This window comes from Hippopotamus amphibius, chromosome 5 (assembly GCF_030028045.1).
Source record: "Hippopotamus amphibius kiboko isolate mHipAmp2 chromosome 5, mHipAmp2.hap2, whole genome shotgun sequence".
In the NCBI taxonomy this organism is placed as follows: domain Eukaryota; kingdom Metazoa; phylum Chordata; class Mammalia; order Artiodactyla; family Hippopotamidae; genus Hippopotamus; species Hippopotamus amphibius.
In genome coordinates, this window is record NC_080190.1 from 111,008,469 (window position 1) to 111,080,557 (window position 72,089).

General features: G+C 36.4%; 1 protein-coding gene across 2 annotated transcripts; it reads right to left on the minus strand.

Annotated features, from left to right (window-relative positions):
- Positions 1–9,119: 9,119 nt before the first annotated feature.
- Positions 9,120–53,806, minus strand: CRISPLD1 (cysteine rich secretory protein LCCL domain containing 1). Of its 2 annotated transcripts, XM_057735815.1 has the most exons (15): positions 53,676–53,806; positions 52,356–52,675; positions 27,669–27,787; positions 27,188–27,320; positions 26,036–26,151; positions 24,796–24,896; positions 22,951–23,091; positions 22,714–22,774; positions 22,538–22,604; positions 22,214–22,344; positions 20,301–20,344; positions 20,134–20,206; positions 16,366–16,441; positions 12,926–13,056; positions 9,120–10,206 (listed from the first exon to the last, which is right to left on the minus strand). In XM_057735815.1, exons 2-15 carry the CDS (start codon positions 52,611–52,613, stop codon positions 10,155–10,157), a joined length of 1,503 nt encoding a protein of 500 aa, XP_057591798.1. In that variant the 5' UTR covers positions 52,614–52,675; positions 53,676–53,806; the 3' UTR covers positions 9,120–10,154. The 2 variants fall into 2 exon arrangements, with proteins under 2 accessions (XP_057591798.1, XP_057591800.1); XM_057735817.1 differs by lacking the exons at positions 26,036–26,151; positions 27,669–27,787; positions 52,356–52,675; positions 53,676–53,806 and having other exon boundaries at positions 10,097–10,206; positions 27,188–27,255.
- Between the last annotated feature and the right edge of the window lie 18,283 nt (positions 53,807–72,089).

The following is a 72,089-nucleotide window of genomic DNA, read 5'->3' on the forward strand; positions in this document are numbered from 1 at the left end:
TCACAGGGTAAGACTCAAAAAATTTTTTTAAACTTACTAGAAACAGCATCTGGGAGGTTAAAATGCTAAAGCAGAGATAGCAGTAGCCACATGACTTAGGGAGAAAAGTTGGAGTTCAAACCCTGCCAAGGTGGGGTGGCTTTGGTTACTACCCAATGCTTTAATTTGAGACCCCAGAAAGGCTATGCTCTAATAGTGAAGGCCTTGGGAATAAAGACAAAAATAAAATAACTAGCCCTAACAAAAATGAAAACCAAGCCTTAATAGGACTAAGGTGATCCAACAGTGCTCTGGTTGTTTTCCAAAAGAAAATTTAGCCCACCCGGAGGAAGACAACATCATTTAGAATTTCTACGATTTCCCTCCAATCCAAACATATGAGTCATGCAAAAAGAAAAGAAACAAATGACCCCAAATCAAAGAAAAATAAGAAAGGAAAAAACAAATCTACAGGTGATTTAGATATTTTAGTTACCAGGTATTTATCAGTCTGATTGCCAAAAAATAAATATAAAGACAAAATTTTAAGAGCAGCCAAAGAAAATCACACTTTGCGTTCAAAGGAACAAAAGTAAAACTTAAAGCTTAATGATTATCATTACTATGGAGGGCAGACCGTGGAATATCTTTAAAGTGATCAAAAAGAAAAAGACAAGTTACCTAGAAATCTCTCTCTAGCAAAAATGTCCTCCAAAAATGAAGATGAGGACTTCCCTGGTGGCACAGTGGTTAAGAACCCGCCTGCCAATGCAGGGGACATGGGTTGGATCCCTGGTCCAGGAAGATCCTACATGCAGCAGAGCAACTAAGCCCGTGCACCACAATTATTGAGCCTGCGCTCTAGAGCACTTGAGCCACAACTACTGACCCTATGCACCACAACTACTGAGCCCGCGCACGGCAACTACTGAAGCCCGAGCATCTAGAGCCTGTGCTCCACAACAAGAGAAGCCACCACAATGAGAAGCCTGCGCACCGCAATGAAGAGTAGCCCCCGCTCACCACAACTAGAGAAAAGCCTGCACGCAGCAACAAAGACCCAATGCAGTCCCCCCCCAAAAAAGATGAAGTAAAGCTTTAGCAGATAAATAAAAGTTGAGCAAATACATGAGCAGTTGGCCTACACTGCAGTATATTTTCTCATATTAAATAAATATGACAATATATGGAAACACAGAACTTCTGAAGTAAACACAAACACTGGAAAAAGTAAATATAAATAAATTTTGACTCCTTCAATGAACAACAATAATGTCTTGTAAGGCAGATCACAAATGTAGAAGTAAAATTTATGACAACACGAGCACAAAAGGCAGAAGTGGGTATAAATGGAGTTAAACTGAAGGTGCTTGCATTTAGAAGTGACAAATGTGCTAATTTTTTAGAATAAATTTATTTATTTATTTACTTATTTATTTATTTGCCTGCCTTAGGTCTTCATTCCTGCCTGCAGGCTTTCTCTAGTTGCAGGGAGCAGCGGCTACTCTTCATTGCAGTGCTCGGGCTTCTCATGGCAGTGGCTTCTCTTGTTTCAGAGCACGGGCTCCAGGTGTGCGACCTTCAGTAGCTGCAGCACACAGGCTGAGTAGTTGTGGTTCATGCACTCTAGAGCGCAGGCTCAGCAGCTGTGGTGCGCGGGCTTAGTTGCTCCACAGCATGTGCGATCTTCCCAGACCAGGACTCGAACCCATGTCCCCTGCATTGGTAGGTGGATTCTTAACTACTGAGCCACCAGGGAAGTCCCACAAATGTGCTAATTTAAGGTAGACAGTAATATAATAAAAAATGTATATTACAGTCTCTATAAATTTTACCACTATGGGAAAATAAATGTAGAGATAAAAAGTTAATGGAAAAAGAAAAAAAATGGAATAATTAAATATACTCGACTCATCCAAAAGAAGACAAGAAAGGAGGAATAAAGGAATAAAAAACAAATGCCAACTGGAAAATCTATATCAAGTGTAGGGGATTTCAGAGCTGATCAACGAGCAATACATAACCACAAGGTGGCAGAAGCACACACAAACTTTACTGGGCAAAGCTTTGACAGGTTTTCATGGGTTGGGGGAGTCTCTCACAACATGAGGCTGATTAGAGGCTAAAATGTGGGGGAGAAAAACAGGAAACTTACTCATCTCGGTGGTGTCCCTTACAGCCCCAGTGGGGAGCTTGCTGGCCTGATATTGAAGCCTCCTCTACAGTAGATGACCTTTCAAGGCATTTGCTTACGATGAAAATATCTTCACACCTTATACCCACTCTGAAAAGTATATTTGCATAGAGAGATTAGGCTGTCCTTATATCTAATAAAAGACACTGGCTGTGGGAGGGAAATAACTAATAATAAGAGCACAGAATCTAAAGCCATATTTAGGAGTTCAAATTCTGACTCCAATATTTACTTTGAGGAAGTTACTGAACTCTTATCATCTATAAAATGAACATGATAATAATGGCCATCTCCTCACTGGAGTGCAGTGTGGATTGTGTGAGTTTCCATATAAATTGTTTAGGACAGTGCCTGGCACAAAATAAGGACTCTATGAGCATGGCTATTTCTAGTACTATTTATAAAAGTATTTGATAGGCTTCTTAGTATTTCACACAGCAATACCAGTTGTCTGATAGCTTTTTAATGTCTTACAGACTTACTGTATATGTTGTAAATTTTTTTTAACTTTTTAAAAAAGAGGTTCCGATGCAACAAATATGCTCCTCAATTAACACATTAAACTACCTAATTAGGTTTATTCCTTATTAGTGTGGTGCTCACCCTTACAGGTAGAGTGTTTGTAGTATAATCACTGACCATTGATACTTTCCGAAGTTTGGAAGGATTGTGTTCAAAGTATTTCGGCATCGGGACTCTAACATTGGGTCTGTGTGCTTATTCCTGGCTTTACCTCAAGGAAATATAGAAAATGTGATTGGAAACCTGAATAACTTATTTAGAACTATTCTCAGCTCTACAAGACTTAGGCCAAGTCAGTGCATATTCAGTTTTTCCACCTGCAAACTCTGAGGCTAAAGGGTAGTTAGATAAACACTAAAACATTTATCTAACACATCATCATTCTATTGAAAACGTAAATTTATACACACAAAAATTCATGCACAACATACAGGTTGTCCAACTATAATTCTCAAAGGAACCTAAGATTTTTTTTTTGTTTTGGCGATTAAAACTGTATCAAAATTATGGAACAATTTCCAGCACATTTGCTCTGGATAATACTATTCTAATTATTTCCTTACATCGAACATCTCCGCAGCGCCAGAGAAACGAGCCAAGTAGAAGCAAAAATCTTATTAAGCAGGGACAACAGCCCCCAATTCTTTTCTTCTCTGATGTTTGATAACTGAAGTCAATGAAAGATTTCTGGTGGAATTGTTTAAGTTAAAATAAAGATTATTTGTATTTAACAGCTACAGATGACCACTCACCTCCCGGCTAAGAGCAAATACAGGATTTGGCTTATTTTTATGACTGCAAGGTCGGGCCAAGGTCCAGGCCTCTGCCCAGCCGGGCCTGGGCAGTGGCGGGAGGGGCCGGGCCGCAGGCTGGGACTCCTGGGGCGACTCCGTGCTGCCAAGGTCCAGCCCGCCCCCACACAGAGATGCCTATTCCCTGAAGCCAACGTCAGGGGAACTCCTCTATCTTGCCGTCCAGGGCCGCGCGGGAAGAGTCTTCCGCCGCTGAGAGACGCCTCGAAGGCCTGACTCCCGCCCGCCCAGGGCCACGCGTGGGGGCGGGGGCAGTCCAGCTCCAAGGACCTTCCCTGCTCCTCGGCAGGAGTGCAGTGGGGGAAGCCGCCGGCCACAGGAAGATGGGCTGCGGGGCTGGGCCGGCCCCGTTCACGTAGTCCTAGAGCTCCTGGTCGCCTGAGGAAAGGTGCCCTGTGAGGGGAGGGTGGGGCGGGGTGGTGGTGAGGAGAGCGAACCGCTGAACTGCGCATGCGCTTCCAGTTGACTCGGCATCCTGGCTCTTTGGGATCGGTCCCAGGCCAACGCCTTGTAGGGATGGACCAGGCCACAGGCAAGGACTTCTGGCCAGAGACATGTGGAAGGGCTGACTCAAACAAGCTCTGTGTAATTTCACGGCGCAGAGCCTTGAGTCTGGCTGCAAGGACCTTCCTCACTCCTCTTCCAGAGTGCAGCTGAGGGAACCGCTGGCGCCAGGAAGATGGCTGGCTGGGCAGCGTCAGCCCAGGTTCACAGGTTTTCGTGGGAACCCCTAGAGTTTGCTTAATGCTAGCCTGACTCAAAAAGAGCAATGAGAGAAGAATAAATAGAACCATTTCCAGAGCTCACCGGGACCCAGGAAGCAGTCAAGCTCTGATCAACCTGAGAGACTATTCCTTGCATATCAGGGGGAACACTTAACAGAGACCCTGAAAAGATCAGACGTCAATATGAGACTGAACAATCTCTAGATAGTGATAAAGAGAAAAGCTTAAAAGCTGCCAAAAGAAAAAGAACCGTTATATAGAGACGGATACAAATAGAATGAATGCAGAGGTCTCTTCAGAAGATACATAAACCAAAAGAAGTCAATGACATATCTTTAAAATGCTAAAAGCAAACAAGCGTCAAGAAAGAATTTTATATGCAGTGAATAGTTTTCAAAAATTAAAGCAAAATAAGGAATTTTGCAGAACACCTGTAATCAAACACAAAACAAAAAAAATTAAAAGTTAGGCTCCATCAAATTTAAATTTTCTGCTCTCCAAAAAACACCGTTAAAAAAGCAAATATATATATTTGCTATATATGTATATGTATATATACTGCTTAAAATACATATATGTATATATAATGTATATGACAGAAGTCATATCCCAGATATTTAAAAAACTTACTACTATAATTCAATAATAAAAAGACAACCAATCTAGTTTAAAAATGGGCAAAAGGATTTGAATAGACACTTCACAGAGTAGATATATAAATGGCACATGAAAAAATGCTCAACAGTATTATTCATCAGGTAAATGCAAAGTATAACCACAATAAATGAGAGAGGATTACGTGTTGAATAACCAAAATTAGAAAGATTTAGTCAAAGATTTGATTTAATTTTAACCAAAGATCTAATCAAATTTGCCAAACATGTGGAGCAACCAAGAGCTCTCCTACATTACTTGTAGGACTGTAAATTGGTACAACCACTTTGAAAAAAAGTTGAGCAAAAAATATTTTAAACACACACTTGCTATATAACCCAGCAATTCTTCTACCCATGTATCTAAAAGAAGTGAAAATATGTGTATAGGCAAAGCCTAGTACATGAATATTCATAGCAGCTTTATTCAATATTACCTAAAACTTGGAACATTCATCCGCAATAGATGAATGCAGGAGTAAATTGATGGATATTCATACAATAGAATACTACTCAATGATTAAAAAAGAAAAATTACTGATAAATGTTACCACATGAATAAATCCTAAAGACATTATGCAGAGCAAAAGAAGCCAGACACAAAGTGGTACATACTATTTAGATAATTATATTTATATGAAACCCTAAAGAATTTAAATCTAATACTGATAAAAAGCACAACAGTGATTGATGGATCTGGGGGCATTTGGAGGATTGACTGGAAATAAGCTCCATAAAATGGGGGGTTTATGGAAATGTTTAGTATAATATAGTAATGTTCAGTAAATGTATAGTAGATATATCTACTAATGATGGTAGTAAATACAAATGTATAAATTTGTCAACACTCATGTAGTTGAATTGTGTCCTCCAAAATTCATGTTTAAATTCTAATCCCCAGTACCTCAGAATGTGACCTTATTTGGAAATAGTCATTGCTGATGTAATCAGTTAAGATGAGGTCATATTCGATGACTTGTGTAGTTATAAAAAGGGGAATTTGGACACAGGCACACACATAAAAAGGATGCCATGTGTATATTGGGTTTATGCCACATGCCAAGGGAATACACAAAAATGTCAGCAAACCAACAGAAGATAGGAGCGAGACATGGAATACATCATTCCCTAGAGCCTTCAGAGGGAGCATGGCCCTGGGACCTTGATCTGGGACTTCTAGCTTCCAGAACCGTGAGAATTTCTGTTGTTTAAACCACTTGTTTTGTGGTACTTCATTAGAGAAGGACTAGGAAATTAATACAACTCATTAAAGTGTATAATAAATGCATACTTTCTTGAATATAAATTATACCTCAATAAATTTGATTGAAAATGATTGAATCTAGCTCATTAACATCTGAAAAAAAGTCCATATAACTTCTGAGAGTTCACATGGAGATAAGTTACTTAACCTTTTAGAATCTGCGTTCTAACACATAAATTTGGGGAAATAATCTTGCCTGACAAGCTTGTTGTGAGAATCAAATAATATATATGAAATGTAAAGCAATGTTTCTAACACATTGTTGGTGCTCAATACATGTCATCCCTTTTCCTAGAATGAATGAAAGCAGCAAGCTCCAGGTGGGGCTATGATTTGTTCACTTGTTTGTATTTCTCATTGTATTGTTCCTAACCAAGTTGTTCTCATACAGCTTAAAAAAAAAAATCTTTGTTTTAGCATAAGTTAAGAGCTCAATTAGGCTGGGATTTAACATTTCTAATGCTATTTTAAATCAATCCATACACTTTTTTTTTAATCCATACACTTTTAAATATTTATTCCTGATTTCTATTTCATCTTGCATACATGTCCCTTTTTAAAAGTGAGCTTCTCAGATAACAGCTCTGTGTAGGCCCTGTGTTTTCATCTTCATCCGCAGAGTCATAAATATAGTTGACAATGAGAGTTTTAATTAGAAAGTATTTTTTAGTAATTCATTGAAAGATTAGTTTTCACAATTTAATGATTTAATACAAAGATATCTGTTTATCAGCATCGTTTTACACTCTGATTATTTTGTGGAACATGACTGGGATTAGAGAATAAGAAGAAAAGAGAATATCTAACTGCTAAGCATAAATAGTACAGTTCTAAAAAGTTTGTCTTTTAAAAATCTCAAATGTATAATTTAGCCTTTAATTCCAACAAATTAGTGAAAAAGGTTCAGATAATTTGCCGAAACTGTTTCTTCAGCTCCAAAGTACTATGGTGCCAGGGTTGAAATACCACCTCAGATAAGTGTTTTAAATCAACCTAAACAATGTAATTCTTTGTGCAATAAATTAGCTTAAACCCTAAATCTGAAGTTTGGTATGTTTGCAAAAATTATAGCTGTTTCTTTGCTTAGCTCACCATGTTCTTCAAATGAGTTTATATTTCTTTTAAGAACATTGTGGAAATGCTAGAGAAAAGTCAAGGCTTCAAATTACAGTATTGAATAGAAAAATATACATTATAACATAAATTATCAACAGATTTAGGAGAGAAAAAATTTTGATTGCTTTGCTTGAAATGCAGATTATTATTATTTTTATTAGATGTGTAACAAAGTAATAGTTAATATGTGGCCTGATAAACTTTGAAAGCTAAAATAATGATGTTAACATAGATACTATTATATAAACATTGATCTCTGTTTTAAGTCTGCATTTGGAATGTTTATCAATAAACTATTTTAATTAGCTATAATATTTTATCTTCTGCTGTGATAACACGTACGATGTTTACTTATGTCATCAAGAATAACATTAGGAATTGTGCATATACATTCAACAATACTATTTACAGGGAGTAAAAATTACTGTGTCTCTGGAGTAGAGAGAGAGATAAGAGTATTACCATTCTCAAGGAGCTTATCCTTAACCTTAAAGAACTAAATATAAGGCAAAACTTAAAAATTAATATGGTTAAATTAAAAAGGCATATTAGAGAGCATTATTTTATTCTCACCAGGAGAGTTGCAGAAAAATTCCTGGAGGATTTCACATTTAGTCAAGTGCTAAAGGATCAGTAGTGTATTATGACAGATACATAGTTTCCCCAAGGTAAATAACAACAAAAATGATTATAAAGATATTAGCAATAAAAACTAACATATATTGACCACATATTGTACACTTAATGTTCTTTTAAGTAGGTTATACATAATATCTCAATTAATTCTTAGAGCAATCCCTATGAGGTATTATTTGTCCCATTTTTTTCAGGTGATGTAATGGAAGCATAGAAAGTTATGTAACTTGCTCCAGGCCATACCCTGTGTAGAACACAGATAAGCAATATGGAGCAAGACTATGGAGGGTCTTAAACTTTTATATGCTAAATGGTCTAATGCTAAAGGTCTAATGCTTTTATAACATGATTTGGTTTTCTTAAATAATGGGCTTATGGAAGAGAGTAAGTCTAGTAAAAATTAATGATGCTTTGAAAAAGAATGGAGAGCAACCAAAAGAAAATGCTCCACTTGGAGACATTGTAACAGTACAGAAAACTGATGAGGAACAGCTAAACTAGAGACAAACATAACAAGCCTTATACTGGTAGAACTGATGGGGCGTCCCTGCTAGAGGGGAGGAGTGAGGAATAGAAGATGAATCTGACTAGTTTACATTTCAATCACAGTATTTAAGAAGGTGTATGTGTCTTTTGGATAAAAGATGATCCCACAAACTTTGCTTTAAGTTTTAAAGTTTTAATATATAAATGGTTAGTTTTTGATTACCTATCTTTTGAACCAATTTCCAGCCAATACTTGATCGTGATGTTAGTTTCGTCACCATTTGCTCTCCAGCAGCTGTTTATGTGAGCCCCTTTTCTTTCCTTTTTTGGTATGATCCAGCTCTCTTGCTTTCTCTGATCCTTGTGCATAATTTCTCACTCTTTTATCTGTTCCTAAATGACTACTCATTTCCTTTCTAAAAATATTTGAAGTATTTGCTGTCAGTTTTTTATCATCACTCTTTCAGATTCTTTCCTTCTGGTTTATAAATTAATCTCTCATTTTTTTTCAAAATTTCCCTTGATATAATGCTTCTAAATATATGATTGTCTTGTCTTCTCTTTCACAAACAAATACCTAAATAATCAGGGTGACTTTGCCGACATCTGGTTATGAGGGGTGTTGTTTAGATTAATGTCAATAACCCAAATTCAAAAGGCTTACAATAATTTCACTAACTGAAAATGATTTCTAAATCAAAATAAGAATACAAAGGGGACTGAAAAAAAAAAACTTTGAAACATGATTAATTTTAATATGTTTACAGGAAAAGAGTAAATTCACCAGCAGAAAACAAAAGTACCAAAATTAACATTTTACAGTTTTTGAGTCTTAAAGCACAGTACAAACAAATATATCACCATTATAGATACCATAATATGGCAACATTTATACACAAGGACATTAAGAAAATCAGTGGCAATGGTGATGCAACACATTAGTTCATCTTTGTTGAACTTTTTTGCTATTATACTTCCTGGCCTGCAGGAGTATTTGCCAGGATACAATATAAATGTGCGACCTCAGTTTGAACAATACATAGGAAGCTCTGGTTGCCCACGCTTAATCCTATATTTATTATATGGCCACTAGAAATGTTTTTGTACCACTACTCTGACATAATTTCATTTACTACTAAGGACATTCCCAAGAAATCAAACATTTTAGCAGATTCACTTGGATATTAGGGCATCATTTTATACAAAATAAGTGCAATACCGGGATTTAATATTCTATATGCCTAAACTTAATAGAAGAGAAAAACTACACAGGTATTATGTGAAAAATAATTTGATATTACATGGAGTAGGTAATCATAGCATTGAACTTGAGAAAATGTAATTTTTTTTCATTTTTAGAGTTACTATTTTTATTATTGTTTCTAAATGCACCAGATGATTTTTTTGAGGACCACTCACATTCAATGTTTAGTTTCATTTTACTAGTGGCATATACAAAGCACCATATAATGTATGAAATGTAGAACAATTATGACTATGTAATACTGTAGAGATAACTGCTAAGAAAATATAGCAATATTTAACACAGGATTTCTAAAACCATTACATGTTCATTACTTTTTCCAAAGCTAATAATGTCCCATGTTTTATTTTACAGACGTAGTCTATCATGATCTATATTCATTTGGCACTTTTGAGAGGCTGAAAATAGCTGATATCTTCTGTACAGTAATGTTACAGTTTTATACAAACTTCAGAAATATGGCATTTGGAAGTCTTTACAATCCGCCTCCAAGTGTTCCTATTTCACACAACAGCAAATACTCTGAATGCCTTTCCTCCTGGAGGATTCTGTAAACTGCAAAAAATACACAAAGTATATTGATGTCATCTCCACATATAATCCTTCAAACAAATCATGCTTTCTTTTGACAGTCAAGAAAGCAGCTCTATAAATCCAGAAGGTCAACTTTCTTAGACGACCATAATTTATAGCTATTGGAAAGCTTGAGTGAGGATGACATAATTCTTAAAATCTTGGTTGTATGCTGCCTACAAGTTTACTAAAGAAATTTAAGGTGCATAGTTGTAATAATAGTACTTTATATAGAACTTCATCGATTCCAGGTCATGTTTTCATATATTACCACCTTTGGTTTCAATAAAGTAGAGTTAAGCATCTCTTATGCCATTTTACTGGGGAAATACTGTGATACAATTTTACAACTGATGGGCATAGTTAAAAGCAAGTTAAAAAGATGGTGATACTTAAACATTACTCTGGAGTACTAACTTATTATTTCCTAAGTCTGACAAAATTTAAATTATATAGCTAGCATACTTATTAATATTTTAACATCTATGGTTTCAAAAAAAATCTTAGTGAGGAAATTTAATGGCCAAATCCAGAAGCTCCTAGGTATTTCTTTACCAAAATGGAAACACACTTACACACACACACACACCACACACATACACACACAGCACTCAATCTCACTTTAGAAGTATTTTAAAAGAACTTTAAAGCAATGCAGAATCATTCCTTTTACTCTTTATTGAATTATTTACATTTTATTTGACAATATTAATCAAGGTACGTTTTGCTTAAATGCCTCAAGTTAAAACTGGTTGATAATGCCATTAATCATTATTTATTCTAATCAAATGTAAACTTTTGAAGTCTATATTTTTGCGTAAAGTTTTATTTTCTTAATAATACAAAAAAGCTTTTAGAGATAAACACAAGAAATGCTAAAAGAGAGACAGTGCAATTTCTTTCACATATTTATTCATGTACAAGAAAGGGGAGAATTGTACAATGAAGAGGAGATGAGAATGTCACAAGCGTGCACACACATTACACAATAAACACACACACACACACACACACACACACACACACACGCCAGGTTTTTCATACAAGCAGATGGCTAATTGAAAGCCTATTTTATTTGTAGGAAACAAATTGACAAAGTGCCCTGAAAAGTGTCTTTGTACAGAGTGATACACTGGAAAAATACATAATTTTGAACCTGCAGAACTAGTACTGAATCTGAGTTCTGAGACCAACTAGTTGTATGACCTCAGGTACATCATTTAACCTTTCTGAGCCTCACTTTGCTTGTCTGTAAATTAAGTTTATGGAACTGACTTTATAAGGCTATTGGTGGAGTTGAGTTAATATTCTTAAAGGGCCCTAAAGCATCTGGAAAATTCATAGTAGATGTTCAAAAAGAATTATTATTCTCAGTTTTCTTAGGATATCATCTATCTTATAGTCCTAAAATAAATGTAAGAAATATGACAGGTAAATGAAACCACATTATTCAGTTTAGCTTATAAAACGGCATATCATACTCTAAAACTCAACCTACTTTATATATTATGTATAGATACATGTGTATATATATACACATGCAGAGAGAGAGAGAGAGAGAGAAGGAGGAGCTGGGGGAAGGGTGTGGGGAACGAGCTCTGTGTGTTTGTTTACATTTCAGTGAAGAAATTCTTAGGATTTTACAGGCTTAACCATTAAGTGTCCTCACTAAATTTTTTCTTGAAATCATAGATGTTAAAAATATTGATAAGTATGATGGCAATACCATTTAAATTTTGTCAGGCTTAAGAAACAGTAAGTTAGTACACTAGGGCATTGCTATGAGCCAGACAAGCCAGGCTGTAGAGAAATCACCTTCTTAACAATAGCCTCCTGCTACAATCTTATCTGAAAACAGATGCTAAATACAAAGCAGTCATTTGATGAAGACGGCACCCAGTTGCTTATGTGGAAGGCCATCCAGACACCCTGCATGGCACATCCTTTGGTGTCCTTTAGAGAAATTTACCATATGTGCAAACCCTCCATTGGCAATTTTGAAAAACCTAGTAAATGTTTAAAAGTTAAGGATTTTTCTGTATCTATACAAAATACATGGGACTTATTACTTCCACAAGTACCAATGATTTGAAAAATTACTACAGTATTTTTTTTCTCTTAACTTTTATTATTACTTGATAAAGTAAGTCACATGAATTTTCTCAAACCACTAAAATAAATAATACTAATGAGGCAAGCACAAGATGACCTGAAAGAGTTCATTTACATCATACTAGGCACCCAACTTCCAATCAAAAAGAGAATTTGGATCCATAGAAAATTAGTCTTATTGTTTTTGTTAAATACTTTGTCAGATAACTGGATTAGAGAAATATTCAGTGCCTTGCTCACCTAGAAAGAATTACACATAAAAACTAATCTAGAAAATCCAAAAGAGGATGAAAGAAATTTCCTTATTATAAGATCAATTAACAAAAGAGTGGTTCTGACTTGTAATCCGATTTTCATGTTGATTTTTATAAGCCTGCAGGAGACAGGCACCTCTGGTACTGCAGCTTCTCCCATCCCTGGAAGACCTACTATTACACAGCATGCAAAAGAAGAACACTGGCTTAGTCACGAAACCTCAAAGCCCATGCTAAGGCGAGCTGGCTGTAAAGCTAGCATAAAGGGATAGATGATATATCTAAACTTATATATATAGATGTTTATAAATATAGATATATATTAATTTATTTACCTTTCTGAGAAGATTCCATTCTGAAAAGAAGCAGTGTAAGTCTTTCTTTTGTCCACAGGCATCACATCAACATAACCCCCGTGATTTCGAACCACGCCAGCATGTACCGCTGCTCTGCAGATACTAGACAGCTGAAGGAGCAAGGAAAAACCCACCATCATTAGGAAGCGCCTGCTGAACTTGTTCAGCCTGCTCTTCTATTGGTCACAAAGTTGCTGACATCTGTCTCTATATGAATACCCAGTGAGCAGCTATAGGATAAGATTTTGTGCATAAAGGAATGTTTCAAAAATCACAAAGTTAAAGCCAGTTTTGAGAAAGTCAGATCTGAAGGCAGATCTTAAGGGTGGCTGCATGGATGAGATCCCTTCACCAGCTAATCTGTCCAAACAGCAAACTTTTACTGTTGTCCAAGCAATAAAATGCAAATTAGCTCCTTTCATCTCTTCAAGGGCCTATTTATCATTCTTAAATTTCAGCCTTTGTTAATCCCTACTCGAGTCACTCTGACCAAATGTTCATAGGCTGGATTATCTGGACCTCATTTATATTCAGTTTTGAATTTAAACAACTTAAACATAGCTCTGTATATCTCTACAGTCCCTTTTCCAAAATACAGGCATATATTAAATAGGGAGGTTTTCCCATTAGAGAATATAACCTAAGCAGAGAAAACTTGCCCGAAAGAATAACCCCGAAAAGAAAAATATGAAGAATAATCAAAGCTTCTACCTAGATTTGTAATGTCTATCGTTCTGATTTGAATGGTCTGATATGAGGTACTAAGAAAGTTCTATTTTTGCATTGTACCAGTTATATAATCTGAATTGAATGGAATTTCTATAAAGGAGAAAATTGTTTCAGGTCCAACAAACACTTTCCATATTTTTACACGACTGAGTTCGAGAAGTCAAAGCTTTTCTTTTGGCCAATTAAAGTCTTCTGTAGATTTTAACATTTGCTTTCACCCAAATGTTCTATGAAAATTTGTCAATAGCTGAGTATAGCCTGAGGAAATCCCACAAAATGAAACACTTGTACTGTTTCAGTATAAAGCAATCTACCCCACATCCCCACGGGTCTTTTCTGAACCCATTGGTGTGTTCTTTTCTTATCTCTATGCACATGTGAGTGACTTAATGTGCTTTTTTAAGTTCACATAAGCATGTGCATCTTATGTGACCTTGCTTTATTACTGTGCTCTGAACTCTGTGGCATCAGTCAGTATTTATTAGATCAGAGAGACCGAATGCGAAGCTGTTTAATCCCTTTCATGTTTTTGCTATATCACAAAATACCATACATCTAAAACCCCATATCCTTAACTCTGAGGACACATTTTATTCACCATTTAAAGTCCCTCACTGAATTAATATTTGTGTCCAATATGGTTCATAACAGATGGAATTTAAAATAATTCTGTACACATTTCAGTATTTATCCTGTTCTGTTAAAAGGGTATTATCGGCATTTTTCCCAAGGCAATAAAAGTGCTTAGATATAACATTCACTAAATCCAAGCACTTAATATGGTTTGAAACTATTGTTTTGCCCATAACTATGCAGTCAGCAGGCATTCCGATTTGAGTTCAAAGGTCAGAAGAGATTTTCTTTTCCTACCCATACTTTATAAGAACTAATATATCATGAAAAGAAAAAAATATGTCTGTGAAAACAGTGGAACATTCTTAATGAATGCAGAAATTAACTCCATCTGTAATAAATGAGAAATAAAAGCTCAAAGCAATAGAATGTACAAGTTGTAACTCTATAAACAGAAAGAGAGAAAGATGGGGGAGGGAGGGAGGTTAGTAGATTACTTCTCATTTTTCCATACCTTGTATTTTATAAGGGGTGGGACGATTGATTAATTAATGGCTGAATCTCTGATTTTGTACTTAGCACATGAAAAAAATCTTTATATTTCCAACTTATTCTGCATAGTAACACATAATTTCTTACTCCATTTCCCTGAGAAAGATAAAATGATCTCAGGATATAAATTCTAATAAAACCTTAACTTTGGTAAAGAGATGGTTTATAGATATAGAAGTGTATGGGATATTTTGAAAGATTTTTCACCAAACATGAGTAAAATAAAAAGTTTTTTTTTTACTAAAAGAGACAACCTGGGAAGAATGATTTCTTTGGAAATCTCTGATGATTCTAGACTTCTATATATTTATTAATTTATTTTTTTAAGCAAACATTTGTTTCAAGGTATTTGCTGAATGTCTGATATCACTGTGTGCTCTAAGTTCTATTAAAGCAGGGAGTAGGCCTGTCTTGTTCACAGCTTGGCACACATCAAATTGCTGATGAAAAAATAATGCATAATTTGCCCAGCTGCTACTCTTAAGAAACCTAAAAATTAATAAAAGAGGTAAGGAAACAATCATAATGCCGAACAGAATCAGTTAAGTGCTAAATAAAAGGAAAAAACAAAGTAATAGGGTTAAAGAAAAGCAACATCATACTTGAGTTAGGAGAACAGCAATACACTTAGAGAAAGTGGCAATAATTTAGAATGTAAAGACTGACCATGATTTTGACAGACAGAAAAGCTAGAAAAAGGATGTTTTCAAACAGAGACAAGAAGCTAGGCACAAATTGTTAGGACTACCAACTTAAGATACCAGCAGGACATTTAGGTTTCAGATAAGAATACTTGGAGCTGGGAGAGAGACTTCGATTTGGAGAATAATTTTAAAGGTAAAGCCGAATTGAGGGGAAAAAAAAAACCAGAACCCTAAATGAATTCACCAAGAGAACTAGGGTGGTAATACACACAACAGGCCTCTTTTCACAATTGTATTTCCGTAGTATTCTATTGAATAAGTGCATCAAGAATATATTTCCTGGACTTCCCTGGTGGCACAGTGGTTAAGAATCCTCCTGCCAAAGCAGGGGACACGGGTTCCATCCCTGGTCTGGGAAGATCCCACAACCCCAGTACTGACATCCACTACAATACACCCTCAACGGGTTTCCTTTTGTATGCATTTTAATGATTACTTGTTTTTGAGTCTATGCTACTTCCTAAATGCCCATGTGGCAGTGGAGATACTGTTCATACCTTTGACAAACTCTTAATTATCCAGTTTATACTTCAAATACTGAAGAACCAAAAAGAAGGTTAAAGAAAAGTAAAATGCTTTTTTCCTTCCCAAAGATGCATTCAAGCTATTTCATTTAGTGTCTGATATAAGATATATGGATAGGATATGAAGAACAATTTAGTCAAAATAAATGATTATGCATGCATATTTGCATATGGATATTTATTTTTTAGTGTTACTGATAATTGACCCTTCTGAGAATATGTATATTAACACAGAATCTGTTCCTTTTTCTGCATATAAATGTACGTATATACATTTAAATGTGTGCACATATATAGATAGATAGATACTGAGAGCTGCGTAAATTAGGATACTTACATCAGAATAAATTCGAGTTCCAATTACACGAGCATAATGTGGATTCACCTGCATACAGTTCCGAGGACAGTATACTCTGAAAAATAAACATACACTTATAGATATTAAGGAGCTGGTTATTCCAGTCTTTCTTATTAGTAAGACCACAGACATGCATCCACAAAAGCAAACTCAGCATTCTAAATCCTACTCATTATTTTTTATTGAAGTATAGTTGATGTACAATATTATATGTTACAGGTGTACAATATAGTGATTTACAATTTATAAAGGTTATACTCCATTTGTAGTTATTACAAAATATTGGCTATATTCCATGTTTTACAATATATCCTTGTAGCTTATTTTATACATGATTGTTTGTACCTCTTAATCCCCTACCCCTATATTGCCCCACCCCACTGGTAACCACTAGTTTGCTCTCTGTACCTGTGAGCCTGTTTCTTTCTTGTTATATTCACTAGATTTTTGCATTTTTTTAGATTCCACATATAAGTGATATCATAAAGTATTTGTGTTACTGTCTGACTTCTTTCACATAGCATAATATCCTCCAAGTCCATCCATGTTGTTGCAAATGGCAAATTTTCATTCTTTTTTATAGCTGAGTAGCATCCCGGCAGTAGACCCAATTGCTTCTGCTTACTTTATCTACTTCCAGCTTTCAGCACAAATGTATTTCTTTTCTCTTTCTTTTACTTTCTTTCTTAAAAAAAAAAAAAAGCTTAGCCAGGAAGCTTTCTAACTTGGGGATTCAAAGCAGAAAGAAACATCAGGAAGTATCTATCTCTCAACATCTGGGAATCTGGTACTCAATATGGCTGCAAAATTTAGCAAACATACAACTTGGAAAAGCTGAATCATTGTCTGCCACATACAGCTCACAGTTTCTTTTCTCTGTGTTCATATATTTGGTATCTCATCCAATTTAATGGCTGTAATTATCATCTATAAACGATTGATTTCCAAATTTACATCTCTAGTTGCTATCTCTTCTCTTAATTCTAAATTTGTATGCTCTACTGTTTATTCAATATCTCCACTTAGACTTAAACATCTCAAATTTAGCATGTTTGAAACCAAATTCCTAATCTCCTCCCTCAGTGCCCAAAAATCTTCTTTCTATTGGCTTCCTACAACGCATGCCAACTCCATTACTTAGGTGCTCAAGACAAAAACCTTTATTCTCTCCTTAACCCCCCCCCTCCTCCTTACCTCAACCTTATATTCAACCCACCAGCAATTTCTATTGGTTGTACATTGAAATAAAATCAGAGCATCCTTAAGCACCTGGATCACTGTAACTCTGATATCGCAGCTCATCGCAATAGGCTCTCCCAGGATCTCCTTGCCTTCAATTTTGCCCCCTCCAATCTATTTTTCCACACACTTTTTTTTCTTAATTTTTATTTATTTATTTATTGGCTGCGTTGGGTCTTCCTTGCTGTGCACAGGCTTTCTCTAGTTGCGGCCAGCAGGGGCTACTCTTCGTTGTGGTGCATGGGCCTCTCATTGTGGTAGCTTCTCTTGTAGAGCATGGCCTCTAGGCACGTGGGCTTCAGTAATTGTGGCACGTGGACTCAATAGTTGTGGCTCGCAAGCTCTAGAGCGCAGGCTCAGTAGTTATGGTGCACAGGCTTACTTGCTCCGAGGCACGTGGGATCTTCCCTGGACCAGGGATCGAACCCATTTCCCCTGCATTGGCAGGCGGATTCTTAACCATTGCACCACCATGGAAGCCCTTTCCACATACTTACAGTGAGGAATACAAGTCCAATCATATCATTCCTCTGCTCCAAATATTCTAGTGGCTTTCCATCTAATTTAGAATAAGTGACAGGATTCTTATAATGGCCAAAAGCCCTGAACATTCTGCCTTCACATTACCTCTCTGACATTATATCCTAACTCTTTTCCACTTTCTCACCCAACTCCAGTCCCACTGGCCTGATGGTTACTCTTCAAACATACGGAATAATCTCATCCATGGGCCTTTGTGCTTATCTTTCCCTCTGCATGAAATGTTCTTCTCCATATAGCCTACTCTGTTACTGACAACTTAGTTCTTTTTTTTTTTAATTTTCCAAAAGTTTTTCTTTTTTTTTAAACATAAGGTTCAATTAACAGTGTTCAACCAATCACATGATATTAAAAAAAAAATCCACTCTCAGAGTTTAAGAAACTGTCAAGTGGCACTTTTCTAAACTGATCAGCTCAGGACTTCCCTGGTGGTGCAGTGGTTAAGAATCTGCCTGCCAATGCAGGGGACATGGGTTCAATCCCTAGGCCAGGAAGATCCCACATGCCTCGGAACAACTAAGCCCATGCATCACAGCTACTGAGCCTGCCCTCTAGAGCCCAAGAGGCACAACTACTGAAGCCCATGCACCTAGAGCCCCTGTTCCCCAACCAGAGAAGCCACTGCAATGAGAAGCCCTAGCAACGCAACAAAGAATAGCCCCCACTCTTCGCAACTAGAGAAAAGCCCACGTGCAGCAACAAAGACCCAACGCAGCCAGTAAATAAATAAACATTTTTAAAAGTTATAAAAAAATAAATAAAATAAATTGATTGGCTCTTCTGAATTCACATACACACACACAAGTACAAACACTCATACACTAAAAGGAAATCAAAGCTAAGACTGGAAAAAACATAATTCATTCTACATACCAAATCAGAGTCTCAACAAAATGACTATATGAAAATCGTTTTACGAAAGTATCAATGATTTTCCTAAAAGTATTCTAAAAGAAACTTCAATTGCAACTACCTTTACCAATTGAATCAGATCTTCCTCAAGACACCTTTTAAGAAATGACTATGTTTCTTATTCAAATTTCGTGTTCCTAAAATTTGTATAACACTGTACACTAGAGTGTATATACTTCCTATAGCATCTAAACCAAAACCATTTACATATAAGTAATAAATGAATATGAGTTTCTACAACTTTGAATTAAAGGGTTGATTTTTATAAAAGATGCCTTCTGTTGGAGGAAAGGTGTCCCTGTTGACTATAAAATGTTCTTTTTGTATTTGAGAGTTATTGAGCATTCACTGCATACCCTACGGTGGTAAAAACCACCTGCTCTGCCCTTGGGATTATGCTGTGCAGGCTCTATCTTGACCGCACACGGTTTGTGGAAGGCCAAGGTCAGTAGCTTCAAACTGAGTTCGTTTCTTCTTAGGTAAATTCAGGTCAAGGAAAGACCGCAGGAGCTTTTTGCTTGTTTGTGTTATAATCTCTGTTTTTAATACTTTGTTATATATTTGTGAGAATGTAGACAGTCATCTAGTAAACATTCCTTCACCTACAACTTGCTTTAAGCTTTGAATAAAAATGCTGACACATTTTAACAGTACCTGCTTCTACATCTAATTGCAGGGAAAAGGGCTGCTTGGCCCTGATGTGATCAGTTACAGAGTCATGCAATGACGTGATGAGTGCCGGATATGTGTAACTTGTAGCTTAATGGGTGGCCAAGCCTCATAAAACTGTCGAAATGAACATGGATTTCTTTCTTTTAAATGCTAAAATATTTTTCATATAGACAAAAACAAAACCTACATTTTTTCGAGAAATACGGAGGAATGCCTAGAGTACATGTAGTTTGTGGTGTCCATTGTTCCCTGCTGCTAGCCGTTCAAGACCATGCACCCTTGGAGTCCTAGAGACACCAGGATCTCTGGCAAAAGCAGTTATCCAGGGTAAAAGCCCCCCTGTTCACAGGTTAAAAAGGAAGGAGAAAATTTAGAAAACAGTACCTTGGGCAATGTGAAGCAGGCTTATGAAAAGGACAGAGCTGTTCCACAGTTGTTTCACAAGTGACAGCCTGAACTGAAGATTTCAAACACAAAACAATAAGCAAATCCTTTAGAACTAATAACGTGCAACAGAGTGGTAAGAAAATAAGACCAAAACAAGTGCTAACCTGATACTTTGGAGACTGTGAAGGAATTAGCAGACTGATATTTGCTGAAGATAAAAACATAAAAATTTCAGTCATCAACATCTTACATGCATCACCATCAACATAATTCTTATATTTTTTAAGTCTCTGAATATGTGACTTCTTAAACTTTCTTATTTAAATATCTAGATATGTAGTAGTATAAGAATTCATCATCTATTTTATGCTAAACTCATATTACCTTCAAATATGAACCAAATCAATAGGGTTCTTGATATCAGAGAATGATCTCTTTCCATTATCAATTTCAAAAACTTATAGATAACATAAAATAATACACATTTGTATTTATACATTTGTTTCCTATTAAAACTCTCAACATACTCATTCCCTGTTACCACAGAACCAATTTAATATTTCAAAATAATCAATACAAAGCAGTGTAAAAAGACTACTAAATAATAAGCACCTTAAAGGAATATGTATTATTCATTTTTCTGTTCCCCCTAGTATCTAGTAAAATGTCTACAATAAATGAATGAATTCATTCTTACATGTATATTAAAAAGCAAGAATATAAGACTAGTATGTTAATTGGTTTATCCACACAAAATTTTCAGAAAATACATCTTTGCAAATGGTAAGACTTATTTGTGATGGTACTTTAATATGACACACCTTGCAAGTTTTAAGAGAGTTTCTATAATAAACAATTTAAAAAATCAGTTAAGGGAAAAAGGTAAATAATAGGAAATAAATGTTCTTTGATGCAACACCCAATGTTTGGCTTACCAAAGCTAAAAACTAATATTTGTTATTTATTTAAGATAAATATTTGCTGAATGAATAAATTAATCCATAATTGTTTCTATAAAGCTTTTACTTAGAGTAATCACTAATGGCTAAAAACCACATATCAAGCCTTTGAATAAAATTGTGTACAGAGGACATCATTCCACCAACTTGCAAGGATTTTTAATAAATTATTTCTTATTATGAATTCCATACTGTGGAGTTTCATGCAATTGTTCAGCTACAAAAGAAGGGAAACTATGTCATATTTCCTAAGAAAAGGCATTCCATTAAGAGGTTCAATGATGTTTATTATTTTACATAGGAGAAAGAGAAACTACAAAGATATTTCAAAAGCATACATTTTTCTACTTTCTATAAAGCACATATGAAAATATCTTGTTTTATAATAATATATTTAGTATATTTAATATGACAAACATTTCAAAAGTTATTCAATGCTTTTATGTTGGGTTAAATTACATTTTAATGGACAAAAGAAAGGTGACATGTTACAAATTTAGAGACTTTATGAAATGCTCTTTGACCTAGAAATCTAATTTAACTTATTAACAAAATTACTGTTGCATGAAATAAATAATTCCCCCTAAACAGGGCAGGAAGAATATGCCAATCAATTAGCATTCTCAGTCATTTTCTATCATAGCTGAAAAATGTGTTGCTTCAAAATGGGAAAAACTATAAACTTGTATATTCTTAATGAAACTAGAAAATTTAGAGTTTTAGTATGATCTTTTTTTTATTTTTTATTTTTTTTATTTTTTTTTAAATTTTATTTATTTATTATTTTTTGGGGGGTACACCAAGTTCAATCATCTGTTTTTATACACATATCCTCGTATTCCCTCCCTCCCTCGACTCCCCCCCACTCTCCCTCGAGTCCCCCCCACCCTCCCCATCCCAGTCCTCTAAGGCATCTTCCAGCCTCGAGTTGAACTCCCTTTGTTATGATCTTTATAAGCAAAAGAGTTCAACTTTGAATTCAGATACTTTTCCTTCTTTTTGCCCATGGAAATTATGTAGCTGAATTGAGCCTTGAAAATTATCTTCTTTTTATAAATTAAATTTTTCCATTGTTACAACTTAAAATCTCTGGTCCAAAAGATTATTTAGGTACTTACCCAATTGTTTGAACACCATTTCTATTGGATTTGATGAAATAATGTTTTCTTCCTTGTCTAGTGATATCCACCCAACCACCATCATTATCTAGTATACCATAATGAATTGCAGCTCTACAGATGCTGGATTGCTGGGAGAAAAGGAAGGGAGAAAAGGATGTTAAAATGATAAGAATTCTGCGTAGGATACAATTTGTCACTATTCATGACAAACATTTCTGAGCAAAATATCTATACATATATGAATTGTTATTTCTCCCATTAAAAAATCAAATATTACATGAAAGGATTCTATCCTCAAATAATTACATTTATAATACTTACCATTTCATAATGCACACTGCCAATAACTTTAGCTTTACTATCCAAACAGCCAGCAGGGCATTCATATCTAAATAAGAGAAATGGGAAACAAAATTTAGCTTCTCTGAATGTCTGTATAAAATGAAAATATTTTTTATATCTTGTCAGTTAATTTTGAGGGTAATCAAAAATATTACCTGTTGCACGTTGTTCCTTTGCATTGGTCTCTTAATCTTACTTCACAAGAAACAATTTGAGCTAAAATTTTAAAAATAACAATAATGATTTAGATGATGTAACAGCTGCTCTAATTCATCCCACCCAATCTAATGCCAAGTTTTTGCCATTCTAAAAATGTTCAGATTAATAAAATACAGTTAAATATGCCAGCAATGTAAACTTCAAAATTTTTGTAAATAATGCAGAGGTCTTACACATTTGCTGTGTGCTTATGACTTCGTTTTTGTTACTATCATCTGCTACTGTCCGGATGTGGGTGTCATGGACTTGTGAGTGCTGCCGTTCAATTTCATTTGTTTCTTCTTCTCGAGGAGGGTAATAGCTATCTGATCCTTCTGTTAAAGAGAATGGATTTAAGAAATATAAATCCATCTTAAATGTAAGCAAATTACCGATAATGATACATCTTTATATGCCTGTCTAACCCTGAAAACTACTAGAAAAATCAGCACTGCATACTGGCACAAGTTCTGGCTGAAGGTGGTGATCTTACATGCTGCATTGGAATAAATAAAACAGGTGTATAAACCTTTGAGCCCTTGATTCATTTATGCTACCATTTGGCTAATATTAAACAGAATCATTTCTAAACTTTGCTTATATTTTAAAGTGATATCAATGATTACCTTTCATAATGACACCATGAGGTCTACAAGCGATCTAATGAAGTCGGGCTTAGTGAATCTGAATTTGTTTTCTCAAATGAAATCATATCTTCAGGAGGATAACACTTAAAATTTTCGAAAGGATCACATTTAAAATTCTCCTGAAAGGAAATTCAGCCTAAGAAGCACTGACATGCCCCTGTTATTTACCACAATGTCAGTTTCTGCAGGAAGGTTTCTACTGTAGAAGGAAATTCAATGTGCAGAAATTTAAACTTAACTATGGAAAATATGCAAACTTTGAATTTAGTATTTTTTTCCAGGTTGGCTTATAACAAGGGCTTGACAGGGGCAGATTTTGGAAATGTGGTTATTTTCATGTATGTCCAAGAATTCAGAACCTACAAAAAGTAAGTATGAATTCAAAGGAAAGTCAGCTTTAGTAAAACATTGTGGTCATTGACAATGGAGCAAGCAGGTTGGAGGTCTGGGAGTAGACTCGATGGAAAATAGACTCACACACAATGAAAAACACTTCCAGGAATTAAAAATGACTCATATAACAGAGTGAAATATATGGTTACTCCTTGTCTACTTATTATAGCTAATGAGCACTCAATCATTTAGGAAAAAAAAAGATACCTCTTTATGAGTACTGAAAAGTGGCTGCTTTTACACATATTTTCTAATACACTTGGTCTGCATTAATTTTCATTTAGTCATCCCTAAGAACAAAGTAGTACAAGAGAGTAAAAATGTTCACTTGGATGCCCAATAAAAGCATGACTTTCACAAAGCTTTATCAGGTAAGTTTTATCTTCATGTGCTACAAACAGGACACATATTTTTATTTACATTTGAGGACATCCAATGCATTTGAGACAGTACTTTCTGCAACAGTTTTATAATACTATTATATATAATAGTATTATATATATAGTTATTTTGGCACGAGAAATTGTATACTCTTCAGTAGGAAGCAGAGAATTAGTATAATTCATTGGGCATGGTTCAATAACATTCATGGATAGGTATTTAGGCAAAAAGTTTTAAAGTGCTTAAAATAAATTGTGCTAAATTGCTAAATTCTTCAAAAATGATGACATTTATGGAAATAAGTCTAGTCAACACTATATCAAGATGGCTTTTAAGAAGGTAAATATACTTGTCACTCTGGGTTAATTTCAAAGTAGAATTAAGTAGTTATCTGGAATAATCATGAAACTTCCCTTTAAATACATATTAGTATAGACTTCTTAATGTTATAAATAGTTTAAAAATATTTTAAATGGCTTTTTCAAAATATTTGAAATAGAGTTCTGAAAATTTTTCATGCAATAAGTAAACGTGCTTTTGGCTTTTCAAGCTGAAATTAATGCAGAAGTTGGATTAGAATATAAATCAAACAGAATATTACAACACAGCAGCACATACCTTTGTAGCACAGATTTTCTCTACAGCCTCCTCCAAAGCTAGGTGGGCAAGCAGAACAGGGTCGGCCATGTTTGTAGGGGGCATGGCCCCACCAGTTTCCCCTGAAAAAGATAATCCACTCCATTAAGAGTTACTTTATTTTTAGTTTTTTGAGAAACCTCCATACTGTTTTCCACAGTAGCTGCACTACTTTACATTCCTAGCAACAGCACACAAAGGTTCTGTTTTCTCTACATCCTCACCAACATTTATTATTTATTTGTGTTCGTTGTAATGACCACCATTTTGGCCAAAGTGAAGTGATATCTCGTTACTAAGTTTAAACATACATTGCTACCTCATTCTTTTGAAAATATTCCAAATAATGTGTTATGTATATTGTTAAAAATTACAAAACCAAATGCTTGCAAAGCACTAACCTCTGCCATGGGATATTCACCTATATTCATCTATATTCATCTATCTAAAAACAGATTTTAGACTTAGATTTGACCCTAGATTCAGTTGTGTAATATTTTCAATGTAATTATTTGAAGGGTATTTACATAGGTGAAAATACACTTCTCAGTCTATAGTTTCTTATCTCAGAAACCAAAATTATTAAACATTTACACAATATAGTAGTGCAATAAATAAAACTGAAGCCCTAAAAATATGATTCCTATCTTTACAAAGATTGTATTTTCAACTTTCATATTCCTTTTAAGCACTGATTTTACAAATCAGGCAACCATAATTTTTGCCATATTAAGTAAAGTGAGTTAAGACAATGCACTTTATTCAATAATACACACAGAAAATAAGAAAAAAAATTCAAGAATATAAGATTATATTTATGTTGTTAAGAAATATTTACACGGGGGACTTCCTAGGTGGTTCAGTGGTTAGGAATCTGCCTGCCAAGGCAGGGGACGCAGGTTAGAGCTGTGCTCCAGGAAGACCCCACATGTCACGGAGCAACTAAGCCCGTGCGCCACAACTACTGAGCCTGCACTCTAGAGCCCATGAGCCACAACTATTGAGCCCTCATGCCACAACTACTGAAGCCCAGGTGCCTGGAGCCTGTGCTCTGCAACAAGAGAAGCCACGGCAATGAGAAGCCCACGCACCTCAGCAAAGAGCAGCCCCCGCTCGCTGTAACTAGAGAAAGCCCATGTGCAGCAGCAAAGACCCAACGCAGCAAATAAATAATTTATATAAAAACATATTTACATATGAAAGTACCGTTTTGTCTACTCACTTTGGGGAATAGTTGCACACCAAGTAGACAGCTTTGGGCCATATCTGTCCCCAGATGTTCATGTTGTGGCACAGATTAACGGCACAGCCGATCCTGCTACTTGTGGCCCACACCACCTGCATTAGAGAAAAGAAAGGCTTAGAAGAAGCAGGCTGAGATGAACTAACACAACAACAGATCTGAGAGAAAAATGCATAAAAGTGAACTTGAGAACCAACAGTTATCATTCAAAATGAAATGAGACAGTGTCAAAAAGGATATTTTTCCTGAGACTTTGTGAAATACTTAATTGAACCTTAAAAAACAAAAGAGATACACAGGTAAATAACTCTATCCAGTTATAAAACATAAAAATCTTATTTATTACTAAATAATTCAAATGTTACAACCTCACAAACCTAAATGCTGTACTAATTTTTCTATGAAGAAGCTTACCTACCAAAGGAAAAGAATTTCTCATCTTAAAACAGAAAGTACTGGAGCACTTTAGGTGTTCAAATTTCTTACATGACGTGACCTTTTCACTGTACCACTGGCTATTAGGGAGTTCAAAGCTGATCTTAATCTTGTCCCGTGCAAAGGCATACAGAACCACATGCTTTATATTTACTCATAATCAGTCATAGAAATTCTAGAAATTCAGATCTGTAGTAAGCTTTATCTAGTCAAATCTGCCATTAGTTGTTTGATTTAGAAGTTTTAGAACCCATCTAATACTCAATCTGAACACTGAAAATTAAAAAAAAAGGATGAATGCTGCACACCTGGGAATACTGAATGTCATGGTAAATAAAAACCATATTTTTATTCTTCCAAAAATAAAAAAATAATGACATCTGAATTTGAAGATAGTAAATTTCTTCCCATTTGCATTTATTGGGGCCATATTATTTTATATGTAAAAATCATTGAAATAATATTTTTAAGGAAATATCTCTACTTTTTTCTGATAATAATTATTGTTTATAAAAATGTATAAGCTTATTCTACATAAATCAATATTAATATATTTTTAATAACCATACTAAATGACAAAAGGAAGACAAATGTTCAGTACCCTAAGTTTTCTGACAAAAAGAAAAAGAAAAAAAACTTTGTTAGTTTACACAAACTCAAATTAAAGGAATGAAGTATAATATACCCCAAACATACCTGTGTATAATGAGTACATACAGGACCAGAACATTTGAATGGACAATACGGGTTGCATTCATGTTCATATGGATAGCTAAAGTCTCTGACTTCATCATACCATGCTTGCACATGAAATGTTGGGGGCCTATATCTATTTGAAAGAAAATAACCACAAAGATCAAGTAAGGTTGGAGAAAATATAAAAACAAATATTGCCAAAAAGACTGATAAAGTTTGGTAGAAAGCAGTTTTGCATAACATTAATATTAAATATTTTTGCACATTATATCACTAATAAATCAATTACTTGAAACAAAAATAAGTTTAAAATACTACTGATAATTCTGGTATGATATTTATTTTTTTCTTATTTGTCTTGGTGTGATTGCTTGTTTTCCTTTCAGGCACTAAGCCTTTGAAAACTTACAATGATGAATTCATAAGTATTTCATTTCAAACTCTTATGTTTTCAGAAACCAAAAGTTATCTTTCAAGCTACCTTCCCCAATGTGCTCCCAAATTCTGTCCAATTGATGGAAGCAAGTTTGCAGGTCCATGTTCCCACAAACAAGTTTCAGCCCAGGATTCTGCAGATCTTTCCAGCTCTACGTCCCATGTCTACAATTCAAAACAAAAACAAAATACAGACACAAACAGATAATGTATATATAGAGTTTGGACATTCTTTAGAATATAGCGTTACTCAGTTCTTATGTTTTCTCCCTTCTTACTTCTTTGCAAGGTCAGCATCTTAGTCTGGGTTCTCTCCATCTCTCATATAGATTTTTGCACTAGCCTCCTAACTAATCTCCTTTCATCCATCTCTCTTCCCTCCAATCTGCTGCACAAGTGTTTAGAGTTGCCTAAGTGGACACAAATACGCTTAAGTGATTCCTCTGTCTAACCGTATCCAACAAATCCCCGTATGCATGAAGTCCAAGATCCTCGGTTCCACTGTTTCCTGTCATAAAACATGTTATTCCTTGCTTTTATTGGCATCGTTTCCTCTGCCTAAGACATCCTTCTCCCAATTATTTACCAGACAGATCCTTACTCTTACTTCACAATCCAGGTTTATATATAATACAATCTTGACACATTTTGAATTCTCTTAGAAGTAAGCTATTCTCTCCTTTGGGTTCTTAAAGCTTTGTTATGCTCCTTTGTTTATCAGCTATTACACAGCAATGCTAATATTTGTCTATATGTCTCTTTCATGAGACTGTGAGTTGCTTGGGGGCAGTTATTTAACTCATGCTGGTATCTTCAGCCTATTATCTGTGACTGCCATATGGACAAGGTGGTTAATAAATGTTTGCTGGATACATGAATGGTTAATGAATCTGAATTATATAAAATATAAATGCATTTTCATATACAAAATTAAATAATATTAACTCATATTTAAAAAAAATAATTTATAAAGAAGCATTTAAAATTACAAAATTATTACTGAAATAATTTCATATGTCCCAGGTTTAATATTCAATTTGTTAATTTGAAAATCAGGCAGTATAGTGAGTGTGGTGGTAAAAACAAAGAGTTGGATATAACTGAGTTCAATATTGGCACTATTACGGGATTCTGGGCATGTTGAGAGGATAGAAAAACAGTTCTGGAACTAGAAAATGAGGACACAACCTAAGGTGAGACAGCAATAAGACTGGAGAAAAGCAGACAGACTTAAATAATGTTTAGGAATTTAAATTCCTAGAAGTTGATGGATGACTGAAGGTAGGTGGTGAGGGGAAAAAAAGGCGGAGGGGGTGTGAAGACTGAGTGAGGTTACCAAACTGTGAGAAAGAAAAACAGAAAGAGAAAGAGATTGTTGTTATAGAAGTATATGTCTGTGCATTTTAATGCATATTTCAAGGGTGATGTGTGAGGTGTCTGTGATATATGCAGTATACATGTCAAGTAGAGAGTGGAAATAGATGAATGGGGTTCTGGGGAAAGAAACATACTCTGAAGATATGAATTTTGAAGTTATTCACTCAGAGATGAATTTCTTCAAGAAGATGATATAGAATGAGAAAAGAAATGAAAAGAAAATTCTAGGGTTATCAAAATTGAAGGGGAGAAAAAAATAGTAAAATGAACTAGGGAAAATGGGATCAGAAAGGTTAAGGGAAAACTGAAAGGGGATTAAATTATAAAAGCGACAGAACAAGAGATTCCAGGAGTAGAGAGTTACAGAGAAATGCTACAGAGAAATCCAGGAAGATGAGGTCCGCTAGCTACTAATGCATTAAGAGCAATTTCAGACCCGTCCTAGGCAGAAAATCACAGCACAGAGGGTTAATATGTGACTGGAAAGAGAAAGTGGAGAAGCAAGTGGGAGTTACTTTGTTAATACTTTAGAGAGGAAGAAGAAAGATGGGCTGAAGCCTAAAAAGATTAGATGCCAGGCTCTAGAGAGAATTTTACTTGCTTTGATTTTTAAAGAATGGAAGAAACCTAATCATGACAATAGACCAAAAGGACAAGACACTAGAAAGAAACACCAAAAAAAGAAAAAAAAGAAAAAAAAAAAAAAAGCATGTCTGGGGAAGGGAAGTTTCTTCATTCTTCATATAATCTTTTTATACTAAACATTTCTCCTCATTCAATTGTGGATCTGAAATACATAAAATCATGCTTTCAAAGCCAAAAAGTAAAGTGTATGCAAAATTAGGATAAGTATATTTTTGTTACAGTGCATCTTTACTATCTAGCAAAAACATACAGAAAAGTGTATTTACATGCCATTAAAAAATTAACAGCAGCAAAAGTATCTGGTTTTCATAAAAACATGAATTTCACTTTGAATTAATATCAAATGTTCAAGATGACTTGATTTTGTGATATAGACATCAGAAATGTATGCTATCAGTAAGTATCTGTCAGGCAAGCACTTTATTCGTCAAATACAAACATACTATTAATAAAATTCATTACTCACATTAGATCTAATTTTAGAATTACATATTATGTAATATGCAAAGGCATAATTCAAGTTGCTGTCATTATTTACCCAAACAAATTAGGTAAGAAACAAAGAATTTGGCTGAAGTCCCAGAAAATGAGCAAGACGCTGATTTTCTTTTGCATCCAGAAGGTTGGAGAGATGGCAATCTCTCAAAAGCAAGCATGTCCCCAGGTAGAGTTCCCTGGAAAGTAAGTTGTCCTTAAGAGACAAATTTTTGCCTTCAATCTTGGAAATCAGGTTCTTGCATAATACTTTAGTCATATGCATAGTGAAACTATACTTATCCATACGTTTCTAATCTAGCAACACAGCAATCTTATAGTCAAAGAGCAGCTGGGAACCAGAAGAAAAACACAAACATTCCTAGATGAAAAGAAAAAAAAAAAGCCTTGAAACCATTGGGATGTTTTTAAAACATTCTTCCCACAAAGGGTGGAGTTGAATTCGCTCCCCTTCCCTTCAATTTGAGCTCCATAGTGACTCCCTTCTAATAAACAGAATGGTGCTGTGAGACTTTCCAAGCTAGGTTAGGAAATACAGCTTCTATCTGATTCTTTCTCTTTTAAGACACACATCTTAAAAGACCTGAGTCAACAAATTAGCAGTTCAGCTACCCTGAAGAGGTAGTTGAAAAAATACTATGGAGAGACCACACAGAGGCAAGAGGAGTTCCCACTGTTTGAGTTTTCCTAGCCCTATCAAGAGACCTGTGAGTTTGCATGCTCAGGTCACTGTAAACAAGTGAGAGACCCAGAACAAGAACCACCTAGCTAAGAGAGTCCTTAAGGGCCTTCTTCAGGGTCAATTTACTCTTGTTTTACATACAATTCTACAATCTTAGATGTCAGTTTTTCGTATGAAATTGAAGATGGATCCTTTTTTAGAGAAGATATACAACCATTTCCAAATTCATAAATATGTTGTATTTCCAAAGCCTGCTTATATATCTGTCGTGCAGAAACTGGAATTAAATCCAAGACATATCATTCAAATGCTTTAGGCTATGTTTTCTTTTTTGTAAAATGTGTCAGTTGAAATAGATGATACCTCAGGTCCCTTTGAGGCCTAAAATTCAATTGTTGAGTGTATATTATGGATAAGATGTTTTTATAGCATAACTTGTCTTCTATTTAATCCATTAAAAGTGGGGGGTGGAGCATATGAAATTAACTATGATAATGTTAAAATAGGGACATACATTGTTTTTTAATTAATTAATGTATTTATTTATTTTATTGGCTGTGTTGGGTCTTCATTACTGCTCAGGCTTTCTCTAGTTGCGGCAAGTGGGGGTTACTCTTCGTTGCGGTGCTCAGGCTTCTCATTGTGGTGGCTTCTCTTGCTGCAGAGCACGGGCTCTAGGTGTGTGGGCTTCAGTAGTTGTGGCATGTGGGCTCAATACTTGTGGCTCATGGGCTCTAGAGCACAGGCTCAGTAGCTGTGGCGTACGAGCTTAGTTGCTCCGCGGCATGTGGGATCTTCCCCCACCAGGGATAGAACCTGTGTCCCCTGCATTGGCATGCGGATTCTCAACCACTGGGTCACCAGGGAAGTCCTGGGACATACATTATTTTAATATAAGAACTGAGGCAGAGAGCATACAACTAAAATTTGCTATCAATATTTAATAAATATTAGTGATGATTTAAAAAGTAATTATTTGAAAAATCTAATCAAGCATTGGTTTAGGGCAAGTTCAATAATACAAATCAAGAACATTCTTTTTTTAAAAAATCACTGAAAATATAGTTGTCCTGGAAGAAATGCTATCATATAATATAACAACAGCATGGAAATGTATATTTTTATGCCACAACATAATATTTCAGGTTTTAAGACTGGCAATAATTCATACCCATCCCATTTAAATGTAGGTTACTCTCCATACATTTCTATTTACATTCTAGATTGTAAATTAAATCAAGATGGCCTAACCAGCTTCATTTTTTCTCTCTGAACTATTCACCCAGGACTAATTTAAAGCCAAGCCACACTTAAAATTACCATTTCTTTATAGAATGGGTACTTGAGGTGTGCAGAAATAAAAACCACTCTATTCTCCAACTACATGAGTAAGCTGTTCCTTCTGAGAACACAGCAAAGTCTTCAACTGAAGTTTTATTACTAAAAGAAACATTTAGAATACTATTAACATACTCTGTCTCCAGTGACATTTTTCAACCAGTTGAACATAGTGGCTCTATCATTTTCTGTGTGTGTGTGTGTGTGTGTGTGTGTGTGTGTGTGTGTGTGTGTGTATGAGAAACCTTAAACCTTGACAAAGGACTTTCAAAAGCAAACCTAGAAATATATGGTAGTTTTAGCACTAAAATACTGTGAAAAAATCAAAAATTATGTAGCTAGACATGTACAGAAAATTCTATTGACTGCTATCCTTTGTGAAATATGGTGAGTATCCACAATTCATATTCCTGCCAGAATACCTATTACGCTGTTATAAAAACAGTCAATGACAATTGCAAATCCCCCGGGATTGTAGTTTTTGCTAGAGTTAACATTACTAGCTTACCAGAAGTTGCATCCCTACACATTAGGCAAAAACAGTTGTTAGTAACACAACTCTTTCTTCACTTTGATATTGAGAACAACTTTTCTCTTAAAAGGGATTACGTATTTTCAAATATTTTTCTTGACTATTGTAAATTTATAGCTCTTTCCAGATTTACATGATTTTAAAATTCACGTCCTCGAAATCACTGACTCTTGATGGTATCAAAATTATTACTATATTGATAGTACATTAAACAAGAGTTGAAAACCAATGTTAGTCATTATGAATTTGTCTGAAGAGCATTTTCTTATAACTGAGGCTTCAAAAATATTAGTATAAAAAACGAAAGTGAACAGTAGACTATTTTTCAAAGTCAAACATTAATTTGAACTTTTTAATTATTCTTTTAGATTGTATTAAATTGTGGTATTATCTGCTTGATGCAAATCTGTGTAACTAGACTCCTCATACATAAATCCTCAAAGATCAATGGTAGGGATGTAGATGATGGACATCCCTTTATCCACAAAGGTATTGATAAGCACTTCTTGGTGGAGGTATCACGATAATTAGTCTACCAAAGGAAACATTCTAGGTGACACTGAAGCTGTGAAGTAATTTATTTTATATAGTTAGATGCAACAATGAAACAAATATATGAGTAAACAAAGAAATTTTAATAGGAAATTGACCAGCATGATCTGACACCCTTAAATGCACACAGAAATAATCTACTGACTGGAAACTCTCACATAATTTAATAACTGTTCAATGTCACTCTAAACCGGGAGAAATAGGATTGCAAGATTTTCTGCCATTCTAGAAAACCCTGAGTGGCTGAAGCTATGATAAGTCTTTTCAAAGACATGCTGAGAAAAATGTCTTTAAATAGTTAAGATAAATTTTTTACCCCAAAAGATTTTTAAATATTAAGTAATGTTGTAATTTTCTAACTATTCAAAAGAGTACATAAATAACTAGAAATAATGTTTTAATTCATTATAATTTTTTGCAGAATTGATACAGCTTTACTGAATTTCCAAGATAAATGCAAAAAAAAAAAAAAGAAGCCTTTGACTATCTTACTATTAGGTACATGATACAATTTGCAATTTAATATGGACTTTTAAATTATGCATTGCTCTCTGGCAAAGTAATAACATCAAAGCACAGTGGTGTTGAAAATGCAGTTATGCTGGAAATCCACATCTAGGCGGAAAGCTCTGGTCTTAACCTTCCTACCGAAAACTATCAATAACAATGAAATTATTTTTAAAAAATGATATAAGCATTTGCCACAAAATTTGAAAGTGAATTCCACAAACATCTGTTTTCACATGTATACACCTGCATATAGAAAACCACACTCATATCTCTAAGTCTACCTCAGTTCTGAGCAGTCACTGGCCATCAGAAGTAATGATACCATTCTAGCTTTCAATATATTGAACATATTTTTGAGTATTGAAAATACTCTTTCCCTAGTGCTATGTCTTCTAGACATATGCAAATGAGGTCATTAGTGATAAGTGTTCCTTTCCTTTTCTTATATAGAAAGAGATAAAACTAAGCTTGCACTTGTTCCAATTATGCAGACTGTGGTTAATTACAATACATGAAACCCCCTGGAAGAGTCTTCTTTCCCATTTAAATTGTGTTTTTTCAAATTTATCTCTTTGACTATATCAAGTTTGGTTTCTGTTTCCTTGTCTGTAACATTAGTAAGCTGGCGTAAGTCTCTTCAATTTCTTTTAGCTTTAAAATTTTATTACTTCTGTACTTATAGTCTCTTCAAGAGTGCCCCATATTGCTTGTAGACTCCCATAAAAACTTTCAAATATAAAATAATATTTCTGACGACAGTAGAAGCTATTTCTTAACTAAGAAGCAAAAGTTGATTTGTGATTTTCAAGACTGCAAAGCCAAGAAGGTTTCAAATCTTCTAATTATGAGTCTAGAGGAGAACTGCTTCTGAATCATCTCTATTGGAGAAAGTTTTAATATTGTCCAAAACAGAGAAATACAACTGAAAACCTACAGTAAAACTTCAACATAACTGAATACAACAAGAAGATATTTTCAGTAAAAAGTTCAAAACGGGTCTCTCTTCTGCTTAGTCCTGAGAACCCAATGGTAAAATCTTTGAAATAAGGCATACGTAATTTTTCTACGCAGCTAAAAGGAACACCAGGATTTTTCAGCCAGCTCATGAATGCAGAAGCAGTTGAAGAAAATCACAGATATATAGAGCTATCTCTTTCTAAACACCAACTTTAAATGATAATTCTTGGCCTGCCATACTTTCTGGAAAAACAGGTTTGTAAATATCCATCATGTCAAAACATAAATCCCTCCCAAATCACTGTTCTGTTTTCCTACTTAAATCAGAAAGTGCAATCCCAAAATCTCATGGAATAAGCTGCCAGTGTGATTCTCTCAATAGCAATAACTTGACCTCCAGAATTTGTTTTTCTATGGAAGTAACACATTTGACAGTTCACAAAACTCAGATTCAAATTTCAAAAATTGCCTCATTATAAAGTCTTAGCCACCTTCTTTTCTCCCTGATGGTGGGATTTTTAGAACTACAATAAAGAAAAGGACATCAATGAAATCAATTAATCAATCATTCAATCTACGCTAAAAGAGCATATGAGGTTTTTGTGACACAGTCATCTGGTATAAAAAGCACTATGGAAAACAGTAGTAGGTACATTCTTTACAACATGGAAGTTACCTCAGGTGTTTAACTTTTGTGCTTCACCTGCTTTGAAAAGACTGAAGTTACAGGGAAAATGCATGAGGCTCGGATTTCAAAAGGAACACCTGTGTTTCTTGACATAGATGCTTTCCCAGGTTCTGAGAAAGCAGCATTACCTCAGGGCAATGCACATGTCAGGGTCTCCTGGAAATTACAGAGATGTGAGGCAGAAGTTTTACTTAAAATCTACTTCAAAACAAAGTCTTAAAAGTCTTAAAAAAGTAGCAACCTAATAATTTAGGGAATTGCCTCTTCATTTTACTAAAATTAAAATAATTCTTGGAATGGAAACGATGTGTGGATAAACTCACAAGATCATTTTAATTAAACCCATTGTTTCAATATTACACACACAGACTGAATGCATGACATAGTGCAGATTGTCTCTGTGAGACAGTAGAGTCATTAATTCAACAAAATACTTTTATTTCTACAGAATGTCTGCTGATTCATATCTCATCTCCCTGCCAAGGCCCTCTCAAGTCTGGATATAAGTTACTACCTCCCTTAAAACCCACCGCTCCTCAACATTAGTCCTCTACTGCTGGCTCGCTGGAACATTAAACCTATAAATCATCAGATCTGATTCCGACTTGGTAGGTCAGGAGAGAAATCAAAATTATGATATTTCTAACACTTGGTGCCAGGACTATACACTAAATAACCACTCTTCAAGAAGCAAGGTTCTAGTTCCTGTCCGTTCATATGTCTTGGCCATTGAATCCATCAGAATATTTTCCTTACAGGACCGTTCTTTCTTTCCTCTCCTCTTTAGTTACTTAAACTTTATCCTTTCATCAAAGTCCTGTTCACGGTCTCTCTCCTCTTGGAAGTCATTCCAACCACAATACATACTCCATTTATCTCACCCTTCTCTGAATCTTCTTAAATATATAATTTACCAACTACCATATGTCCTCCTAGATCTGTTTCTACTACTTTCGGTCTTAATTCTCCAACTAGAATTTTAAATTAAAAACTGTGTCTCATACATTTTCCATGTTTTCCACATTCCCTAATAAAACTTGGTATATAACATGTTGCCAATGTGCACTCGTCAATTATCTCTAGCCTCAGCTGGCCTGGCCTGGGCAATAAATTGGATCAGAGATACAGGAGCCTAAATTCCCTGCATCAAACATGAATGTGTGATATAGACTCAGATGAAAGGGTATTCATGATGTACCTAAGCTAAACAAAAGGTAAATTCCTGAAAAGCTGAACTCGGGTTATTTTTGTAAAGGCCATATCTTTGTATTGACTTTCTGATAAACTCAATGCTATAATGCTTTCATTATTTTTGTTGTCATTTAGGAGAGAGGTAGTTAATCTTCATGACTATATTCTGAATATTTAAGGAGACCTTAGTATTTAAGGAAATCCTTTAGTAACTGATAAAGTATACTACTACCTATTATTTCTTTAAGTCTTGATCTACAAATACTGGGCCAATTTATAAAAATGAGCACCTACATTTTAGTATATTTATAGCTCATAAATTAAAAAAATTTTTTTTTTAAATTTATTGGCTGCATTGGGTCTTCGTTGCTGTGCGCAGGCTTTCAGAGGCTACCCTTCACTGCAGCGCGCAGGCTTCTTATCGCGGCGGCCTCTCTTGCTGTGGAGCACAGACTTTAGGCGCATGGGCTTCAGTAGTTGCGGCCCATGGGCTCAACAGTTGTGGCTCACAGGCTCTAGAGCACAGGGTCAGAAGTTGTGTCGCACAGGCTTAGTTGCTCCTTGGCATGTGGGATCTTCCCGGACCAGGGCTCAAACCCATGTTCCCTGTATTGGCAGGCGGATTCGTAACCACTGCCCCCCCAAGGAAGCCCTATAGCTCATAAATTTAGATAGATACATGATTGATCCAAAAGTCAAGCCTAAAATATGCATGCTAGGAAAGATAAACTTTCATAGTAAATCACTCTGCATGCATTAGTTTATATATGTAAATATCAAAATGAAAGTAAAAAGTTTTGAAAGTAAATAAATTATAAGTTTATTGTACTTCGGGATCTCTTTAATTTTCAAAAAAAAAGAGATCGGTTAACAAATGAGAACTTCTTTTTGGAAAAATTAGTAAAAAATAAAGTTTATGGACAAATAGAAACCAAAACCTACAATTTAACACCATAACTTCAACTTAAACCTAAGACTAATATAAGAAACATTTAAATGCATATGTTTACATACTTTTAATGAAACTGCTATAGTATGTTCCTCATTGTTCCTATATTGAGAATTCTGTGTTAAGTTTTCACCAATAATTCCTGCTTCAAGAAGGATAAATTGCTGTGCTTCCAAACAGTCATGGAGAGCTATGTAAACCACATGGTCTCCAGTTTTCCTTGTCTGCTAGGAAACTCAAAGCTGGTTTAGTAACAGTACCATGCTCAAACAGATGTTTACGTGTCCCTTAGGAACTTGCCTGTAGCTTTGTCTTCAACAACTAAACAATGACTAAGCAGATGATGCAAAAACTATGGTTCCCAAAGTCTTTATGTGAAAATTTGAGAAAGACTATTGTGTTAAACATTCTTCATTTTTTCCCACAGTCACTCTCAGCCACTTGCTGCCATGTCCTCCGTCCCAAAAGGCTCAGCTCCACATCCTGAATTACTTCAGGCTCTCTTGGCTCCTAGGTTCTAGTTGAATTTGGCCAACAGCAGACATGGACAGGAAGTCAGAGGGTGAGAGGTGAATTTAAGTATGTATTACCCCTTCTTCAGCCCCACTCATCCCCTCTGAGTACTCTGCCTCACGGTGATGGCACCTGTGTCCTTTCATAGCGCCCTACTGCCAGGCTCTAGTCCTCACCAGGCTGTGGTACTACCATTCACGCCCGGGTGTCTCCTATGCTTGTGGCTCGTCTAAGCTCTGCCCACAACTCTGCATACAGAGCTCTCATTAATATTTTTCTGTTAAATCCTTGTTATTGCGGCATTTGTTTTCCTAATGAGAATAAAAACATCTCACAGAATTTGTATTAGTAAACTGTCTAACATACTACCTGATACCTAAAATATCTTAATAAATGTCCCCTTATTCTTCTGTTCCTTTAAGAATCTGCTTTATTTTCTGTGATTCACATAGGCTGTTTATGGAACATTGTTACTATTCAGGAGACTAAGGAAGAAATTCAAATCCCAAATTTCGAATGACTAAAAAAGGTAATCACTGCCACCTAAAGTTCCAACAAAAAGCAAATTTCTTAGAATTCAAATTTAACACACTGTTGCTTATAAAACAAAGTTCAGAGTAAGTTATGCCTCGCTTTGCTTTGACTCTATTGACAATAAACTCTATAACTCAGGACCTTTGTTCACATTAAATATCCAGGATGATATTTCCATTGAAGCTTCCAAGTAAGTACTTACATAGTTTAGGTTTAGCTTAGTGTACACACACACACAGATAAATAGTTTAAAAGTGTTAATAAAATCAAAGTTTGGAAATCCTTTGTAATAACTGTTTAGATTATAAAAGTCAAACTAATACCAAATTATGTCAAATAAAATGCTTCTTCATAGGTATGCAGAGAAGGAAAATGGATAGGGCTATGCTGCTCAAGTCTGCCATGAGTCACACTTGATAGAACAAGGTTATTTTCATCTTTTCATCTGTTCTCACAGGTCATTACTGCCGTGCCTTCTCCTTTGAATCAACTGTACACATATTCTCATATCAATATCTTATCAGTTAAGGTTCGCATCATCCACTGCCCTTGACCACAGCACCTACCACACCATGACCATAACGTCTTCCAAATACTATTGCAAAAGGTACCTCTTCTAAGAAGCCTTTCCTGGTTACTGCTTTATTCTGAAATACTTCTAGATTTATATGCTTTAAAACATATTCACTCATACTTCTTATCACACTGTGATTTATATTTTGAAAACAGTTCTCCAGCAAAAGCTGTGGCATTCTGATCACTGTATCTCCTGGAAGACTCTATCCCTACTAGCTGAAGGGTCTGGCCATCCCCAAGCCATGAGACAGCGATGTCCATAACTCAATGTAACTCTGAAAAGTCACTAAAATCTAATGCTAATTTAGCTGCTTGTCATACTTACTAGAATGATTTTACCCTAATCAAAAAGCTAGTGTACTTTAAAATAAAACATAAACACTTTGAAATGAATGCTTTTGCAATTTTCTAATAGCATTTTCTTGTCAAAACAGAATTAATCAAATCCTTTTTCATTCTGCCCATTTTAGAATCAGTGTTGAAAATCTAGTCTTTAATTTTTTTCATTCATTCATTTCCATTTTTTTTCCCTTTCCAACTGGCATAAATTGAGCTTAGAGCATGTGTCAGCCTGTCGACTGGGGAAATGCAAAAATTACTAAAGCACAGTTTCTTTCACAAAGGAAGGTAAGGCCAGAGAAAGAGACAAGGATGTACTAATAAATAACAGGGCAGAGGCAGGTATGAAACACTATGGAAGCCAGGGAACTGGGGTGAGCATGTACCTAACTGGGTTCAGGCAAAAGCAGTAGAGTTCAGTCAAAAGCAGATTGTCTTTAGGTGAGTCTTGAAAGAAGAGGAGAAATTCACTAGAGAGAAAACAAGATGCACACAAGTCTTTCTAACATCTGCAAAAACAACAGGGCTTGGCAAGAGCCCTACAGCATAAAAAAACCCAAGGTAAATATATGGAATGGTATATATATGGCATAGATGTTCTTGTGAAATAGTACTGCTTTTTATTTGTTTAGATATATTCACTGTGTTCACAGAACTCAGTTAACAAACCTCTTCTCTTGGCCCTTTCTTTCTAGACAGGAGTTCTGATGTTCTTATTGCATCTTCATTCAAGAGCCCCTCCTCCCCCCCCCCTTTTTTTTATTGCTTTGGTTTCCTGTCTCTGGACAGCATCTAATCTCATTGTAACTTCTTTTGAGCATATCAGTCAATCATTCAATATTTCAGATTTGGATCTGACATGTCTTGAGCAAATGTAAGGTATAGTTTTATATTTTATCCCTAGCACCTTCATTGGATTGTTCCATTTAGATGGTTACTTTGTATTGTTTGAGTTGCAACAAAAACACAAAGGGGAGAGTTATAAAGAGTAACTCCCATGCTCATTCTTGGGTCTTGTCTAACAGCTCAATTATCCCATCTAGCTGAACTTCCCCCCACCCCCACCCCCACCCCCACCCCTGTTCTTGCTCACTTTGGAATCCTACTTCCTCCCTTCCCACCCATATGGCCTTTAAAGTCTATCCTGTCATTGACTGCACTTCCCTTTTCACTACCCCCGCATCTTGAGATGTCATTTTCCACCACTCCTCCAAGTAGATACATTCAAACATTAAATCCTGAGGAACCTTACTGTTTAGGCTTCATCTTCTCAGTTTCTAAGCACTTCATGAAAGGGAGTGAAAAGGAGTTTCTATTGTCCTGCACTAATGGTTAAAGTTGCTACCTTTATAAAAAGGAGAAGGTGAACGTGAGAGTTGAGGTGAAAAAGAAAGAATATGGATTCTAGAATCAACTTTTAATGGCTTAATTTAGACCTCACTTCCTCCAGAGAGCCTAAAGCTTTCTGCTCAAAGTTCCATTCCCAGACAGCGGCTGCCACATCACCTGGGAGCTTGTTAGGAATGCAGAATACTGGGGCCCACCCAGACCTACTGAATCAAAATCTGTATGTTAACAAGATTCCCAGGGAATTCATGTGCACAGTAAAGTTTAAGAGGCACTGGACTAAAGCACCCCTTATTTCTATTCCCCAAATCATACCTAGCTGCTTTTCCATAAAAAACACTTCCTACCCTTAATTTCATGATGATTGCCTTCAAAATTTTCTTTGATTAAAAACTTAAAATATAAAGCATGTACAGCCTATTAAATAGGTTGTACCCATATTCATATTTTGCCTTTGAGGTGGATGAGCTTCTAATAAAGACCATCTGTTGCCTTTTTCCCAATAAGCTATATGTATGCAGCTGACAATTAATTAACTGCACCTTACTGATTCTATTAACTAGTTAAAAGAAGGGAAAAAAAAGTAAGCTTCCCTGGGTCATAGTTTCAGGTTCTTATATTTGGTGAGTTTAATAAATAATCCACTAATCCAAGTCACATATTTGGGTCATTCCCATAATTTAGCATTTAGAGCTCTTACACAACTATCTGTATTTAACCTCAGCTGTAATCTGAATCTCAAACACATTATTTGGTCTATATCTGTATCTGTACTTGATCTGTATTATGTAATATCTGAATACTTTAAAAATCAACCTCCCGCCCCCCACCCCACCTAACATGCCTTTAATCTCTCTCACATCTCCAGGAGCTGCCTAGTCAAATGTCTTCAGAGGTCAACCAAGTGACACCACATGAAGTGGCTGGGAAGAGTGGTGTGACCTACCGCAAACCACAGAAATCATTACTTTAAATCTTCTTGCTTTTTGGAAATATTGTACTACTACATACTATAGCAACACATGCTATAGTAAACTTCTTCCCTATCTATTAGATCTTGTAACTTAAAGCATGGTGAACCAAATGAACTTAAAGTACCTCAAAACACTGCATACATTTGACTCCGGAGTCATCTTTATGTAGTAGCTCCAAAGTTACCATTTCATAATATCCTATCCTCACAAGGCTTCATTCCTGCCCTCTCAATCTCAGCTGACCATCTTGCTCCACACTTCCCTGGGAAAAACAGAAGCATCCACAATGAAAATTCTCTTTTTCCATTAAATACACCAAACCTCCTGCTTGTGTACCTACAGCCTCAGCCTTTCCTGTTAGAATAAACGAACTGACTTTGCAGTTTTATTTTCTCCCTCCCACGCCAAGTACTTTTTCAACTTGTGCATTTCCGTCAACATACAAGCATGCTCTTTAACAGGATAACCAAAAACATCACCATATACCCATGTAGTGCTAGCTAGTTCCATTTCTCAGATCTCCTTCACAGCAACAGTATCTTGAGGAGTTACTTAGTTACTTTTTAACTTTCCCATCTCTCCTTCTCTTCTTCCCACTTCAGTAAGACTTCTGGTGATACTCCACCACTGAAATGACTCTTTTCAAAGTGTAGGGGCTACTTTCTTTTGTACTGCCTCCCCCCCACCCTGTCCCCCTACCATAGCCAATAAAAAAATATAGATTTTCTTTTTTGTGGTTTCCCCCTCATAAAAACAAACAAAAAAACAAAACAAAAAACAAACAACAATAACAAAACCCACCAACCTGCATATCCACAAAACTATTGTTGGCTTTTCTTCATCTTACTCTACTTCTTGCTTCTCAGCAGTACAGAAGCTGTTGAACTCTCTTCTCCTGGCTTCTGGGACACAGTCTGTGCTGCCCTTTCCTCCAGCCTCACTGCCCACTTGTTCTCTGCTTCCTTTGCTAGTTTCTCCTTTCTGCTCAACTGTATATATGACTGGGCCAGGACTAATTCAAAGCATTCAAACTTCATCCATAAAAATCTCCTTGGATGGTTTTTTTTCAGTCAGTTAAGATAAGATGGTTCCTAATAGCCTCCACATGATTTCTACATTTTTATCTCAAGTCGCACCTCTCCACTGACCATTAAACTCAACTGAGGGTGACATGGCGTCACAAAATAAGCTTGGCCAAAAAGAAACTCCTGATTTCATCCTTCCCTTCTCCCTTCTGTCTCTCCTCCTCAACAAATACTTCACCAATAGATTTAAGTAAAAAACCTAACAACACTCCTCCTTACCCTTCACCCTTCACATTCAAGCTATCAAAAAAAACATCAGCAATGCCATCTAAACATACCCTGAAACTACCCACTTCTCTTCATCTTTACCACTACCAGCCTGGTCCCAGTCACCATCATCTCTCACTCAGAATATACCAGTAGCTTCCTAACTCTCTCTCTGCTTTTGGACGTGACCCTCCTTCAGCCCACTCTCCATAACATACAGTGATTTTATGTAACTGGAAATAAGACCGGGCCAGTCCCTTGCCAGGAATTTTCCAATGACTTTCCATTTCACTCAAAATAAAATCCAAACTTCTCTTCACCAATACGGCCCAAAAGGAATTTGGGTCCCTGCTTACATGTCTACTTCATTTTCTAACACTTTCCTCATTACTAAATAAAAGTTTAGCCACCCTACCCTTCTTTGTGGTCTCTGGAGACGCCTACCTCATTCCTGACTTAAAGACCTTTTGCCTGGTATTCCTTCTGCCCAGGTCTCTGTAGCTTTGTTTAGCTGACTCCTTCTTGTAATTCAGCTCTCAGCTCAAAAGCCACTAACTGAGAGAGGTCTTCCCCAACTACTCAATATGTTAGCTCCACCTCTATCACTCTCTACCAGCTCATTTTGCTAATTTTCATTAACTCGTTGAACTTTTTATACATGACCGTATTCTTCAGCATCAAAAACAGTGCCTAGCACAAAAATGCTCAATCGGTAGTTGTTGAATTAAATGTTTTTTTAATCACAAATTTATTTATGAGAATAACAAATTGTTTTAATCAATTATAATCGCCTTTCTGTAACTTCTTGAAATTACGAAGGCAACAAATACTTAGAAAAATAAGGAAAGGGTTATTAGACATACTGTAATACCTTCACCAGATGATTTATTACCACTTGAATTTTCACATTTTCTTCCAATGAACTAAATGTTTTATGTCTTATATATATATTACATAACATATAAAACTAGCATAGATATATATATTACATAATAACTATATATTACATAATAACATATAAAACTAGCATAGACCTACGCTAGTTTTATAAACTTTAATTAGTAAAAATCATCAAAAATATAAGAATTTAAATTTTAAATCATGTATAGTTACTTAGTTGTATAAATTCCTGAAAGAAGTATGTGGGAGAACAAAGCTGAACAATAGCAAAGAATGTTTTTGAACTAAATGTCACTCTTAATTGTGATTATAAATGATTATAAATGACCATGTTGCTTTTAATGAAGCCATTCAATAAAGGTAACCACAAAAATAATTAAGCAAAGAAACTGCATTTTCCTACTGACCATAACTGTAAATTTGGGATATGTTCCCTAGCTGAATTACCTCTTCTAAAACGAAGCTGAAAACTTTGGTTAGAAAAGATTTAAGGCTGCAGATTCTACGCCCAAAGGAGATGGTTCAGCTTTGATGAATGGGTAGGTGAACAAGCTTGCTTACTTCTCCCATCCATTCTTCCTTGAACCACCCTTGGACCACTATGATACCACCCAAATTGTTTTATCAGACCTCCAGTGTGTCCCCCATATCTCAAAATTCAAGGGTCCTCATTTTGCTTGATGTTTATAAGCAACATTTCACAGAACTGATAATCCTTTCTGCCTTTCTTCATTTGGCTTTCAGGACACCTTGCTTCCCTGGTTTTCTTCCTAATTCTCAATTCCCTTTGCTGCCGCTCCCCCCCTTCCCTACCTCTACACTGTAAAGTATGTTGAGGGCTCACTTCTTGAACATCTCTTCTTTCTATACTCATTCCCTGGATGATTTCAGCTCTTCTCATGGCTTTAAATGCCATCTAAATTCTGATGAATCTTGACTTTAGGTCCCAGATTACACCACATAGATCTAATTGCATACATGACAAATTCTGTTGGATATTTAAGGGAAATCTTGGGTTTAATCTGTCCAAAACTGAGCTCCAGCTTTCTCTACCAAAAGCTGGTCTAGCCACACTCTTCCTTATCTTTAAAAAAGGGCAACTCCAATACTTTCAGTTGCTCACACAAAAATCTGTACAGCCACACCCCGCATCCAAAAGCTGTGCTGCCTCCAAGATGTTGTAAAATCCCAATGACATACCCCATGATGGTGCAACTGGTGCTCAATAAACAGGAACTGGGCCACTGTCCTGACCTGCTAAAGTTCTCACCTTCTGTTGTTTTTAGAAGGAGTGGGAGAGTAGGCTGGAAATGAGGGCAGACCACGTGGGAAAACAGCAAGCATCTTTATCCTGGGGAATGAGGAGGCAGAGTTTGCTTCCACCTCTTCTAATCTCTTGCAATTGGGTTGGCAAAATGGGTATCGGTAACCTGTTGATTTCTATAATCTCTGTAACTGTTCTGGAAGTCAGTAGAAGTTGAAAGTTCCCCATTGATACTTAAAGCAGAATGGAAACTACCACCAGGTTTCAAAACCTGCAGCCAAGGCTTGGGTGGATTTAGACGTTGCACCAGATGCAAGAACTCCCATCCTACTGCTGCCTGGCTGGCCAAGTCGATGGCAGGAGTCTTGCAACAAGGCTTCCTTGAATTTTTCAAGATCGATGTCATGACTACAGAGGAGTTTCAGTGTGTATTCACAGGATGCCACTTCTCATCACCTTCGAGGCTATCACCCCACTCCCAGCCACCATCAACGCTGGATTAATTATTACAATAACCCTGAATCCCTGCTCACACTGTTGTACCCCTCCTTCCACCACTTAAAGTCTATTCTCAACAAAGCCAAAACCATTCTGAGTAAGTATAAGTAAGATCATGCCATTCCTCTGTTCAAATGACTCAAATGGCTTCTTTTCACTCAGACTCAGTGAGTCTTCACAATGACGTGCATCTGTTCTCCTCAATTAAATCTCTGACCTCATTTTCTACATTACGGCCACACCCACTCTGTGTCAACCACATGGGCCCCCTTGCTGAGCTGGGAGAGTTAGGGCCTTTACACCTATTCCAGGCAAGTTAGAATGTTTGTTGTGTTTACCGCTGGGCCCTAGATGGGGCCTGGCATTTGGTAAGCTCCTAATACCTGCTGAATGAAGTAATAAACAACAGTAACAATTTCAAAATTTTGTGGCACTTTTCTGGTTCTGAGTGTTCCACTCTCCTAATGAAACTGCTTGTCATCTCCTGCCTTTCTGAGAGCCTAGATTTGCTCCTTACATTTAACGAGGAATCTTTAATCTCCCAGAACTCCAACTCTACTCAGCTACCAAATTCAACAGAACTGAGCTGTAATATCCCTGTCTTCTTATAGGTACTGCCATCTACAGTGCAACTTTCAAAAAGAAAAGCTATATTAATTTGAAGTGTTGATGTCTTTAAAAATAATAATAATAATAATAATGTATTCAAGTTAAAGGTTTAAAAACTTTTAAATTCTGAACCAAGAAACTAAAACAAAACATAGCTTTATTGTATCTAAAAAATATTAGTGAAGTAAAATAAATAAAAACACTTTAGGGAAATTAAAGAAACTTTAATAACTTTAAATAACAACATTCTTTGAACCAAGACAGATATTTCATGTACCTTTAAGTGCATATAGGTTATACTGTGTATCATTAAAAGATGCAAATATTTAATTTTTGAAAACTACCAGGCAAGTGCCAATATACAGAAAATCGTTTTAGGAATCAAGAGTTGCAATAAAACCTTACCGTGCAGTGAAATCCTGCCACTTTTAGCAAGAGAAGAAATGTGTAAACACTGAGCTTTGGGTAAATAAGTTACGAAGCCATCATTTCATTATTTGTATTTATTCTTGGTATATGTCACTGGTGGCAAATAATGTCAGAAAATGTGGATTTATGAGAGTTGTTTTGTGAGAGCAACTCACAAGCTAAAAATCACTTTTTCAGGCTTGGATTCAGGCTACACATAGAAATAGAGCAGAACTCAGACTAGCATCACCCTGTTCAGCAAACTAGGTTACCCCCTGTCCAGTTTCTGGAATTATGTGTTGTACAAAGCACAGAAGAAAAATAACTTGATTTCCAGTGTTAAGCATGACCATATAGTCACAATAAATAAAGTGACAAACTGGAACTAAGCCACTGTTTGCATTAACACGTACCACGGATTGCAAGTACCACTGGCTGCTTGGCTTCGAGCCTCTGGTTGCCCCACAAAAGGATGTATATCTAGATATATTTTCTTCCACGTTTGGAAAAATGCTGTGCAAAGTTTCTGCCCCTAGTGTCACCTTATGTGACGTGAGAGAGAACAGGCACAGCCATCAACCCTCCCAGCAAAGTGTCTGTCAACAGTTCTCTAAAACAGCAGTCCCCAACATTGCTGGCACCAGAGAGCGTTTCATGGAAGACAATTTTTCCACGGACCAGGGGTGGGGGTGTGGGGGTGGGGCATGGTTCAGGCGGTAATGCAAGTGATGGGGAGCGATGGGGAGCGATGGGGAGCGACGGGAGCAATGGGAGCGACGGGGAGTGGCAGGTGAAGCTCCGCTCGCTCGATAGCCGCTCACCTCCAGCTCGGTGGTCCGGTTCTTAACAGACCCCGGGCCAGTACCAGTCCCCAGCCTGGGGGTTGGGGACCCCTGCTACAAAAGACATGGAAACAGTTATACTACTGGAAAATGGCTTATACAGTTAGCATGATCTAATGACACATATGTCATTTTTTTGGTAATGTGTCCTTATATTACTAAAATACATTCTAGAGTTAGGTACACTTTCTAGTCAATGAGTTATTTTGGATTTTAGCTAATCTATAAGTTTCGGAGGATCTATTAAAAATTTGTAACAAGAGGTAAATACTCATTAATTTACTTTATTATTTAAACTCCAGAGCATTTGAATATCTTTACTATTAGCTCAGCAGGTCTATATTACAGGACAATTTTTAGTATACCATGAATATTTTTAAAAACCGAAAAAAAAATCCTGAATTATTTGAAGAATTTATTCCTTTATCTCTGGTATTTCCAGTTTCCATGTCAGTATCTCTGATGTTGGTGATATCCTATCTTCCAGAGCTTTTATTTTAATTCCTCTTTCTTACCTGTCACTCGTTTTTATTTCATATATAATCTTACCTACCCTTCCATCTATCCCTTTATTCAATACATATTTATGGAACATTCAACAATATTCAATCAACAAATATTTACTGAGTACTTCTATGCAGCAGGCACAGGGGTACATCCTTACCCTTCAAGGAATTCAGTCTTAGTAAGGAAAGCAGGCATGTATATGTTTAATTGCAACAAAATTTCAATATAATACATAGGCTTGAATAAAATAATTGCACAGGAGTGGGGCAGGGGGATGAACACATCAGAGAAAGTTTTACAGAAAGACAGCTGAGTAACCATGAAAGATTTGTTTGAGGGAAAAGATGATTGAGTAACACTGAGGAAGGTGGACTGAAGTAGAAATAAAGTAGGACTAGATGGTATAGTCTGCTGCCAGGGAAGCTGTGGTACTGATCTCAGGGGAGAAAAGGAGTACAAGCTAGGATGAAATAGAAGAAATGGATTCAAAAGACATTTCTGAGACAAAATCTAGAGAATTTGGCAAGTAATTGTGTATTTATGTCTGTGTGAGCATATTACGTAGAAGTGGGTAGAGGGAATGAGAGCAAGGCAGGAGTTAAGGATGTGCCCAATTTTCTGTTTGTTTGTTTTTTGTTCAGAGAGGACTAAGCAGATGTCTATGACATTCACTGAGAAAGAATTCAGGGAGAGCAGTAGGATGTTGGGCAAGGATGGAACAAAAGCAGTTCATTTTCTTTTTAGCCATCTTAAACTTGAAGTAATTGGGGAGTAATATTACACGGAGATGACCCCCAGTGGGCAGTTACAGGAAATAGGAAAATGATACTCAAGGAGGATTGTCAGACGGAGTGTTGACTACGGAGCCATCAATAGATGGTATTTAAAGTCAAAGGAGTAGGTAAAGTCCTGTAGGAAGGGAGAACGCCAAAAGTAAAACATGGGGGACAAAAGTAAAGTTTTAAAAGACAAGCAGGAAACAAGACTATGCTGAAGAAATAACCAGAAAAATAAAGGAACAAAGTGATGGGGTTAAAAGCCATGGAAAGGAAAGCCTCAAAGAAAAGTAAGAAGAAAAAATAAAAAAGCTCAACAGGATCAAATCTCTTATCCCACTGCAGCCTGTGGGGTTTATATTCCTACATCGACTTCACCAACGAGAAAAGCAATGCCCAGGATGACTGCTGACTACTAGACTTCACAAACCAGTAAGCAGCAGAGACAACACAAGAACCTACGTCCAGAGCCAGTGTTTTTCCCTCAAAAATTCATTGCCTCTTCAGTAACAGCTTCATTTGATGACCTAAAAGCCCCAGTTTTTCATTTTATCCTAAATTAAATGCTGGGAAGCTCTCTCCTTAAGTTCACCAGCTTCTGTAAATAATAACTCATTCCTCTCCTTCCTGATTCTGCCACAGGGCTTTGCTTCCTCCACCTACTCTGCTTCGAGTTTCCTACAAGCAGCCTGCCACTGCATGTGTGTTGGTTCCTCTTCTTCTAACTGAGAAATGGCCTCCACTCTTGGCCACGATGTGTGGTTCTGATCACCTTCCAGGAACAACATACACCTCATCTTCCCATTGATTAACTCTCTCCATTGGGAATATTCCTAAATTAGTCTCCATTATTACGTGCTCCCTTGGCATTATTCACACACGTAAACAAAGAATTTTATGTCCTTGCTCACTTGGAAATTTGCAAATGAGTCTACTCTTCCTTCTCAATCAGCCTATAAGCTCTTCAAGGGAAGGTGTGGCCTTCCTGAAGCCATTTTTAACCCTGTTAATTGAATGAGCATTAGAGTATGGATAGGATTGTGATGTTCATAAACGTGGATGTGGCTTGGCTGCCACAGGTTCAAGCACAAATAGTCGACTAAGGTAAGCACCAATTGTAAATAAGGTCACTGGCTATTTGAACTTTCAAAGTGATATGACACAGAGTGTAAGTGGCCAGAGTGGCACTTATCATAAGGCATTGCAGATTTTATAGGAAATGGCTCTTTGGTTAGTTTTTAATTTTGTCTTATCAAAATAAGCCCACTTTAAACAACTATATGAATAAGTTTTGTTTTTATGGATTGACGTCTGTACTTGCATCATTATTATGTAGTATATAAATCAACAGTATTTCAAATAAAATAGTATTGTTCTTTTAGACTTCCCCTTAAATGTGTATTCTAGAAAACACCAATGGGAAATAAACTCCTCTGCAGCCCAGTTATTAGCCAGGACATAGTTCCAGTGCTAACAGTATCTAAGGGCAACACAACATAAACCCTGGCTAGTTTCTGAATCTACATTTCAAGGATATAATGAAACCAGTGAAACTAAAAAGAAACTCATATAAACATCTTAGACCAGACATCATACAATAGGCAGTTATTTTCCTTGGAAGTCAGACATAAAAACGAATCACAGAACTGTTCTTTCATTATTTCCATATTACTTAAAACACACGCAAATTTTCTCAGATTTCTTTTTGTGGGTTTGAACTCCCAAGTTCTTCCTTATTTTAAATAAAAAGCAACTGAAAACCTATCCACATGGAATAAGCATACAGTGGCCTACTTGGAAAAGCTCCACATATTTATTGGCTCTTTCTGTTCGAAAGCTCACACATGAAGAAGTCATAGAATTTTGTGCTTTGAACAAACACTTTAAAATATACAAAAATCAGAAATGTGAGACATTACAGATGTCATATCATGCACACAATTTTGAAAAGAGTGAACGATTTCCTCAGATATTCTATTTAAACAGCATAAGGAGACATAAAATTGGTTTAATGTCTTAGTAACATTTACTGGGACCTTGTAATTGCAACACGCCTGATAATGGGCTAAACTTTACACAGATCATTTCATTCCTCACATAATCCTCCCAACAGCCCTCTGAGCTGAGTGCATGTGCTAGACATGAAGAAACTGAAGTAGAGGGAAATTTATAAGTTGACCAAAGTCACACAGCTGGTGGGTATCAGTGCCAGAATTTAAACCCTGACGGCCTCATGGTTGGGCCCTTATTCTTAACCTCTGGTGAGTTCTCTTGGGTGCTACCTGCTTTCTTTAGGGTAAAATATTTTTATAGTAAAAGTTAAAATAATATAATGGAATATTTTGTAACGTGTAATGTGAACTTAGAACTTTCATGCTTCATGAAAGTTACCTAAATAGAGAATACCTATGAAAACTAATGTAAGTGCAAAAAAAAAAAAAAAAGGAAAAACAAGAATGTATTAAAATTAACCACACCCTGCAATGTGTCCAAAGGAGAAATGTCAGTGCCAATGTTCATTAAGTTTGTTCTCACCAATGATTATTATCAGTCTTTGCTAGTGCATTGCTAATTTATGGGAGTAGTATAGATTTTTGAAAATTTTTCTTAATATCTAGGGTATGAATATTTTCTAAATATCTAGGGTATAATACCCTAATATTGAGTTATAGTCTTAAAAGAGCAATAACTAGTAGTCTTTAAAAAGTAATTTTGTTTCCCAAACTTGCTAATTTACTGAGTGAACATAAGGTTATTAAGGATAAGTCACTTATTTTCATTTAATCCTTTACCCAGGCTTATTTTCACACTTCAAAGTTCACAAATAAATCCAGAAGAAAGGAAAAAGCCATTCCCAAAGTAGTCCTTAACATAAAGCAACCACACAAATGTACTCTTTACAATATATCATTTACATACTTCTAAGAAACCAGAGCCCATTAGAAATGATATATATCTGTAACTATATCTATCTACACATATATATGTATATGTATACGTATATCAGCCATCTGGAACGCATCTTCAAATTACTGATACTTGATTTTTTTTTTTCAGATCCACCATTCATGAGAAGATTCCATCAGTTAGGAATTAGGAAACAATTATTCTACTAAGTCATTTAAAAGCAAATACACCAACTGTTCAGCATTTTCAGGATAAGAATCTTTCTCCTAAGAGTAGAATTTAAAGCACTTACTAGGAACATTAGATCTAAAGGTATTTAATTCTACTCTGAAATTCAAAGAGCTCTTAGAATGAAAGGAATACTAGTAAAAGAATATGCTGAAGAAGATACTGTTGAAGAAAATCTTTTTTTTTAATTTTATAGAGGACAAATAGTACAAGATTAAATACTAGCACCATGGAATTTAACCATGGAAGCTAAAAGCATCATTAAACATTTCTATGTACATACCATTTGGAAAATTTTCTTACCATATACTCCATATTAGAAGCTGTTGGATACACCTGACTTCGTAACTTATTATGAAGGTCCAAGATACTCTGCATGTCATTGTCTGTGATGGCCCTTTTCCCTCTTTGCTTGGCCAGCCACCACTCACCATCCTCATCCATGTACTTTTCCAAAAGTTTCTCCAATAAAGTGGCATTAGGAACCACCATGGCTGGAATTGCTCTGGCCATGAATAGCACTGTGGTTACTCTGAGCCACTCCCGCGCGGTACACTTCATAATGAATGATCTCAGGACTTCCCCGGGAAAATCTCCAAGACAGGCTCTTCCACGCCGTTTGGCTATAAGGACATGCAGTGCAATTAGGGTGAAAATCCTGACAGATATTAATTTTCTAACCACAAAAATAATAGAACAGTTACAAAAGGATTGAGCCAGTTTGATTTGTTTATATAATGCCAGCAAATGGACATCCACTTTTTGAAACACATTTTCTCCAACCCATTCTTTCTCGAGAGGACTCTTCACAATGCACCGTTTCCACAAAAGTAGACAACTGTGTTTTCCAAGATAATGTACATGACGCCAAAAATAAACGGCAAAAGCAACCCAGAAGAGTCAAAGCTTGAAAATAATTTCTGAATTACAAAGTTTTAAATGCATATTACATATTACATACAGCCTGCAAAGGGTATTATGTCCCTGGAATGTTTTATCAGTCAATCCAGAGGTGCACGTTTCTTTCTCTGTTTTAAGGTATTATTTTATCTCAGCGTCCCATCTCTGGTTCACAGACATTCAGAATATCAACAAAATTATGAAACTGAGGGTGAATGTTTTAAAGAAGTACAAAATGTTATTTATACATCCATCCATGGGTACTTCTAGAGGGACCAGTGAATTAATGCGAGTGAACAGTTGGGGTCACTGGGAGACGTCCCTTCTTATACATGCACAGGTCAAGAAGAAAATCATTATTTCCTAGAAAGTGTGTGCCTAACCTGTGGCCCGCACCCGATAAAGGCAACAGTACACGGGCAGCTTCCCAGCCTCTCCTCCCACACGCCGCAGGCGCACACTGTGCACTTCACCCACACCAAAGGGCGCGACAGCAGGAGGCGAAACTCACAATCTCACTTAGAAGCATGAGCTCCCACCAGTCTCCATCGTGGCTGCTTTCCGAGTAGCCCACCCCCTCTCCATGACTGACCATTCTCTGCAAGTTGATTTTTGTTTTTGTTTGGGTTTTTGTTTGTTTGTTTGTTTTTTAAGAAGAAAAAAGTAGATAGGAGAAGGTGGGATCTTGACGACTCAGCGCTGCGGTTTTAGAAACGCCCTTACCTCTCCAGTGTGAAGTTCGCTACGAGAGCTGAGCCGAACCAGGCGTCCGGCCTCCCGCAGCCGCCCGCCGCCCGCACACCCGACGGCACACAGACAGCCGGGTTCGGGCAGGACCCGGGCACCGCGCGTCCTCGGGCGCCGAGGGCGCTGACTGCAGGGGGGCGCGAGCCTCGGCCTCCGCGGCTCCCCTCGGACCCGCAGCAAGGAGCAGGCAAAGCGCTCCAAAGCTAAGAGCCTGAGCTTGGGGCGCAACGGCAACCGCCCAGTGAGCTCGCCAGGGTTTCTCGACGCGTTATCAGCAGGAGCCAGGGGCGGGGACACGGGCCGGGCTGGGCGGCGAAGGCTGCAGGCGACCTGGCGCTCCCGCTCCGTGCCGCCGCCGCGCGCAGAGCCGGGCGCCGAGCGCTTCCGCCGCTCCCCCGAGCTCCCGGGCATTTATTGCGGTCCCAGCGCGCGCGCACGTGACGTGGGCGCCCCTCCTCGCCCACCCCCCAGCTCTGCCCAGCCCTGGACCGGTGCCTGCGGCGGGAGCGAGGAGAGGCCGCCCTGCTTCTCCCCACCTCCCCTCACCCCCCGGCCCCGCGAAGCCGGGACGCTTGGCCTGTGTGGCTGTGCTTTGGACTTCAGGGACCCGGGCGTGGAAGGTCTGGACCCTGTGGGAGGCGTATCCAAGGAGGTCCCCAACTCCTCCCGCCCCTCACAGCTCCCCTGCCGTCAGTAATCCTTCTCCTAGTTCCTTTTCCTGACTCGATGCTAAAATGGCTTTAACAAACATTCCGAGAAAGGAGCTGCCCCAGAGAGCCCGCGGAGGGGGTGGAGGTGGGGTTAACACCTTGGATTCTGGAGACTTAGAAGGAGAACTGGGGCGGGAGGAGGGGAGTGAGGAGGGGGTAGGTGGGGAGCCGAAGGCTTTTCCTTTTATTTTCTCCAGGAAATCACTTCCCTTACCAAGACTCATTGTCTAGAATTGGGAAGTTGTTCTTTTTGGCTCTGTTAAAACCTTGATGCTGATAACCAAATGGGGAACGGGTTTCACAGAATGGTGGCTGATCTGCGCGACTCAGGATTGCTTGAAAGTTGAGAGCTTCACTTCATCCATAAAATATGTTGCATTCCTGTCCTAAGGTGACAACAGCACTTTTTTTTTCTAATGACGTAGACATTTATGGAGTTGATGTAAAGGGTAGCCTCAATTAATTTATCAGAGCTACATTGACAGGAATTCAAAATCCAAACTAGAATTGATAGCGAAATGAGGCAGTTTCCCTGTTGTTCACGCTATAACTGGAAGTAGGAAAATTACTAATTTTAAATTCACAAAGGCTCACCCTAATTAACGTGGTGCTATTTCTACAGGTAGGCTTTTTTTTAAGCATTTATTTGATGTATTTACCTTTGCTTCCCCTCTGTAGTTTGCCATGATCTCAATTTTTTTTTTCTTCAACGCTTGTGTCTATAGCTTTAGATCAAGTAAAGTAAAACATTCTGATAGTAAATCCCAAATCATCCCAAATTGCTTGCTACCTGTCTCTTTCTACCACCCAATTACACTTTATCAAGCCTAAAAACTCAAATCTAAGCCTCTGGTGACGATGAGACCTCACAATATAGAAAAGAAACAAAAGGGAAACATGACCAATCAGAAGGGCACAGAAGGTGAAAGGTTTTGGTGCACAAACAACTTACAGAGAAGGTGTAATTTTGCAGTTCTACAGCTGTTTAAGCACAAAAGAGACTGTTACCTTTGTACTTTTCAGATAGTTGTTTATAACTCTCATGCATTGGTTTTCCCTACTGGAAACTGATGGAAGACTCCAACATACATGATGAAAGAACTATCCTTTGTCACATCAGATGCAATTTTAATGTGGTATTGAAAAGTATGATGAGTATCAAATTAAAAAAACAGTTAAAAGTAACAACATTACTTGAAACATTTTCAAAGAGGGTTTAAGTTGGGAAGAAGGGAATTAAAATGCTAAGAAAATGAAGTTGAATGCATTGACTCTTGAATGTTTCCATTATAAACCTTTCCACACAATAAACAAATCAGACACCTAAAGGCTTACGTTAAAGAAAATTAGATTTGGTTTTAAGGCTTTAATTCCAAAAACTTTCTGCAGGCCAAAAAATAAAAAAAGAGTTTCTATTCCTTGTCTTATTGTTTATATTTTTTTCTATTTTTATATAAAAGAATGATTTAAATATTCACGATATTAACACTTCAATAATATGTCATGTCATATCTAATTTAATACATATGCTGCAAACGTCATTTTTAAAGAGTAATCAAACATGATATTCTGGAATACTCAAAGATGATACTGTTCACTTTTTTATTTGTTGTTGAGAAATCTGTTTGTAGACAGAAGAAAATATCACAGAATTCATGTAAAAGAGGCACTTTGGTTTGTGGCTAAGGCTGTTACTTGTAAAGCCATGGTTGTTTTTAGCATTAGTACTTTCATGTGGCAGACACTGTTGGTTGCCTAATCCAAAACCAGCCTTCCACCCCTCTTTCTGCGGTGTAGCCTTCAGTTTACTGGGGGTGTTCACTCTCTCACATCCTGTCAAACTTGCATCCTTAAGAGGTGACTGTTGATTGGCCCAAGGCAATCATCACACTCCATCCCTGCTACCAGTAATTGACTTAGCATAGACAAGCCTTGCAACCCTGGCTACTGAAAGGAAGGAAGAAATCTGCTTGCAGGTGAAGAGAAGGGTTGGCAAGGATTTTCTTTGGTGATAAAAAGAGATGCAAAAAGAGGAAATGTCCCTTTGGGGGCCGTTGTGTCAGTCTGTGAAATTGAAAGATGCACCTGTTACTGTGCAAAGAGGGACAAGCCTGAAGACGGACTTATCATCTTGGCTTAACAGAAAGACAGTGCCTGAGTCTCCCTGCCATTGGGCAATCATTGAACACCTAGCCTCCGTTTTTCTAGCCATAAGAGACAGTAAATGTATTGTTTAAGCCACACAGACTTGGGAATTCAGTTACTTGCAGCTCAAAGCATTCTAACAGATACATTTCTACAAAGAAGATACCTTCCTCTGGCAATGTCATGTTTTCTCCATACTGCTGCTGCTATTATGCGCTTCTCATGCGTGTACTTAGGAATTATCTTTAAGTATATTCTTATGTGTTTTTTCTATCCTTATGATTACAAAATTGTGTATATATTCATCTCCGGGTATTTCACCCACTGTATAGGTTCATGATCCCAAACCTCAATCTCAAACTGAGGCACACTGGATGTTCTATCACCATATTGTTAGGAAGTCCATCCTCCATTGGGGGATGTAAGAATGGAATTTGTGTTATGTTTTGGACGGTGGAATCAGTGTAGCACAATGTTTTAAAGCATGTACTTTTACATTAAGGTGCCTGAGTTAGTTTCATGATGTGTCACTAGTCCTTGGACTTTGATTATGCTACTTGACCTCTACCAGCCCTGGATCCTTTTACCTATAAGGGAAATAATAACAGTGGCTATCTCACTTTGTCACTTTGTGTATTAAGATGAGTTAACACATGGAAGCACTTAAAACATAAATAGAAAGTACTCAATAAGAGTTAAATATTGTTATTATTATAAGAACTAAAATGGAGGATTTATAGTTGCTACTTTACAAAATCAGTGGGCTCTAATCAAAGTATTGTGCAGTATAGGAGTTTAATTTTTAAGTAGAAGATAGAAATAACTGGCCATACACCTGATAAAAACTATCTGTAGTATTCCTGGCAATGCTTATTGAATTTTCCTCTCAAGCTGATGAAGTATCCAGTTCTGTTTACAGTAGGACACAGTTTCCATTTTTATCCAAAGCAGCCATTTGTCTGTGCCTTAAGATAGTCACACATAAATCTTTCTACTCCAACTACAATTGTGCAATTGATTATTAAAACCTCAGGTTTGAAATGTACATGCATTGAAGTGCAAAAATCTTAAGTGTGCAGCTCAATGAAATTTTACAAAGGTAACACACTGTGTGAAAACCACTCAGATCCAGATACAGAAGCTTCGTTTGTGCCTCCTTCCTGGTGTCTTGTCCCCAAAGGTAAGCAATATTCTAATTTCTTATCTAAATTTAGTTTTGCCTGTTTTTAATCTTTATGTGCATGGAATCATACAGTAGACACTTTCATTGCCTGGCTTCTTTTGTGTCTTGTTTCTTTAATTCAGTGTGTCTGCAAGATTCATCCATGTTGTTGTACGTAGCAGTACTTTGTTCTTTTCTTTTTTTATGAGCATTCTACAATTTTTTTAACCCATTCTGTTGTTGAATATTAATGATCCTGTTTAGGACTGTTAAAAATAATGCTGCTAAGGACATTCCTGTACATGTCTTTTGTACACATATTCACACTTTTTTATTGGCTGTATAGCTCAGAGTAGAACTTCTGGGTACTAACATATATGTATGTACAATTTGAGTAGATAAATTGTAGATATACCTTTCTCTTATTGATTTGTATGAATCTTTTGTAAGTGTTGTGAACATGTCCTTTTTAGATGTAACGTATATTATAAATTTCGTATTCCTTTCATTGTTTTGCCTTTTCACTCTCTTAATCATGTCTCTTGATGAACAGAATGTCCTAATTTTAATGAAGTCCAATTTTTCAATCTTTTCCTTTATGGTTAGTGATGTTTAAGACCTGTTGGATAAATATTTGCCTATCCCAAAGTCATTAAGAAAAATCTCCTATGTTATCTTCTACCTTTATTATATTACATTTTACAGTCAGGTTTTCGATCCATCTGGAATGGATTTTTATGTTATGACAAGTAGTAATTGAGTTTTTAAAGAAAGATTGCAATGATTATATTAAAAGCCTGCATATCTGTAAGCATCACTATAAAACTCTTTGTGAATTGTCCTGGAAAAATGTGAATTTCAGAATTAAGTGATAGAAAAATGTCTTTGCTCTTTAATCTAGCATTATGGAGCTTTAATCAGATTATTTAGAAATACAAATGCTAAGGTCCATGTTGATGCCATAACGTGAAAACTCCTTAATCTGTTTCCTGATGTCCAGAAAAGTAATTATTTTAAGCTTCTTTTTAGATTTGCAGAGGACGTATTTTGTCATCCATTTGAAGTTTGATCTGCAATCACTAAATGCAATGATTCATTTCTAAGTTATCTACTACCACCAATACGGCCTCTACGCATTTGAAAAACAATGTTCAGTAATTTCTGTGCATGCTTCTGCGCCTTTCTTGGTAAAGTTTTCACTGCTTGAAGTTTTTCCATTCATTCTTTTCTGAATATTCACACTCTAACCATTCTTCTCCACAAAGATTTTTCACTGATCCCGTCAACCATTTTGTCTATTTTATTGTCCTCTAAAGCTTATCAATTTCTATTCTATAAATTATGGCTAGTCTTATATTTTCTTCTCTCTCCAACAATGCTAAAAGCTCCTTGAGAAAAGAGGTCATGTTTATGTGACCTTTGCATTACTTACAATATATGTTAAGTGAACAATTGAATTTGGATTTTAGGAATATTCTTATTGACCAGAAAAGCACACACATGTCCCTAGATGTACAAGTTTGTGGACAGAAGCACAAGAACCCACAATGTAAACAAAGCTCCACATCACGCTGGAGATGACTTTCACCTAGAGATTTTTCTTTTGAGGGAAAGTATCTTATATTGAAACAAACATTTGACATTTATGTCATAAATGATCTAGAAAGTAGACAGGCAATTCAAGTTAATTTTAAAATGAAAACCAGGCATGGCATAACTGTTCTCTACAATATCTTCAGTCCCACTACCATGAGTGGTTCTTCAGGGGAAAAAAATTTGACAAGCACAGCCCTGTGGCATTTATTGACAAAGTTTATGTGTGTAAACTTTTTTTTAATTGGAATATAATTGCTTTACACTCTTCTACCAGTTTTTGAGGTACACCAAAGTGAATCAGCTGTATTTATACACATATCCCCATAGTCCCTCCCTCCCTTGACTCCCCCCACCCTCCCCATCCCGGCCCTCTAAGGCGTCATGCATCATGGAGTTGATCTCCCTTTGTTGTACAGCAACTTCCCACTGGCTATCTATTTTACAGTTGGTAGTGTATATATGTCTATGCTACGCTCTCACTTCGTCCCAGCTTCCCCTTCAACCCCCGCCCCCCCCAACCTCATGTCCTCCAGTCCATTCTCTGCATCTGCATCCTTATTCTTGTCTTTTTTTAAGAAAAGAATGCAATCCACTGCTAAACCATTTATTCTTTTCAATTTATCATTTCTAAATTCATAGGAAAATAATGTTTCCTAAAGTAAAGACTCATCAAATATGTTTTAAAAAGTATGTTTCATTCCACTTATATGAGATACCTGGAATAGTCAAATTCATAGAATTAGAAAGTATATTGGTAGATGCCAGGGGTTGGGGGTGGGGGAGGCTGGTTGAGAGGGGGAATGGGGAGTTAGTGTTTAATGGGGACAGAGTTTCAGTTTAGGAAGGTGAAAAATTCTGGAGATGGGTGATGGTGAGATTTGCACAACAATGTGAACGTACTTAGTGCCGCTGAACTGTACAGTTAAATATGGTTAAAATGGTATGTTTTGTATTATGTGACTTTTACCACAATAAAAAACATTTTTTTAAAAAGTGTATTTCAGAGCATTGCTCTACTTGACTGATGTTCTGCTATGTCTTGCATGTCTGTTTTATCTACCGATGGCTTTTATTCCTCAAGTCTTTTTATGAAGATCTGGCACGTGCGTATTTTTAGCATCTGCCACATCGCAGATCACAGCAGGAGCTGTAGACGCAAAACTGAAAAGAGCTATTCATTGATATAAAAAAACTCCATCCTGGTTGAAATATTATATTTTAATTTCTTTAAATCAGAATATCCACAACAGTAGGCAATGCTAAAAACTTTTTAAATTGCAAAAGTATCTCTGAAGTACATTCAGGGTGGCATGAGAACTCTGGCCACAGCTTCATCTGTTGATGATCACTTTTCTTTCCAGATCTGCAGAAGTTGCTCCACAATGTGCCTGGGTTAGAGGTTGCCTTTCAGGTTTACCGGGAAGGGCTGTTGAAAGGCAAGCATTATAAAAGGAAAAGTATCTACCCTTTCATCTACAGCATTAATGTCAGAGACAGGCTTTTCATCCTAATAAAAGGAGGATAAAAACTTTCTCAACTAACATTTGCTAACCCATGAAGAAATAGTTGGCAAAAACCCTGCAGCCCACTTTTAATGGCAATTTTAAAGACTTGTATTTAACCAAAGTGAAACAATGAAAATCCCTGATGTTTTTCTGCAAATACAACATCCACAATTAAATGATTTTTATATAATTATAAAATAAAATCATATATGTAAACATGTAGGTAGTAATTGAATGTTACACATTATTTCACTAGATAATGAGAGAGATCAAGAAAATTTAATTTTAGTTAGCTGTAGGGAAACACATTGCAAATATAGAAGAAAATGTGCTACTTTTTATTTTCTCTGTTACCTTTAGATATTCTCCTAGAATAAGCACAAGAATTAACAGAGATTTTCAGAATGCTTTGGAATTAAAAGAAAAGAAAATGAAGTAACTACAAAATATTGGTTTTTACAAATAATAACTTTATAGATAATAAACAGAGCACATGGACAAATAGGAAGTATACTTAAATAAACAACTTTCACAAACAGATCTGAAACATTCATAACCTTGATACTATGTAACTGCATTGTTCACAGAAGGTGCCTTTTGCTTCTGCTCCTGTCTTGCTTCCCGCTATTCCCTTGACCATGGTACTAACTCTTGGCATCTCACTGCCTCCTAAATATTCCTGTCTTTGTGCCCTTTGCCTAAATTCTTCCCCAAATTATACCATAATCCTCAATCGCTGCATGTATCTCTCTGCCCCTTCCTTTCAAGGTTTCATCACAAATCCTAACTCTTTCAAGAAATTGTTCTAATTGTCCTTATATAGAAGTGTTCTATCTACTCTTAGATCTCCATAGGCCCTAAAACATGGAAAGAAAGCCAAGGCTGAGAGTAAGAACATGTTTTTCAGACTTGAGATGATGCTATTCTTAAAGTGGAAGGATTAATGAACAGTGATGACCCTGATATTTGGATCTTTAAAATATAAACTCTTTTATATAGAAGAAATATGTAGCAAACTATATTCAGAGGAAGTCTGTAATAAGCAGAATTAAATTTCGTATATACTTTCTAGAGTTTAGGTATAAAAATGTGACATTTTAAGAATAAAAGTAGAAGTGGGCTTTCATTATTTTCTAAACAGTCATTGAAAAACACACACATTCCAGCTGGTGTTAGATTGAATTACAGTTGACCCTAAACAATGTGGGTTTGAACTGTGCCAGTCCACTTATACACAGAGTATTTTTCAATAAATAAGTACTACATACCACACAGTTAGGGTTGGTCGAATTGTGGATTGGAAAGGCCTACTGGAAAGTTACACAGGGATTTTTGATTGCATGGAGTGGTCTGGAGGGCCTTAAGCCTAAGATTGTTCAAGCGTCAACTGTATTTGCCTACAGATCTTTCTTTTGCCATTGACTTTGTCCTTGGCCACATGACTTGCTTTGCTCAACAGACTATGAATAAAAGCTAAGACTTTTGGAGGAATCTTCATGGAGTTTCCACCTTCTGTCATGAGGAGAGCATGTCTGGGTGGCCATTGCTCCTTCAGTTTAGGTAGGACTGAAACAATCTAAATCCTGGGGTCCAACTGAGGCTACAGCCAACTTATCAGATCCCTAAACACTGAATAAATATTTCTATAATCTGCAAGATTTTAATGGTGAGTGCTTCACAAAACTATCACAGCAAGAGACGGACTGGTACATACTTTTATATTTAACATATCAACATTATAACAACCCCATGAAATACATATTACCGATGTTCAGAAAGATAAAGTGACCTGCACAGCATTTGATGGTAAATCTTTTCCTCAAAGTTAATGGGCTCACCATGACAACTCCCTCTCTGCCGCCACTCCTGCCCCCAACCCACTGCTCCTTTCTCTTTCGAGTGCAAGTAAAGAATCTTTAGAAAATGCAAAAATTGGAAGTAGGGAACAGGAGTTAAGAAGTAGCAAACTCATAGAGAACATGTAAGCCAAGCATTTTGTTTTGAAGCTTCTAAATTTTGCTCATGGCTAAATACTGTCATTTGTGACTTTTCACATTTGAGAACATTTTTGTGACCCTTAGCAAAATGTTAAAATAACATTTTTATCTTAATAAAATAACAAATACACATAAGTAGTGATGTCTACATGATCTAACCAATAAGAGTAAATAAGGATGAACGGTTGTATCATGTTGTTCCACAATTACCTAGAGTGAGAGATTGCTCTTCCTTTGAAGAATTGTATCACTTCTCTAAATAATTTCTTGACTTCAAAATTTGCTAAGTAAACGTCTGTTTTTGTTAACTCCAGGATAATGTTATATTTTAAGAAATAATAATGTTATATATTTTAAATATCATAGTTTTGTCCATGATAGAAAAAACAGCCTTGAAAGATTTGTTCAATCCTTAGTGGGATTCTTGAATTTGGAAGGGTCTGATAGTGGAAAAATGTATATTCACTTGAATGAAGAAATGAACAGGAAGTGTATAGGCTCAAATCCAAGGTAAGGCATATTTCTTGATACTGGAAAAGGAAAAATGAAGTAGAAAGGCTTTCTACCCTCAACAATATTATATAAAGGAAGTTATGTTCTGAAAAGCAGGGGCATGCTTGTGCCAGGAAGGAAGAAGTAGGTGTGCATGTTTTGCCATGTGAAGAATGGCTGTTATCCAGATGGCAGGCAGGATGGCTGAAGAAGGAATCAGAAGAATTCAAGACATGTTTCTCATTTTGCCAAAGCAGCAGTCTCTCCAAGTTTGTTCAAGATTTAATACTTTAAATGTGAAGTGAAACTGTAACTTTAATTATACATTTGGAATATTTGAAAATTAAGATTGCCTGTAGTTATAAGAAGAACATCTGGAAAGGAATATGTAAGAAAAACCATTCCTTCTGCAAATCCCATAAGACGGATTCAATTTCTACTTTAAATTAATAGCTTATCTGTTAGTGACAATTCAGCTCACAGACCATCTATTAACAGGATGAAGCACTGCTCCCTCCCACGTGTTGCACAAATTGCCTTTGCTTTATCAAGCCAGGTTTCCTGTTCCACTTTCCGCTTCTCAGAATTTGTTTTAAGTCTGCCCTTGGCTTGCTTTGTTAAACCAAAGGATAGAAATAGAGTTAAAGGAATGCAAACACGAAGAAAAATAATTCAGCGTTATACAATATACCCTTTCTTTCACTGCTTTCCTTTTTACAATTCTATCCACTATTCCCTTTTTTATTATCTCTTTTAAAAGACAACTTCTTTTGGTGACGTTCCATTTCACTTTTAATATTAGTGTGTTTATATCTTAAACATGCATTTAATTAAGAACCATTTTGGGGGGGAATTTTTTTAGCTATTTAATTTTGTAAAATATACCTTGCTATTGATCTTCAGTTTGTGGCATAACCCAGGCGTCACTGTACTACTGTGGCCATCTAAGGGAGAATATAATATCCTTAAACAGAAGTAGCTCTGTCTTGGCATTGCATGAATACTCAGTAATTATGACTTACTGATTCATAAGTCTACATGACTTTGGTTGCTTTCCATTGGTAATCAACACCATGAAATTACCTACAGAGAGCTTCAACAAACCTCTGGAAATGTATTTTCTTCATTAGTTTGGTTTTCACTTACTCATCTGTTTTATTATAACATGGTAAATACCTTTGGATGACTATAAAAATGAGTAATTCAAAGTATTATTGCCCTAATGATATATTAAAGAGCTTATTAAAAGAATTGTTTTTACTCATGTTTATTGAAAAGTAAAAGAAATAACCGTTCACTATTTTTTATGCATATACATTTACTAAGCCAAATTGTTGGCAAAATTTTGTCAATTTTTAAAAATTAAAATTCACTAACAAGAGTTTTCTGCCAGGAAAATACCATAATTTGGTTTGACTTGATCTGTTCTCAAATATAAGAATCATGTCTTTCATGACTATGAGAAAAGAGTGGAAGCCGAAGGTCAGGCTAGGCTTGAAGTTTAACCACCGGAGATAATACCTCAAAAGACAAAAGGGTTCAAGATATCACTTTCTTATTATATGCATTTTATTAAATATGGCAAAGTCAAAGTCCATCATGCCTGCTAAGGACAACTAACAACATTGGTTCCGTATTCTGAGATAGTATTTCCATCTATTTTGTCAACTTTACTAAGACTATTTTCTTTTTAGTTTATAGCTATTTCTAGATTTCTAGTACAAGAAATAATCTTTGCTTCTGGATTCAAGTCTGATGGAATCATAGTTTAACTGATATATAAGAATGAATTCAGGGGCTTCCTAGGTGGCACAGTGGTTAAGAATCCACCTGTCAATGCAGGGTACACAGGTTTGATCCCTGCTCCAGGAAGATCTCACATGCCTCGGAGCAACTAAGCCTGGGCGCCACAACTATTGAGCCTGCGCTTTAGAGCCCATGAGCCACAACAATTGAGCCCATGTGCCACAACTATTGAAGTCCACATGCCTAGAGCCCATGCTCCGCAACAAGAGAAGCCACGGCAATGAGGAGCCTGAGCACCACAACAAAGAGTAGACCCTGCTCACTGCAACCAGAGAAAGCCCACATGCAGCAAAGAAGACCCAACACAGCCAATAAATAAATTTATAAAAAAAAAAAAATGAATTTAAAAGAATGGAGGACTCAGAACACATGGACATTTTCTATATCTTTTCTTATTTTTTTATAGCTGACATATCCCTTTTCTAAAAGGGGAACTCCTTTACAAATTAAATCCAATCAATCAACATTGTTTTTATCCTGTGTAAAAGTTGAATGGTTAGAACTCTAACCAGTGCACCTTCCACTTGACTGAGCTTCTAATGGAATTATTACACCAATAGGATGAAATCTAAGTATTGGTCCTCAAAGCTGCATCAGATGAGGTTCTCAGGCATGCCTTGACCGTGATGGCCTTTTGACCATTATCAAGACCAGACATCTCACCTGCCACAGGTGCTCATAGTATAAAGGGAAGGCAGGGAATCATTACTGGGGAAATACAGTTTTTAATGAGATTAATGGTTGAACTGTGTGATTATAAAACTGGAGACAGTGGAAGGTTTTCAGATATATTTTAACTGGTTTTTACTGAGCCTAGTTTAAGGGAATGAAAATTTCACGAATGTATGAGGATTTCGGTTCTTTCCACATAGCAAAGTCATATTCCTTTTAACTTCTGAGACCAAAGCATGATAAAATATGTCTACACAGACACTAATTCTCCCAAATGACATTAATTCTAACAAACCTTGAAGACATGAAATGATCTATCTGCAAATTCAAAAGATTTTGGAATTTTGGGTCTTGGAAAAAGTAGCAAACAATTCCAGTGATGACCCAAAGGAGATAACTTGAGTGAGCTTTTCTCTTCTGGTCAAGACACTTACAAAAAGATGAGGTATTAGAAAAAGCAATGCTTAGTACCACATGTTGGAACAGCATGGTTGGCAAAGCTTGGTGGAATTTGTTTTAAAAAGGAACACTTCCAGTAGATTTTTCAATGATCCTATCTCTCCAAATTCATCTTTTTTTTTTTTTTTTTTCAGGGATCACATCCATAAGTGTTTGCCAGGATTAGTAATGTGGAAGCTCAGTTGGATCCTTGTCATGTGTCTTTTTAAAGAATTTAAATACCCACGAGAGTGGTCATTAAGTCAAGAAGTCATTCACTAAGTTGACAAGGAGCCACTCTTTGTAAATAGCAACCCATGATGATTTCTGCACAATGGAAGTGAGGTAGCTAAAGATCTCTAAGTGTGGCTTGAAGGAAAAGTAACCAATGCTGTCCATGTGGTTGGCTACAGAGCCTCTTGTTAGTTATATTCTATTAACAAAGTCCTTTCTACCTGTCATTAAAAATGCTTTCTGTTGTGTGAAAAGTACTATAAACCTATTACAGTACAGTACTATATAGCTGACTGTGTTAGTTGGGTACCTAGTCTAGCTTTGTTGGACTTATGAGCAAATTGGACTTAGGAATGTGCTCTTGGAACAGAACTCTTTCATATGTTGGGGACTTAGTGTATTTTCAGTTTCCTTTTTTCTGTTCTTTGTGGTTTTACACTCATTGATAAATAACTCATTATCCACTAAAAATGTAAACATGGTAAATTTTCCTCCCCTGAACAAAGAGAATTCAAGACCTATTATGTTTTCTTTATAAAAAGTTTTTTTAAGTTAAATATTAAGTAAAAATATGTTAAGGTCTGAAGAATAAAATTTTGATGATTACCTAAAAAAAAAAAAAAATGCTTTCTGGTTCAGGGATTGACTGTTTGACCAATGGGTCAGAACACAATAAAACCACACCTATCTGGAAATTTAGTACATAGCAAGTGTTGTATTATATATAAAGAAATGGGACCAGATCATTAAATTAATTGCGCTGTGAAAAATCATTTTCATTGTGAAAAAATGAAATTCTATACTTATTTCATATCACAAACAAAAACAATATCAGTTTTACTAAAGACATGGGGGGCTTGAAACTTGTAGAATAAATATAGGTGAAATAGCTTTTTAATACCAGGTAAGGAAAGAATTTCTTAAGTGAGATAGAAAAATGACAATACCCAAAAGAAAACTTGATATATTTAATTATGATAATAACTAATAGTTTTGGTATGATAAAAGAACAATTCAAAACTTTAAAATCAAACCACAGATTCAAAGAAAGTAGTTGTAACTTATATACCTGACAGATTTGTATTCAGAATAAACAAACTCAAAAATTATTAATAAAAACACAAACCACGCAAACCAAAGAAAATGACCAAGAAACAGAATTAAAAAATTGAGTGGATAATAAACTTAAGAATTTTATTACCTCATTAGTAATGAGGAAAATGCAAATTAAAATAATAAATACCACTTTTAAACCATCATATTGACAATAATAATATTTGACCAGGATGCAGAAAAAGAGGGACTGTTATACTAATATTATTGGGACCTACTGTATGCCAGAAACTCTGCTGAGCACATACCATTACTGATACAAATTTAAATATGGATAAAGAAATTATAAAGTATTCATGGGAATGATATATACCAGCTTAGCGTAGAGGTTGCCTTTAGGAATGATGTTAGGAGAATGCAATCAGGGAATACAGTTCCTAAGAAGGTTTGTCTGCATCTGTCTGTTACCTTTTAAATTGAAAGAGAGAGACAGAGAGAGGAAAAGACAGAGAGAGAAACAGAGACAGAGAGATCTGAGTCGAGGTTAATTGTTAGACTGTGTGGTTTCTGCAACCTCCTCACCTCTGTCCTTTAGTCGTATCCCAGAACTCATGCTCTAGAATCTCTATAAATGCTCTCAGCAAGTTGAGATAATTATTATTCCACTTTCCATACAATGAAACAGAAACTGGGAGATGTTAACTGACTCACAGCTAGCAATTGAAGGAGCCCTAATTTGAACCCAGATCTGATATGTTCCACACTTTTTGTGGCAAGGCATGCTACCAACTAACAGGGAACCAGGGGGACACACTGGTAAGCAACATCTGTGGCGCAGCAGGAAGGTGTGGTGTGGAGTCCAGACAGGAGGTCCAATCCAAGCTCTGCCATTTACGAGCATCACGAACTCAGAAAAGTCGCAGAAGCTCTCTGGGTCTTAGTTTATCCGTCTCTAAAAAAAGATCCACCTATTGCAAAGAGTTGCGAGGGTCAAATGTGATATTAAATATAATGAACTTTATCAGTACAAAGAGATGGACCATGTCCTTTAGAAAAAGGAACTTTCTGATTCGGAATTAGCAACCCCCACATCCCCGTGGCCTAGCACAGTGTACGCACGTGCTAACTATTCAATAAATACTTATTGGAGGGGATGTTTACTAGTCCACACAGGAACCTAGAAGTCAACCAGAACTGGCAGCTCTCTATGGAAGTTCCTATTAAGTGTGTTACGCTACAAAGGAGTAGAGGATCTCAGGCTGACATATATGGGTTTGTTGTTAATAGTCATTCTAATGGAAAGAAAGTGGAAGCACACTGGGATGTCTTGTAAGGAGTCTCTAGAGTCCCAGGAAGAGAAGAGAAAACAGCACTGGGAAAAGATGCATATCATGCACTTATTTGCTTGATTTCTTGCCTACTCCTGATTGGAGAATAGGCAGTCTATGATTGTAAGCAGGAAAAAATGACCTAGCTATGGAAAGGCACTTGGTACAAGGTGCCCAGGTTCTGACAGGAAGCAGCTGGCTCACCAGGTATGGTCAGGAGTCCATCTGTACTGAGTCAGGGCTCAGGTCAGCTTTTGTGACAAAGGTATCGGCTTAGACAAATATCAGGATTCTCTTTAAGAAAAGGAAAACAAAATTATGAGACAAAATAATTCAATGTTGCATATTTTTAAGTGAGGAAAAAAATAGAAGACACTGCAAATTGCAACTTTAAAAAAGCTAACGAACACTAATGTCAAAATCTAGAAAAATATTATGATATGTTTATCCATTGCTACATGAAACACTTCAATACATAATCTTTTAGTCATTGGATGCATAGTCTTTGATTGCCTCTTCGTATGACAGCAATCTTGTAATATTATTTCCTAAAGAGAGAACCGAAAGATATTTAGACTTTCCTCCAGCATGTTCGATCAAAGAAGCCATTTCTAATACAGACAGCTAGCAATAACAACTATATCTAGAAGAGATCTTGAGCTTCATAAATCTACCCTCTTTATTCTAAACCAGATGGATGACTGCTCAACTCAACTTCTATGTACCCAACACTCCCTGGGGCCATTTCAACATCACCCTAGATGATGAGCAACCTAGAGGTCCATCAACAGATGGATGGATGGAGGGGATGTAGTGCATATATACAATGGAATTTTGCTCAGCCATTAGGAAGAATGGAATGATGCCATTTGCGCAGGCATGGATAGACCTGGAGATTATCATGCTGAGTGGGGTGGGTCCAGCAGAGAAAGACAAGTATCCTGTGATGCTGCTTATGTGCAGAATCGTTATAAAAAATTTAAAAAAAGATGCAGGTGAACATCACCCTGCAAGAGGTAAAGTGTGATGGAGGGGAGTTCTGAACTCACCAAAATACAAGATTTTGCAAATTTTACAAAAACATAATACCCTGTGAGCATATTTGCTCGTGCCTTTTCTGAGGTCCTGCAAAGGCCCGTGCAGATGATGGGCCCTGAAACTTGACATTCATCTGCTTCAGCTAATCTGCGTCTACTCAGTTCACCCTCCACCCATTAAGACATGCCAAGGGAGTTCAAAGTCAGGAAGTTGGTAATAAAGGGCTGGGGAGAGGAGGAGCTTCCCTCCCTGTCCTGTGAGTTCCTATTGGCATTATAATAATCTTAGTTGTCAAGCCTCCCAGGAAACCGGCCAGAATTTCAAGTCTCCTTGCCAGTGGAAATTGTAGAAAAGAACTCCACCTTCCCGCCAAAGCTCAGGCTCTTCCACTGTTAAAGAAATTAGACTCCAAATGGCATTTCATTGATGTTTAAAGTAACTTAGCCTGACAGAAATGGCTTTTATTATCTTTGGAGAGAATTTCATTACTCCACAATAAGGTATTAGGAAGGTGCTTCAACACCGAGACTAGAAAGGTCTGACTGGCACTATGAAAGCTCTGTGTTACTAAATTGCATGCTGAAGGGGAGATATGAATGTAACACGTGTGAATTCGATTGACTGTTGGGTCACCATTAATATTTCTTTCCATATGCTACATGGAATCCTGGCAGTTTAAAAAACCATTGCCTGCCTAGGTTACCCTCCTGGAGTTGACGTAACATATATGCTGTTATAACCAGAGGGTATACCTGGCATAGAAGAAAATAGGGCTTAATGTGAAATTCAGCTTATTGCCTTTCCATCTAGGCCATGAGGAAGACGGAACTGGAGGTTCAAATGGGGACAGCTTCACAAGGCAACTAAAAAAATAAAATAAAAAACCCTTAAAACCAAACCACAGCCATGCTCACACTAACCTGGCCCTGTGGAGCCCTAATTCCAGTAACACCCTTGGATCGCATCCATTCTTCCAAAGGCTCTCTCCCAAGACTGAATGAGTGGAGGAGTGCCTTTTGCTCAAAAGAGACACTGAAGAACAGATTCAGCAGTATGGCAAAGCTCTTGATTCTTGTGGACAGAGGAGCCCCGTGAATGGCTTTAAAGGGCAGATTCATTCTTCCTGGTTCACAGGCCTTAGGTTGATAGTTTAACCATGATGTTGGGTCACCAAAATTCAATACAACCTCTGAAAAAGTCAGTTCTGTATTTAAATATCACAGGTGCATTTTATGTATATCATGATTCTATATTTCATATGTTTTCCGTAATTCTAATACGTAATATAGTCAGGTAATTCACTACTTTAAGGATATAAACAGAGAAAATTTAATCTCAAAGGCATCTTATCTACCAGGGACAACAGTCTAGGTATGAAACAAATCATCTGAAAAAATATTTTTTCTCATCGTTTAAGTTGAAAAATAATTCTTGACACATTTTTGGACAAGGTCATTTAAGACAAAATGTTGAATAATATAATTGGCAATGAAAAGTGAAAAAATAAGGGAAAACATACCTGATATCATCCCTTTCTTCTAATCTTCAAGTGGCGAGTCCAAAATAAGTTTATATCAGCCATTAATTCATCATACTTTTGTTATATTTTTAAGATATTGCAAAAATGAGAAGTAAATATCAAAAACAGCATCCAACATTGCTTAATCTGTTAATGGTTAAATGATAAAAATTGCATCAGGGCAGTGAAAAAGAGAAATGAGGAGCAACAACTACTTTAAGGTCATTAAACTATCTTTTGATATTTTCTTCCTTCTGTGGTTCCATCTTAATTGTAACAATAACAGTTTCTTCACGAAAGGGAGGTAATTGAAAAGTGGTTTGTTCTCAAAATGTATTGCAGTTTCTTAATGCAACTTAGAAACTCTAATTTTTCTTACCTTTTATTTAAATACAGAATAAAATTTAAAATACCAAAACACATTGACGTAAAACTGTGGTGAGTTTTCAAAGCTTTCATGCTTACACAAATACAGAAAGACAGATCAAGCATTTAGAGACTAGATAGAGTGCTCCCTCTTCTGGCAAATTAGTATATTTCAAACATAAAATGTTGAACGTGGGGTTTGCTTTAGAGTAGTTTTAATCTTTCATAGAAATAAATGTTAATATAAACTATTTAAAATAGATTACAGTTAATTAGAAAGATTCCTAAGCTAAGACCTTAGATGACAGCTTTAAAACAGGATCTCTGAG

Bases quoted from the DNA above. Each gene is read 5' to 3' on its own strand.
- CRISPLD1 (XM_057735815.1), bottom strand. From the start codon at position 52,613: ATGAAGTGTACCGCGCGGGAGTGGCTCAGAGTAACCACAGTGCTATTC. The intron at 27,321-27,668 runs GTAGCTTGAAAG...TCTTTCAAATAG, and splicing joins TTGGGAGCACATTGGGGAAG to ATATAGGCCCCCAACATTTC. The intron at 20,345-22,213 runs GTAAGTACCTAA...TTTTATCTTCAG, and splicing joins AATGGTGTTCAAACAATTGG to CAAATATCAGTCTGCTAATT.